The sequence below is a fragment of the Nicotiana tabacum genome, chromosome 6 (assembly GCF_000715075.1).
Source record: "Nicotiana tabacum cultivar K326 chromosome 6, ASM71507v2, whole genome shotgun sequence".
In the NCBI taxonomy this organism is placed as follows: Eukaryota; Viridiplantae; Streptophyta; class Magnoliopsida; order Solanales; family Solanaceae; genus Nicotiana; species Nicotiana tabacum.
Window position 1 is genome coordinate 184,008,259 of NC_134085.1, and position 60,948 is coordinate 184,069,206.

Consider the following 60,948-nt stretch of genomic DNA (forward strand, 5'->3'; position numbering starts at 1 on the left):
GTAAATTAGCGGGTAGAGTTTGTGAGGAGCTAACGACGGGCCACCATAGATGCTCACTCCGGGAACTATTTTCCCGTTTCCAAGTTTCACATCTGCCGGGAAATCACGGTCGATTGTTCCGGCACCGACGGTGGTGACCCAAGGAGCTACATTAGTTACTGTGAGGCCTCCTGGCCCGCCGTTTCCGGCGGAAGCAGAGACGAAGATTCCGGCATCATTAGCAGCGAAGGCGGCAATGGCGATTGCGTCGAGGTTATACGGTACCACAACGCCACCAACACTAAAAGAGATGACGTCAACACCATCAGCAACGGCGGAATCAAAAGCAGCAAGAATATCAGCGTCGTAGCAGCCTGAAGCCCAGCACACTTTGTAAGCAGCTAAACGAGCTTTTGGAGCCATTCCAGCAGCAACACCACGCGCGTAACCGAGAGTAGACGCAGGAAAAACATACCTCCCTGCTGCAATTGAGGCTGTATGGGTCCCATGCCCATCGGAGTCCCTAGGAGATCGATGCTCCACAGTTTCGTTCATTTTCCCATTCGTAGCCTCATATCCCTTGGAAAAATATCTCGCTCCGATCAATTTCCGGTTGCATGAAGTCGCCGGAAAGTCTTTGCCAGCCACGCATTCGCCTTTCCATTTCGCCGGAACAGGACTAAGATCATGATCATTAAAGCTCTTTCTCTCCGGCCAGATCCCTGTATCAATTACTCCGATTACAAGGTCCGAACCAAAATCCGATTCCTTAAGCAGCCCAGCACTGTCCGTACTAGTCAAGCCTAGAAATTCAGGGGACCTCGTGGTTTGCACGTGCCTAACTTGTTCAGGTATAAGAGCAAGAACCCCAGGTAATGCCTCAAGTTTTTTAGCATCCGAAATCAATAATTTAGCAGAAAAGCCATGAAAAACATTACTGTAAGTGTGAATAATACGATTTTCTGACGCAACCCCACCTGGTTCTAGCGAGTGGGTATTTGTAGAGAGGGATCTAAGAGCCGATTCATACCAGTGCTCATGGGTTGGAAATATCGAAGGTTTTGCATCGTGTTGAACGTGAACTATAAAAGTTTTTGGGTTATCCACAGTTGATGAAACTGAAACTGTAATTGCGAAAAAAGAAAGGAAAAAGTAAAGAAAGGAAAATGCCATGAGAGAACCTGTGGAGCTGCAGAAAATAGGCGGCAAGTATAATAATAATGGAGTGAAGCTTCATATAAGAAGAAGAAGAAGAGTGAAAGAGCAAGTGGTTACAGTACAATATAGAGAAAAAAGAGGGAAGTGTGATACTAATACAGAAGCTGAGGTGTTGAGAATGAGTGGATAAATTAGATGTAAGTGAAAGTCATGTTTTTAAATAGACAATTTTTAGACTTTCTTTTACTTTTTGGTAGGGGGAGAAAATTAAACTTAGCACCAGCTGTATTTTATTATCAGGTAAAAAGGGTCAAATATATCCTTTCATTTTCAAATATTGTCTATATTTAACTCTCGTTATATTATCTTTGGTCAAATTTATTCTTATCGTTATATTATTTTCCCAAATTTACTTTTACAATCAGCAAATTTTTAAAAATTACCCCTTAATCCGTCATGTGATCCAAAATCTCCCAAATCATTTTAATTAAGTTATTGATTCTTCTTCTTAGTCCACTATTTTCGAAATAATTGGCATTTACGTACTTTCTGAATTGAAAAAAAATATTAAATAATACTACTGTTAATAAAGAAAGTATAGTAAATTAAAAATTTTAAATTAGGTTGCTTTTCTAAATTCTAAAAATGTTTATAACATCCCAACTTTAATGAATTCGTTGCACCAAATGTACGGGGACTTTGCAACTATTAGTGATTGAAGTTGAAGTTCCTCGGAAACTTTATATTGTCGAATTCAACTTTGCTTTAATTAAATGCATACACATTGTATACTCTTAAGTTAATCGATCGGACTCTATACTAACCATACAGTGACAAAATATATTTGAATATACATGTACATACATGATGATCAGCTGCATATAATTCACAATGAATAGATCCACTGAATTCTACAGTGTGTATATGATTGAAAAATAAATAAAATTTTAAACCAATTCCAAACCCATTATTAAGAGACGTGGGTGCATTGGTAATTAAAAATATTCATGAATAATTTATATAGTCTAGTAACTTTAGCATTGGCAATAGTAATTTTTAAAAATAGTGGAGCAAAAAGAACAATAATTGATTTAAATAAATAAAATTTGGGAGATCTTGGATTATTTAACAAATCAAAGGGTAATTTTTAAATGTTTGCTGATGATAGGATTAAATTTGACCAAATAATATAATGATAGAGGTAAATTTAATTGAATAATATAACAAAAGTTAAATATAAATACTATACTAAAGTATAAGGGTATATTTGAACCTTTTCCCTTGTCTGTGTCAATTCTTGAGATCTGCAATGGTGGGGATTTGCTGTCTTGCTTGAAATTTAACAGCCTTTCATTTCTGTTCTGTTGATAGTTGATTGCTTTTTTATACTATCTTTTTCTGATAGGGAAAAATCAAATTCACTATTTTAAACACATCTTCAATTTTGTGGAACCCATGGCACTATTATACTTTGTTTTTTCTTTCATTTCAAAGAGGCAACAAGTGCCCCCCACCCTTTAAATAGAATGGAAGAAGTCAGTCCATTTCCAGCACTATTCTTAAGGTTTGAAATTTATTGACGTGCCTCAATTTTATGACAAAAGGTGTAAGTAGCACATGATAAAATAAGACTATGGTTTGAGATGGTTTGTTTATTTTTTGTGCCGATTTTTGAATGTATTGATATATTGGCGTCAAATCAAGGTGAATGAGGGTATTAAAAATGAATGAGGTAGACGTAAATAAAAGAAAGTTATCTTTAAATACCTATAATCTCATAACACAATAGAACTGTTTGACCAAAAAAGTGTTAAACCTTTTAGTTAAACCAATTAATGATGAGTTAAAAGGTAAATCTTAGCCAAACATAATTAACTATAGATCCAAACATATTGAGTGCACAAGTCGAAAAAGAACAAGCTTGTGTAATATTTCTTAAGATGATTATCATACATCAAATATAAATGATAAGCTTACATCTATGACATGCTTGCACCATACTCATAAGAGCACTGAAGGAGAAAAGAGAAAGTTGTCGATGACTATGAGATCTCTCTTTGTTAACTCTATAACGATGGGCTGTAAATGTTGTAGACAGATCTGGGCTGAGATCCCTCGTGGTGATCTCCCCCTCCCGATATATATTAACAATTTTTCCTTTTATCCAATAGTTTTTGACCGGCGTATTTTCTCATGACTGTACCCTTCATTACTTGCCCAAGCATTACGCTTGTCTTGCAGTGTAAGCTTTCTGACGGCTTGACCCCGGCAACGGCCAAGGTGCTCTTTGTTATCATGCCCCCTAGGCACGACTACGGCTCGATCAATCCCTTATCGTTCCTTTTGAGAACAACCATCTTATGGTCAGATTTTGAACAATACAGTTAGTTCCTCTGTCCATCGGGGTCGCCTCTTGGCGAGCTTGATGGGCGGATTCTGTTGATTCAAAATTTAGGAGAAATCTTATGCGTTGGACGAGGTCCTTAAGGCGAGGTGGCAACGTGACGCTTCAGTGGTATCATTGGGTTGTTACGTTAGATTGGAGATGAATCGTTGCATCGATTCGGGGTATCATGAATACCAATTATACATCATTATGGCGCACGTTTCCCAGGCACCGTATCGTTTCCCATGCCCCTTCAGTTTTTTTGATTGGCGGCTCTTGGGTTTCCCGCTCACGACATTTTATATTCCTATAAATAGGGGGAATCCCTTATTTGACTGTTGTGTTTTTCAATTTAACTGAGAAAGAAACTTTGCGAATTTCCTTTTCCTCTTATCCTTCATACTCTTGCTTTCGACAGAATTTGAGGTGATCCTTATTTCTTTTCCCTCATCGTTCTTGTTCACTTGGATCGAGAGAGATAAATGTCTGGTACTTCTTCTCAGACTGATAGATTTGCTGAAGCTCCGGTGCCGAAAAGTGACGTGCCCCTTCTTGAAGACGGAATGAAGGCGGCGGAAGACGAGGGGTTTCCGTCAGTGGACGAGATAGTTCCCCGTCCGGGGAAAATGAGGACAGATTTTAATAGCCTACTAAAGATGAACCGGATCTTATTCCTTCTACTATGGATGAGGCGACGATTACGACGCTCAAGGCCAAGTGGGGAATCCCTGCTCAAATTGATATGGTACCAGCGACGGGGGAGGATATTGTACATTTGCACTTCTAGGGGTATTGCGCATTTTACGCGTACCCCTTTGTTATCGGGTATGCGCTTCCTCTCCCCTCTCTATTGGTGGACTTCTGCCGCTTTTATGAAGTGTGCCCGGCCCAGCTCTCTCCGTACATATACAAACTCTTCCTCATGCTTATCAAGTATGCGAAGCTTGCCGGACGAGGAATTGCTTTGGGGCAGATGCTTCACATCGTTGCCCTCATTTTCTTCGAGGCTCAATAAGCCATATGCATCATCGAGGAACCAAGAGCTTAGTGGTGAAGATGGATGATAAGGCCAATCGCCGCTTCTAGGAAAGCTACTTCTATGTGCGGACAGAGCACCTTGTGGCGGACTCGGCAAGGTTCCCAGAGATGTGGAACTTCGCTCGTGAGTTATCCTTTATTTATTTTGTGATTCCTCTTAAGGAGGTCGTCGACCGCTCTCCATCAGGTGATATTGCTAAGGACTTATTTTTGCTTTTGCAACCGAGAGACTACCTCTCCCGCTAGTTGACGATATTCGTGAGTGGGTGGGCGTAATTTCCCCCATACAATGGGGATTTGTGAATGGGCGTCCTTCCATGAGAAGTATGGGCGTAAGCCTCTCACCAGTGAGTCGGCCCGTTGCAGTTTTTCTTTATTCTTTACCTCATGGTTTAACCTTGTCGTTATATGATCGTCTTTTTTGTTGACAGGGAGAATGCGTAGGACGAGGGCTCCTCCGCTTGCATTCTGTTAACCGGCGCCCCCTGCCTGACCTACACCGAGGGCCGCTATCCAGCCTGCACCGAGAGCTAATACCCAATCTGCGCCTGCGGCTGGAGCTGCGTTCGTGGAGGCTACTTCTCAACCAAAGACTCTGGTTCCTACTGTTCGCTCAACGGGGTGAATCTTCCCGTGCTGGTAGTGGAGAGGCCCCATGGAAGAGACGACGGGTGGCATTAAAAGTGGCTTCTCAAGCCGAAACATCTTCGAGGGGCGACCCTTCCTTGGCGGTGCCCTCAATTGACGGTGGTGCCAACCCGACCGCAGAGGCTACGTTGTGAGCGATCAACAAGTTGATATAGTGGAGAGACGGAGTCCCGAGGCTGCCATTGTTGTCTTGGGCAGCCCGTTGTCATCCTGGCCGAATCATACTTCTTCTTCGACCGAAGAGAGGGGAAAAGGCATCGTGGTTGATGATTACGAGTCTGAATCCGACCTTGATCTTGACGACATTATGATGTTCGAGGAGGGCTTTCCCCGAACTATGGTAAGAGCGGGAGGTCCTTCCCGAATGCTTGAAATTCTATCGGACCTCAATCTTTTACGAGACACGGTGGATTTTGTGCCACAGTTCGACCTTCTATGCTCTGACGTAGAAAGTAGAGCTCCTCACGACATCATCAATGCCGAATTGTCACATGGTATGGCCGCAATGGGCCTAATGGAAAGTTTCTCTTCATTGTATGTTTTTCTCCCCCCTTTTGTTGTGGCCTTGGCCTTTATCTACTCTTTTCTTTGTTTTCAGTATTACATGCTGGAGATCGAGAGTGCTCGCAGGGTTGAGACTCGGGCCAAGATTTTTCTGATGATGCTTGAAAAGTATCGACAGTATCGCAACAGATGCCGTGAGATGCATGACCGGCCCAGGATGAGCACTGGCACCCAATCCATCGGAGAGGAGTTGGAGAAAAGGGATTAGGAGCTGATGCAGTTCATTCACAGATGTAGTGAGCTTGAGGAGCTGCTCTGTTCCAAGGACGAAGAGCATGAGTTGGGAAAGGGGGTCGCTGCGGAGTGCAAGCATCTTCAGGCGAAGGTGCTGTCATTGCAAGCTGAACTTGATCAAAATGCCACCAGAGTTGAAGCTTTGAGTGAAGAATGGATAGGGAAGTTAGCCAAGCTTGAGAGAAAAGTGGCCGAGTTGGAAAATGCCGAGAATGCTCGGACGTCGGCTTTGTGAAGAGCGGCGGCGCTAGATGTGATGTCCCCAAAGGTCATCACTTGTTTTAAAATGAAATTCTATGTTCCGATGCCTTAAAAACCTCTTTTAACATCACCTTGATTTGCATGCGCAGTCCGGGCGCGTAGCCGGAATGCAAATCTGTGAAAAATGATAAATTTTGACTATAAAATAAATTAATTTGACTTCGGTCAACGTTTTGGGTAAACGGACCCGGACTCGTGATTTAACGGTCCTGGAGAGTCCGTAGGAAAATATGGAACTTGGGCGTATGCCCGGAATTGAATTCCAAGGTCCCAAGCCCGAGAAATGAATTTTTGAAGAAAATTGTTTTCTGAAATTGTTTATAAGGTTGGAAATGAATTTTGATTAAAACTTGATAGTATCGGGCTTGGATTTTGGTTTTGGCACCCGGTATATTTAAGATAATTCTGTGAAGTTTGATAAGAAACATTCATTTGACGTGACTCGGACCGTAAATGAAAATTTTGATGTTTAAAGAAGTTTTGAGGAATTTCATTGATTTGAGGTTTAATTCGATGTTCATGATTTTATTTTGGTGATTTGATTACATGAATAAGTCTGTGGGATGTTTTTGAGATTGTGTGTATATCTGGTTTGGAGCCTCGAGGGCTTGGGTGAGATTTGGATAGGCCACGGGGTGCATTTTGAACTTAGAAAATTACAGGTTTTATGCTGGTATATTTCAGACCTACAGGCTTTGCACTCGCAAATGCGAGCCTTGCATCGCAAATGCGAGAGGTGGCCTAGGCAGCCTTCTTCGCAAATGCGACACCCGCCTAAATCCCCTATAGTCACAAATGTGAGACCCCCAGTCGCAAGTGCGACTTTGCAATTTCGATTCCCCCTTCGCATTTCCCAACCCAACAGAGATCGGGGTTCGCAATTGCGAACCCCTGTTCGCAATTCCCATATCTGAGACCTGCAACTTTTATACTTAGACGATTTTCAACCCATTTTTCACATCTTTTCAAAACACAAACTCCCTAGGGCGATTTTTCAAGAACAATTCTTCTTCCAAATCGATTGTAAGTTAATTTTAACTCATTTCCTTCAATCATTAACATCTTTTAACATAATTTTGACTCAAAATCAATGATTTTCATGGGGAATTGGGTGTTTTGGGTAGAACCTAGGTTTTTCAAAAATTGGGGATTTGGACTTCGATTTGAGGTCCGATTTCAAAATAAATTATATATTTGGGTTTGTGGGGGAATGGGTAATCGGGTTTTGGTTCGAAACTCGGGTTTTGACCGTGTGGGCCCGGGGCCGATTTTTGACTTTTTGGGCAAAACTTTGGAAAAACTCATTTTCATGCATTGAGGTTGATTCATTTAGTGTTTATTGATGTAATTAAGCAACTTATGACTAGATACGAGCGAATTGGCGGTAGAATCAAGGGGTAAAGCTATAATTGAATTGTGAATTGTGTCCGTGGCATCGGGGTAAGTGTTTGGTCTAACCTTAGCTTGAGGGATTAGGAGTCGAGTCCTATTTGCTATGTGTTAGTTGTGGAGTACGACGTATAGGCATGGTGATGAGTATCTATACGTTGGTGTCTAGCATGCCAGTGAGTCTTATATTGTGATTTTCATGACTTCGTTGTATTATTCATGCCTTGGTGAAGATTTATATTGGTTGTGTAAAGTTTGTGGAAAAATATTGTGACCTATGAACATTGAGGAGCGTTGGCTCAAGTTGTGAAGTGAATTGTGAAAGTATAAGTGATAATTGAACCTCTAGAGCATTGGCTCGAGTTGTGAAGTGAATTGTGAAGTACAAGTGAGAAAGAGAAGAGATCATTATGTTGCCTCCCTTGCTAGGATATTGTTGCTTTATTTGTTATCTCCATTGTCGGGATGTTGATATTATTGATGTTGTTCCCTTGCCAGGACTTAACTATTGAATTGTTGTTCCCTTGCCGGGATCCTTATTATAATCTCATTTATTCTCTTGCCCTATTGTTTGTGATTGTTGTTTGGGTGAGGAAGAGAGTTAAAGCATGAAGGGTGATGTCGTGATTGTTTTTGTGAGGAAAAAGTGTAAAGCCCGAAGGGTGATGCCCTGCCGCACAATGTACCATTCCGTGCCGATTATATTGATTATATGGCAAGGATAGAGAGTAAAAGCACGAAGGGTGATGTCATGCATATTTTCATTACTTTATTGCTTTGGCGAGGACGAGAGTAAAAACACGAAGGGTGATGTCGTGCATTTATTGATTTTTGATGCTTTGTTGATATCCGAGTTATATTGTTTCTTTTGTTTACTTGTTGTATTTCTATTCGGAATTGATATCTTCCCCGCAGCATGCTCCACCTCTCATACTTGACTGTTTATTTCTGTATTTTCTTTTCCGTTGTATATATTTGAATTGCATAGGTTGTTTTGTAGTCTTGTCCTAGCCTTGTCACTACTTCGCCGAGGTTAGGCTAGACACTTACCAGCACATGGGGTCGGTTGTGCTGATACTACACTATGCACTATGTGTATATCCCAGAGCAGCTCTTGGACCGTAGTTTAGAGGCTACCTTCAGTCCATGCGGGTAGACCTATAGGCGTCCGCAGGCCCTGACGTCTCCCTCTATCCCTATTTCCTGTTTCATTTTCCTTTTGTTCAGAAATAGTGTATTTTTATTCCTTCAGACTTTGTATATAGTAAATCTTAGTCCGTCTGTGAAACTGTGACACCAGGTTTTGGGTGATTAAGGCTTGAGTAATTGCAATAGACATAGATTTCAGATATTTTATTGACGTCTTCCGCTTAAATTCTAATTTCCTCTATTCAATTGTTTTCACTTTATGTTTAAAAATAAAGAAATGGTTAATAAAGTAAGTAGTTCAAGGATTGGCTTGCCTAGCTCACATTAGTAGGCGCTATCACGACTCCCGAGGGTGGGAAATCCGGGTCGTGACAAGTTGATAACAAAGCTCTAGGTTACATGGGTCTCACAGTTCACAGACAAACTTAGTAGAGTCTGAGGGATCAGTATGGAGATGTCTGTATTTATCCCCAGAGGCTACAGAGTTGGGAAAAACTTCACATTTATTCTTTCATGTCATGCAGTTTGATTTTTCAATGCTAATTGAATTTCTACTCTGTTCTTTCACAGATGGCGAGAACACGTTCTTCCTCATCCACTGACCAGAAGCCCAAGCCCCCAGCAGTAGCTCCCACGAGGGGCAGAGGGCAAGGCCATGCTAGAGGCCGAAGCAGGGGCAAAGCTCAACCTAAGGCAGCAACACCCGCAGTGGAGCCTCAGGTTGACTTTGATGATGAGGTTCCGCACCCAGTAGTTCTGATGGGCCCAACTCAGGTCCTAGAGGGGGTTATTGCTACCCCAGTACTTCAGGACGCTCTGATCCGTCTAGTAGGCCTTATGGAGAGTGTCACCCGGGCAGGCTTGCTTCCCGTAGCACCAGCCATCTCTCGGGCTGGAGAAAGAGCCCAAACCCCTACTACTCGCACTCTGGAGCAGGTATCTCCCTAGTTCCAGACTCCAGCGGTTCAGCCAATTGGAGCAGTTCAGCCGGGTGTGGTAGCTCAGATCGGTGATGGAGCAGCTATATTTGTCGATGCTTTGTGGAGGTTGGATAGGTTCACTAAACTCTTCACTACTACTTTCAGCGGTGCATCTTCTGAGGATCCCCAGGATTATCTAGACAGCTGTCACGAGGTTCTCAAGAACATGGGGATAGTTGAGACCAATGGGGTCAATTTTGCTACTTTTCGTTTGTCTGGATCCGCCAAGACTTGGTGGAGGGATTATAGTTTGGCTAGACCAGCTAGATCGCCAGCTTTGACTTGGGAGTAGTTTACTCAGCTATTTCTGGAGAAGTTTCTCCCCATCACTCAGAGAGAGGCCTATCGGAGGTAGTTTGAGCGACTCCAGCAGGGTTCTATGACTGTTACCCAGTATAAGACCAGATTCATCGACTTGGCTTGTCATGCTCTTATCATACTTCCCACCGAGAGAGAGAGAGAGATGGTGATGAGGTTCATTAATGGACTTATTCAGCCAATTCGTCTTCAGATGGCTAGGGAGACTGGGAGTGAGATTTCCTTCTAGGAGGTGACCAATGTGTCCAGGAGAGTGGAGATGGTTCTATCATAGGGAGGTGGTCATGGGTCGGACAAGAGGCCCCATCATTCGGGCAGATTCAGTGGTACCTCGTCTAGAGGTAGGGATTCGTATGTAGAGGCCATCCTTCTAGGACTTTTCAGTCAGCTCTCCAGGTTTCTTACAGTGCTTCAGGCGGCCGTGGTCCTCAGATGCAATATTCTGATCAACAGTCCTACAGTGCACCACTAGCTCCTATCAGTGCACCGTTGCTTCAGAGTTTTTGGGGTGGTCATTCAGGTCGTCAGGGTCAGTAGTCTCAGCAGTCGAGGGCTTGTTACACTTGTGGTGATATGGGTCAATTTGCTAGGTTTTGCCCTCGAGCACCGAGTAGCTCTCAGCATCATAGTTCCCATGTCATGGTTCAGGCACCAGGTGTTCCACAGCCCGCCCAGCCAGCTAGAAGTGGGGGTAGAGGTGCTAGAAGTGGGGGTAGAGGTACTAGAGGTGGAGATAGAGGTATTAGAGGTGGAGCTCAGGCCGCTAGAGGTGGAGGCTAGTCAGCAGCAGGCCGCCCCAGAGATGTAGTTTAGGGTGGTGGGGCACAGCCCCATGTTATGCTCTTCCAGCTAGGCCCGAGGCTGAGGCTTCAGATGCAGTTATTATAGGTACGGTTCTAGTTTGTGATAGAGAGGCTTCAGTGTTATTTGATCTAGGGTCTACATACTCATATGTGTCATCTTATTTTACACCGTACCTGATTATGCCTAGTGATTCTTTGAGTGCTCCTATTTATGTGTCTACGCCGGTGGGTGATTCTGTTGTTGTAGATTGAGTCCATCATTCATGTATAGTTGTGATTGGAGGTCTTGAGACTCGTGTAGATTTGCTTCTTCTGGACATGGTTGATTTTGATGTCATATTAGGGATCACCTTACCATACTATCTTGGATTGTCATGCCAAGACTGTGACTTTAGCCTTGCCGGGTTTGCCTCGTTTAGAATGGAGAGGGACTCATGGTCATTCTACCCGTAGTGTTATCTCTTATGTGAATGCTCGGCGTATGGTCGAGAAGGGGTGTTTGGCCTATTTGGCTTATGTTCGTAATTCTAGCGCTGAGGTTCCTTCTATTGATTCTGTGCCCGTTTTTCGTGAGTTTCCTAAGGTTTTCCCTTTGAACCTGCCGGGTATGCCACCCGACAGGGATATTGACTTTTGCATTGATTTGGCTCCGGGCACTCAGCCCATTTCTAGCTCGACGTATCATATGGCCCCGCCTGAGTTGAAAGAGTTGAAGGAGCAGTTACATGACTTGCTTGAGATGGGTTTCATTAGACCCAGTGTTTCGCCTTGGGGTGCGCCGGTGTTGTTTGTTAAGAAGAAGGACAGATCAATGAGAATGTGTATTGATTACCGGCAGTTGAACAAGGTTACAATCAAGAATAAGTATCCATTGCCGAGGATTGATGATTTGTTTGATCAACTTCAGGGTGCCAAGGTATTTTCGAAGATTGACTTGAGATATGGCTACTATCAGTTGAGGATTAGGACATACAATGTCCCTAAGACCGCTTTTCGTACTCGGTACGGGCATTATGAGTTCTTGGTGATGTCATTCGGGTTGACAAATGCCCTAGCAGCCTTTATGGATTTGATGAACCGAGTGTTCAGGTCTTATTTAGATTCATTCGTGATAGTCTTCATTGATGATATTTTGATATATTCCCGCAGCCGGGAGGAGCATGAACAGCATCTTAGAGTGGTTCTTCAGATCTTGAGGGATAGTCAGTTATATGCTAAGTTCTCAAAGTGTGAGTTCTGGTTGAGCTCAGTTGCATTTTTGGGTCATGTTGTATCAACAAAAGGTATTCAGGTGGATCCGAAGAAGATTGAGGCCGTCAAGAACTGGACTAGACCAGTATCAACTATAGAGATTCGGAGTTTCTTGGGATTGGCAGGCTACTATCGTCGATTCGTGGAGAGGTTTGCATCCATCGCAACTCTGATGACCAGGTTGACTCAGAAGGGTGCCTAGTTCAGATAGTCAGACAAGTGTGAGGTGAACTTTCAGAAGTTCAAGACAGCTCTGACTACGGCACCGGTGTTGCTTTTGCCCACAGGTTCAGGGCCTTATACAGTTTATTATGATGCATCTCGTATTGGACTTGGTGCAGTATTGATGTAGGATAGAAAGGTCATTGCCTATGCTTCATGGCAGTTGAAGATTCATGAGAAGAACTATCCGTTTCATGATTTGGAGTTGTCAGCCATTGTTCACGCGTTGAAGATTTGGAGGCATTATCTTTATGGCATGGCATGTGAGGTGTTCACGAATCACAAGAGTCTTCAGTATTTGTTCAAGCAAAAGGAGTTGAATTTGAGGCAGAGAAAGTGGTTGGAGTTGTTGAAGGACTATGATATCACTATCTTATATCATCTGGGAAAGGCCAATGTGGTGGCCGATGCTTTGAGTAGGAAGTCAGCTAGTATGGGCAGTCTTGCTTATATTCCGGTCGGTGAGAGGCCACTTACTTTGGATGTTCAGGCTTTGGCCAATCAGTTTGTGAGGTTGGATGTTTCTGAGCCCAACCGTGTGTTAGCTTGCACAGTCGCTTGTTCTTCATTATTGGAGCGGATCCGAGATCGGCAGTATGATGATCCCCATTTGTGTGTCCTTAGAAACACGGTGCAGCGCGGAGGTGCCAAGCAGGTTACCTTAGGTGATGATGGAGTTTTGAGATTGTAGGGTCGAGTTTGCGTGCCTAAGGTGGATGGGCTTCTGGAGTTGATTTTAGAGAAGGCCCATAGCTCTCGGTACTGTATTCATCCGGGCATCGCGAAGATGTATCAGGATTTGCGGTAGCATTATTGGTGGCGGAGAATGAAGAAGGATATCATTGCGTATGTGGCTCGGCGATTGAATTGTCAGCAGGTTAAGTACGAGCATCAGAGTCCTGGTGGATTGTTTCAGAATTGAGCTTCCCGAGTGGAAGTGGGAGCGGATCACTATGGATTTTGTTGTTGGAATTCCACAAACTTGGAGGAAGTTCGACACAGTTTGGATCATTGTTGATAGGCTGACCAAGTCAGCGCATTTCATTCGTGTGGCAGTTTCCTATTCTTCTGAGAGGTTAGTTGAGATCTATATCCGGGAGATTGTTTGCCTTTATGGTGTGACCGTGTCTATCATTTTGGACCGAGGTACGCAGTTTACCTCACGCTTCTAGAGGGCCGTTCAGCGAGAGTTGGGCACACAAGTTGAGTTGAGCACAACGTTTCATCCCCAGACGGACGGGTAGTCCGAGCGGACCATTCAGATTTTGGAGGATATGCTCCGAGCTTGTGTCATTGACTTTGGGTCATCACTTGTTTTAAAATGAAATTCTACGTTTCGAGGCCTTAAAAACCTCTTTTAGCGTCACCTAGATTTGCGTGCGCAGTCCGGGTGCGTAGCCGGAAAGCCTATATGTGAAAATCTGTGAAAAATGATAAATTTTGACTATAAAATGAATTAATTTGACTTCGGTCAATGTTTTGAGTAAACGGACCCGGACCCGTGATGTGATGGTCCCGGAGGGTCCGTAGAAAAATATGGCACTTGGGCGTATGCCCGGAATCGAATTCCGAGGTCCCAAGCCCGATAAATGAATTTTTGAAGAAATTGTTTATAAGGTTTGGAAATAAATTTTGATTAAAACTTGATAGTATCGGGCCCGTATTTTGGTTCCGGTGCCCAATACAGGTCTTATATATGATTTAAGATAATTCTGTGAAGTTTGGTAAGAAACGGAATCCATTTGACGTGACTCAGACCGTAAATGCAAAATTTGATGTTAAAGAAGTTTTGATGAATTTTATTGATTTTGAGGTTTAATTTGATGTTATGATGTTATTTTGGTGATTTGATTACATGAATAAGTACGTGAGATGTTTTTGAGGTTGTGTGTATATCTGGTTTGGAGCCCCGAGGGATCAGGTGAGTTTTAGATAGGCCACGGGGTGCATTTTGAACTTAGAAAATTGCAGGTTTTATGCTGGTATATTTCAGACCTGCAAGCTTCGCATTTGCGAGCCTTGCATCGCAAATGCGAGAGGTGGCCTAGGCAGCCTTCTTCGCAAATGCGACACCCGCCTAAATCCCCTATAGTCACAAATGCAAGACTCCCAGTCGCAAATGCGACTTCACAATTTCGATTCCCCCTTTGCATTTCCCAACCAGCAGAGGTCAGGGTTCGCAACTGTTCGCAATTCCCATATCTGAGACCTGCAACTTTTATACTTAGACGATTTTCAACCCATTTTTCACATCTTTTCAAAACACAAACTCCCTAGGGCAATTTTTTAAGAACAACTCTTCTTCAAAATCGATGGTAAGTTAATTTTAACTCATTTCCTTCAATTATTAACATCTTTTAAAATGATTTCAACTCAAAATCAATGATTTTCATGGGGGAAATTGGGTGTTTTGGGTAGAACCTAGATTTTTTAAAAATTAGGGATTTGGCGAGGTCCGATTTCAAAACAAATTATATATTTGGGTTCGTGGGGGAATGGGTAATCGGGTTTTGGTTCGAACCTCGGGTTTTGACCATGTGGGCCCGAGGGCAATTTTTGACTTTCTGGGTAAAACTTTGGAAAAACTCATTTTCATGCATTGGGGTTGATTTAGTTAGAGTTTATTGATGTAATTAAGCAACTTGTGACTAGATACGAGCGAATTGGCGGTGGAATCAAGGGATAAAGCTATAATTGAATCGTGAATTGTGTTCGTGGCATCGAGGTAAGTGTTTGGTTTAACCTTAGCTTGAGGGATTAGGAGTCGAGTCTTATAGTATAGGCATGGTGACGAGTATCTATACGTTGATGTCTAGCATGCCCTTGAGTCTTATATTGTGATTTTCATGACTTCGTTGTATTATTCATGCCTTGGTGAAGATTTCTATTGGTTGTGTAAAGTTTGTGGAAAAAAATTATGACCTATGAATATTGAGGAGCGTTGGCTCAAGTTGTGAAGTGAATTGTGAAAGTATAAGTGATAATTGAACCTCTAGAGCATTGGCTCGAGTTGTGAAGTGAATTGTCAAGTACAAGTGAGAAAGAGAAGAGATCATTATGTTGCCTCCCTTGCCGGGATATTGTTGCTTTATTTGTTATCTCCCTTGACGGGATGTTGATATTATTGATGTTGTTCCCTTGCCGGGACTTAACTGTTGAATTGTTGTTTCCTTGCCGGGATCCTTATTATAATCTCATTTATTCCTTTGCCCTATTGTTTGTGATTGTTGTTTGGGTGAGGAAGAGAGTTAAAGTACGAAGGGCGATGTCGTGCATTATTTTTGAGAGGAAAGAGTGTAAAGCACGAAGGGTGATGCCGTGCCGCACGATGTACCATTTTGTCCCGATTATATTGATTATATGGCGAGGAAAGAGAGTAAAAGCATGAAGGGTGATGCCGTACACATTTTCATTACTTGATTGCTTTGGTGAGGACGAGAGTAAAAGCACGAAGGGTGATGCCATGCATTTATTGATTTCTGATGCTTTGTTGATATCCGAGTTATATTGTTTCTTTCGTTTACTTGTTGTATTTCTATTCAGAATTGATATCTTCCCCCGCAGCATGCTCCCCCTCCCATACTTGACTGTTTATTTTTGTATTTTCTTTTCCGTTGTATATATTTGAATTGCACAGGTTGTTTGGTAGTCTGGTCCTAGACTCGTCACTACTTCGCCGAGGTTAGGCTAGACACTTACCAGCACATGGGGTCGGTTGTGCTGATACTACACTCTGCACTATGTGCAGATCCCGAAGCAGCTCTTGGACCGTAGTTTGGAGGCTACCTTCAGTCCATGCGGGTAGACTTGCAGGCGTCCGCATGCCCTGGTGTCTCACTGTATTCCTATTTCCTGTTTCATTTTCCTTTTGTTCAGAAATAGTGTATTGTTATTCCTTCAGACTTTGTATGTAGTAAATCTTAGCCCGTTTGTGACACTGCGACACCAAGTTTTGGGTGATTAAGGCTTGAGTAATTGCAATAGACATAGATTTCAAATATTTTATTGATGTCTTCAGCTTAAATTCTAATTTCCGCTGTTCAATTGTTATCGCGTTATGTTTGTTAAAAAGAAAGAAATGGTTAAAGAAGTAAGTAGTTCAAGGATTGGCTTGCCTAGCTCACATTAGTAGGTGCCATCACGACTCCCGAGGGTGGAAAATCCGGGTCGTGACACTAGAGGACACTATCCACATCCTCCAATTTGAGCAGGAATCCGAGAGGGCAACGACCATACTAAGGTAAGCGCGGATCGAGAAGCGTATTGGTGAAATTGACCGGGAGGCTTCGAGCCTAGGAGACTGGGTCATATCACCCGAGGCTGAAGGCGCAATTGTTGGCTTAGGTTGAATCTGCCTCTGCCACTGTTCCTTGCCGCTTGTATGAGCTGTGGGTCCATGCCAAGGCCCAACGAGATATATAAAAGGGTTTGTGGGAGGCGAGCAATATTTTTGAGGATGCCTTTGAAGAAGTTCGGGTGAAGGCACAGCGAGCTCGTGCCAATTACGGCTATGACCCTGCGATACCGGAGGTTGGCGAGGATGCTAATGTTGAGGATGGGTCTCCTGAAGGCGATGGGGGGGAGGACGATGGTGATTACGCCGAGTGAAAAGTTGCTGCAGCTTTTATAATCTTTTTTTTGTTCATTCGTCTCTTTCTTTTAGGGCCTATTTCGGCCTTTTGTAAGGTGCTGCTGTTGCGCACGTATATGTAAATAAAACAGTTGCTTTGCCTTGGTGTGTCTTTTTATTTTATTTTTCTTCCCCATGCTTGTTACATATCTTTTTCTTTTGACGTAGTCCTTCATATTTTGTTTTGTTTTTGACGAGTCCTTGATTTTTCGATTTAGGAATCCGAACCTACCTGGGCCGAGTAGGATCTCGTTGCGTGAGTCCGAATGAAGTCAATTTGGATCTGCACGTCAGTGTGAGGTTGACTTCTGATTTGTCGCTTTAGGCAGAATCATTCTTTATCCAAACGAGGTTGAATTCGGATTTGCCATTTTGGACGAAGTCAATTTTGACTTGAACATTCGAGGTTGACATTTTCATATGTACTCGAGCGTGGTCGAACTTGGAATCTCTGTCTGGAGTGAAGTCAATTTCTAACTTTTGTTTGAACGAGTTCGTATTTGGAGTTGCTGTTTTAGGTGAAGTTAATTTCTGACTTATACTTGAACGAGTTCGAACTTTATCTTTTATTCGACGTTGGCCGGTGGCTGTAAAGGCGTTGTTCCGAGCGAAGTCAGAATTATAACCCGTTATAACTCGAGCGCAGTTGAACTTTTCTTTTGGCGATGGTCGTTGGCCGTATGGGTGTTATTTCGAGCGGGATCGAAATAGTAACCTGTTGTAACTTGAGCGAGGTCAAATTTTTCCTTTGGCGTTGGCCGTAAGGGTGTTATTTCGAGCAAGATCGAAATAGGAACCCCTTGTAATTCGAGCGAGGCCGAATTCTTCCTTTGGCAATGGCCGTTGGCCGTAGGGTGTTATTTTGAGAAAGATCAAAATAGTAACACATTGTAATTCGACGAGATTGAATTCTTCCTTTGGCGATGGTCGTTGGCCGTAAGGGTGTTATTTCGAGCAAAATCGAAATAGTAACCCGTTGTAATTCGAGCGAGGTCGAATTCTTCCTTTGGTGATGGCCGTTGGGCGTAGAGGTGTTATTTCGAGCAAGATCAAAACAGTAACCCGTTGTAATTTGAGCGAGGTCGAATTATTCCTTTGGCGATGGCCGTTGGCCGTAGCGGTGTTATTTCGAGAAAGATCGAAATAGTAACCCGTTGTAATTCGAGCGAGGTCGAATTCTTCCTTTGGCGATGGCCGTTGGCCGTAGGAGTATTATTTCGAGCAAGATCGAAATAGCAACCCGTTGTAATTCGAGCAAGACCGAATTCTTTCTTTGGCGTTGGCCGTAGGGGTGTTATTTCGAGCTAGATCAAAATAGTAACCCCTTGTAATTCGAACGAGGTCGAATTCTTCCTTTGGCAATGGTCATTAGCTGTAGGGGTGTTATTTCGAGCAAGATCAAAATAGTAACCCATTGTAATTCGAGCGAGGTCGAATTATTCCTTTGGCGATGGCCATTGGCCGTAGGGGTGTTATTTCGAGCAAGATCGAAATAGTAACCCGTTGTAATTTGTGCGAGGTCGAATTCTTCCTTTGGCAATGACCGTTGGCCGTAGGGGTGTTATTTCGAGCAAGATCGAAATAGTAATCTGTTGCATCATTATTGTTATGTATGTTTTTTTGGAGAGCACTGCACATCGCCGTACTGTTTATGCATGTGTCGGGGTGAGTTCCGGTGTGCCCGACTTTGTTTTTACTGGAGGATACTGGGCGTTCCCTGGGCGAGTCCCAGTTTGCTTAATTTTGTTTTCACTAGAGAATTTTGTGCGTTTCCTGGATGAGTCCTAGTTTGCTTAATTTGGCTTTCATTGGAGAATGTTGTACGCTTCCTGGGTGTTTTGGCTGCGTTGGTCCCTCGCTTGCATACTTATACGAGTGCTTGCGTTCATGTTTTGAATCAATCAAAAGAGTGAAGATAAACCCAAATGAAATTGTCTGTTACCTCGGTCTAGCAAGCCGGTGAAAGGAGGAGCAGCGTTGTAGGGTTACTCGCTCTGCCTAGTACTCGAACAATGGTTTCTTATTTTACAACCATATTTTTGCTTCGCCATTCAACTGCGTTTAGACTTCTCGTGAGGTGGGCTTACCTCACCCGTTGGGACACTGAGGCTGAGTCACAGTCCGATATGCGTAAACAATAAGGGAAATATGTCATGCTTTATTTATAAATTATATAACATGCGTGTTACGAAAATAATGTGGGGTATGCCTGATCTCCCAAAGGGTCATGCAGTAGGTTATCGTCCTTTCCCAAGGGGCGGAAGTACAGGTTGGTATACAGGGTGAATACATAGCATATGATCGCGGTCACTCCAAGCACATAGTGATCGTGGTCCTATTTCACCTGAACATATGGTTGCTGAACCCCCCGTTACGGGTGGGGCATGGGTCTCATATAGACATCGGTCATAATTTTTATTTTGTGTAGGGATCTGGCTTAGATTAATAAAGTTGTGTCAAAAACTTATCTACCATTTTTTGGTTTGTGTTGTCACCAAGATGCTGAGGTTGTAGCAGCCTGGAAGTAATATTTGGCTGGTCCTAGATCTACAGGAAACTAAAGAATTTGGCTAAGAAACTTTCCACAGACGGCTCCAAATTATTTGACCAAAAAAATGTTAAACCTTTTAGTTAAACTAATTAATAATGAGTTAAAAGGTAAATCTTAGCCAAACATAATTAACTATAGATCCAAACATATTGAGTGCAAAAGTCAAAGAAGAACAAGCTTGTGTTTTATTTCTTAAGATGATTATCATACATCAAATGTAAATGATAAGCTTACATCTATGACAGGCTTGCACCATACTCGTAAGAGCGCTGAAGGAGAAAAGAGAAAGTTGTCGATGATTATGAGATCTCTCTTTGTTAACTCTATAACGATGGCTGTAATTGTTGTAGCCAGATCTGGGCTGAGATCCCTCTTGGTGATCTCCCCCCTCCCTATATATATTAACAATTTTTCCTTTTATCCAATGGTTTTTAATCGGCGTATTTTCTCTTGATTGTACCCTTCATTACTTGCCCAGGCATTACGCTTGTCTTGTGGTGTAAGCTTTCTGACGGCTTGGCCCCGGCAACGGCCGAGGTGCTCTTTGCTATCATGCCCCATGAATACGACTACGACTCGGTCGGTCCCTTGCGTTCCTTTTGAGAACAACCATCTTATGGTCAGATTTTGACCCATACCAGAACTAAATAATTTATATAGACATTATTATAGTTGAGAATATACTGTAGCATTTTTCTTCCTGCCATTCTCATAAAGCAATTCCTAGTCCCTTTGTCCACGACAATACGGTTAATTTATAGCAAGTGTAATATTGGATTATCATCAGCCAATTTTCCCTCTTCTCCCAAAGCTACAAAAAGTATAAATATCAGCTTCGAATTTGAAGTTTTGTGTTCCTTTTTTTTTTTGTTTTTTAATGTCAAGTAGTAACAGCTTTATATACATCTTTTAAAGACTAAATTGTACTCCCTCTGTTTATTTTTACTTGTCCAGTATTTTAAAAATAAATTTTCAATTTTACTTATCACTTTTAATATATCAAGAAAAGATTTTTTTTCTTGTTATACCCACATTATTAATTACTCATTTCAAATTATTTTCGCAAATTCATTAAAAATATACAACAACTAATATGAGAATCATGGTAAATAATGCACTTCATTTATTATATTTAAGGGCAGTGCCGGCCCAAAAGAGAGAGGCAGCTAAAGCAATTGCTTTAGCCCCCTAATCGAAGGCCCCAAATTTTCATTTTTAGTTAATTTATATTATTAAAAAATTATTATTATAAAAAAGATACTAGATTTATGTTTTTCCTTTTTGAGTATAGAAGTTATTTAGAAAAAATAGTGGTTATATAGGTAAATATTTGAATTTCGTAATAAACATACAATATGGCGAAATAACAATTTGATGATGACATTGATAATAAAAAAACAAAAACAAAATCTCTTGTAATATCTTTTAAAGTAAATTATTTCTTATAAATAGTAGATCAAGTCATTTTTTTAAATTCAAATGTATAAAATGATTTTAAAATCTACTTTAGTAGTACAAACGATTTTTAGATGCTGAGAATTTATAAAAATATTTTCTTAACCACAGATATTTCTTATAAAAAATTTGAAACCTTGGTGAGTAGAGTTAATAAATATCTTCGATGGTGAAAACTAGCAGGTAACCGAGTGAAGGGGCAAAATACGTACAAGACAGTCCATAAAACTATTATTATATAACAAAAAAGAAAAGAAATCATAAATATATATGATTTTATTAAATAAATTTTGGGTCTTTTCTTAACGTGTCCGGCTTTAGGCCAGCAATTTCGTTGAGCCACCCCTATTTAAGAGGTATGCAAAGTTTATAGTGAACAAGTAAAAGTGAACGGAAGGAATAGTAAATCAACATTCTAATATTAAATCATCATAAATGAATGTAATTTGGTGCAAAATGAATGCAAATAAATAGTGGAGTTTATTTTTATTTTTTTTCCTAATGTATACTGCGCAAGGAATGACAATTTTTAGCAGGAAGGGAAAGAAAAGCACGTGAGCTGTAAAGTGTGACAAGGAGACATGGTCGGCAAGGTCGCTATACCTTCTCATTTTCCCTTAAAATAACTGCCAACGAAGATGTTGTTCATGTATCTCTTTATCTATTTAGTTTATTATTAGTTAGTGGCATTAAAACGACAGAAGTACGACCCTCGCGCTTCTAGTTTTGGAATTTGGCGTTTTATATGCTTCCCTTATATTATCTCCAATTCAGCACTCCTTTCCCTTACCACAACAATAATAAATAAACCCAGTGAGTTCCCCTGGAGCATTGACCGATGCCAGAGGCACACAGTTGGACCAAGTGAAAAATGTTGATTTATGGACCAAATCAATATTCTAACTTTTACTGACCTATAGGTTTTCTTTGACTACAAAAATATGTGAAGCACAGGATAATGTACGTTTGTTATATATTTTTTCGAATATTTAATTAATCAATCATATCATTACTTGTGGAGCGTGAAATACTTCTTTAATTAAAACGAAAAGAAAGAAAGAGGAAGAAGAGTAAAGGCAGGGCCCCATGAAGCTTTGACCGCAATTATTTAAGGACAAACATCATCATTAAAATGGGCTTGATATAGAATGCAAGGCCTGGTTTCTAACAAACAAAGCCGGGACTTTATTGGATAAATAATATTGTATATCCGTTGTAAAAATAATATATAAAAAAATTATTTAAAATTTATAATATATATTCGTTATGTTATATATAAAAATCATACAAATTTTGTATATTTTTTGACTATCAAATATAAATAATTTTTAGCGCGGACTAAAAGTGATAGTACTCCAACTTTATCTCATTTTACGTTATTTTAATCAAAAGTGATAGTACAAATTTTGTACTTTTTCCGGCTATCAAATATAAATAGATTCTGCACAGGCTAAAAGTGATAGTACTCCAACTTTATTTCATTTTACGTCATTTTAATCAAAAGTGATAGGACGAATTTTGTACATTTTTTCGGTTATCAAATATAAATAGTTTTTGGTGCGGGCTAAAAGTGATAGTTGATCACGCCCAACTATGCCTTACAAAAGGATAATGTGGACGTTGCAAATATAACCCGAGTATTTATGCCCAGAGTCGAATCCACAGAGAATTAACCTATCAATTACTTTCGTTGGACTTACTAAATTCTTTAGAGTCAACTTCCCCAAACGTTGTGAATAACAGTTGATGGTATATTTAATAACTAAGATTGAAAGTCAATAAACAGTGGTAAACTAAATATGCTTAAGTTGTGAACAATAATGAGAGGGTTCTAAGGTAGTGATTTCCCCTATTGATGGAATCTCTTCTGTTTATGTTTCATATAGATTTACCAACACATCTCTATCAACCATGAACACTCAAATTATCGTGAATCTCTCCCGAGTAATCACGATAATTTACTAGACGCACTCTCCCGAGATACGCTAGCTGACTTTGTTTATTACAGTTCACTTTAGATTGCACCCAAGACTTTGTTATCCCTAATCCCGCCTTTAAACCCGCAGTTATAGATCCCTCTTATACTTTGGGAGTGATGTTGTTCACAATTACCTACATATACACTCTCTCCCGAGTTATGCATACTAAATAGGCACAACCAATTGAGGATCCTGTCAATTAACTACAACAAACACGTAGTTGAACAAATAGAGATTAAACTGGCAAACTATATTAACATAATCAAGAAGTTCATCCTTCAATAGGTTCCATCAAAACCTTAGACAAAGGATTTAGCTACTCATGACACTGGGTAAATAAACTATGAAAATATTCATGATCAAAATTGCAAGAAAAATAAACAGAAGAAGAAAATATGATGTTTTGGGTGATCTCTCACACTTGTTTTTCTTGCCAAAGTACTTTCTAAAACATTGTCTTCCTCCCTTGGGCGAGTTCTATTGTTTAATATAGGGGTTTGGGCTAAAAATCCCATGTTTTGCACTTCAGTCCCTCAATTTTCCGCTTCCTGCTGCGGTCCTACCGCGGTTACGGCAGGACCGCGGCCAACTATCCTCTCAGAATCCGCAACAGCCTTCTGCCGCGGTCCGACTGCGGTTATGCCGGGACCGCGGCAGTCCATCTCCAATTCTGGTTTTGCTGCCTTCGCGTGGTGCACTTAGCGGATATTGTACGATTGGCCTCTTTTTCTCCGTAATTGATCCTAAAAGTACTCCATAGACTTTCTTTTATTGTATATAGCTTGAAAAGCATGAAAAGCACTAATCAGAGCATTTTGTTATCACTTTTTACCATAAAACTATACAAGAAGGTGATTCTTTAGGGCCTAATTATAGTCCAATTCACCTATTATCAACACCCCACACTTAAATCTTTGCTCGTCCTCGAGCAAGTTGAACCACACTTCTAGGCCTAATCGTTTGATGCATTACTCAGTTTATGTCACACCCGCCATTATGAAAGAACCACCAAAGTAGAGCAACAACCACACCACATATGAAGACTCTAATGCCATGTCACACTCGTGCTTACTCTAGTTACTCTAAACAGAGGTGAAAACTCGCTTTTTCTTCCTGAGTCACATGCCCTCACATCATATTTCTGAGAGAAGTTCCACACATATAAAATCAAGCAACAAGGAACTATAGATAGAACGAATCCACTCACTCTCAGCAAAGAACATTCACATGCCACACAGATACACCATAAGCTTGCCCTTAGTGTAATACTCTACTAATCGAGTTGTTCAGTCCAAGATCAAGAGGTCTTTATTTGGTTATAATGTAGGCTAAGGGACGGGTAGGATATATTTGGATATAGTGACTAACCTCCCTAAGCACTTTTAATACAATCGTTCCCTTTATTCCAATTTCCATGTTCAACCCAATCATTCTTCCACACTTGTTTCATAGGCTACCCCCACTTTTCTTTAGATGCAACTAGCCTCTTCTTCTTTTTTTTTTTTACAGCTATTGCACCATTCAAGTATTTTCCTGATTTTCTTTTTCCCACTTCATTACTACCCCATACTTTGACTTTTATATGCTCTTTAACGATTCAAGTGCTTCTAGGAGGTACAGGTTCAAACAGTCAAACTATTCAAACACAGGGATGTAGGTTGTTGTAAGGTTATCAAAGAACAGGCTTCAGGCTCGAAGGGGTTAACTATGGCAATATGTACAGGTGGATTCATAATTATACAGGCTACACAAGGAAATGCCTCAATCATCTCTAAGGCCAAACAACTTCTATTTCGCTTTGCAAACACATATGGAAAGTTCTAGGTATCGCATGCAAGCACAGAATACAAGTATTATCTCACACATACTTGGCATGTAACTCATTCCGAATTAGTTTGTCAACACACTCACGTGAGCGTTCAAGAAAGACAAGGTGTGCAGAATTAAGGCATAAAATTACGAGTCTACAACCGAGCCTAGACGTCGCACCCTCAAGTTCGTTTTAGTTATTTGCAGGTGTGTACATTACGGGTTGCATTCTTGCCTTCACCCATCTTGGTCCAATAGAGTCCTAAGGGTCCTAAAAATATTAAAGAAAAATCTACCTAACCCGGTTCAAGAAAAGCCCTTGGAAAAGAACCGTGGTCAAAAGAAAAACCAAGGAGGAATTACTACACTACCTAAAAAGAAAAATAAAATAAAAAAAATCTAAATGGACTACTTCCCTCAAGAGTACTGTCCAAGTGGTCCGTCCTCAGAAAGAGTCTCCTATATTTATTTATTTTACAACTAATGTATATGTACACTAACAATACACCACTAAAGCAAGTCTCCCACCCCATACAAAAAGAATATGGCATGTCCCCATGTCATAACACAAATAAAGTGCAGAAGGGTAAGAAGACTTCCCTGAGCGTCACTCAGAGTCAGAGACGGTGCTGGGATCCACATGACAAGTGCTCCCCAAAGCACGGAATCAAGCTAGCATCCGGCTCTCAGACCTGGCATGCCGCTGAGACATGGCATCCATACGCACATGCAGGCCATCCAGCGAGGAGCGAATATCTGCCACCTCTTCCTCCAAAGAATGCAATATGGGTCGGCTGGACTATGATCTAGAGAACCCTGCCCCAGTATGGGGTTGCCGAGAGGATCCGGCTCCATCATAGGATCTCCTGGAAGGTTCCATAGGTGCTGGGGCGTCATCCTGATCATCAAGCTCAATGGTTATGGGTGCATCTCTGCTCACTGTGATTTTTGAAGCTCTGAATGCCGTTTTTGCGGGCAAAGCTCCATCTGTAGGATTGGTGGGGACACCATCCAGCAGACACAACCTCGTCACAAGTGAGGGGAAGTAAAACCCCTTAGATAGTAGAGGTGACCGAAGGATCATTTCATCTCCAATAATTCTCGCCACATCAAAGTCTTTCTTGGTGACGAATCACCACACCAATAGAGCCCGTAGGTGGTTCACATCTGTCGTGTTGCCCGTGGGCAATAACCGACTGCAAATAATGGTGAACCAACACTTAGCCTCATGTGTGAACGACTTGGAGTGAAGGGTAATGTTTTCCTGTATCCAGATTGGTCGACCCCCTACGCAGATTGTCTCAATCATAGTGTCCCAAGTGACCCCTTGGGCGTCGTTGTAATGATCAATGTCACCAGTGAACTGGGGCAGCTTCAAGACCTGGCGAATCTTCAGAATCGAGGCATCCGCCACCCTGCCCCGCACAATCACAGACCGGCACAAATTTTCCGGGTAGTTCACGTAGAACTCCCGGACTATCATCGTGGTTTGCCATCTCAGTTTCATCAAACAAGAACTCCATCTCCCTCCGTCTGATTTCCTCATACATGTCTGCTTTTTCCATACGGAGGGCAGCCCTATCAACATGAATCTCAGGGATAAAGCTTTTGGTGGCCTTAGCATGAAACGCGTCCTCGACCTCCTGTGACTGGAACCTGGTGGCATCATATGTGGGCATTTGGGAAGAGCTTGCCGAGCTCTTTCGCCTTTTTCGGGCCATATTACCTGCAGACAATTCAGGGTAACAATCAGATGCATCCTAACATGTGCCAGTCGGATGGGTACTCAGACTTCGCCACCCGATGGCACCAAACAGTTTCCTTTTGTCAAACAATGTCAGTATACCCAATTAGGAAGGTGCCCAAAGTTGACAACCTCCACTATTGCCCTCACACCACTACTAATTCTATAATTCCGCCATATAATACCCCACACAATCTCCCACAAGTGAATCATGTCAAATGCTACCACCACCACAAACTAAAAAGGGCACAAAGTGCTCCAAAATTTTACAACACACCCCCAATTTTCGGTCATTTGGACCCCTCCACCAAGCTTCATCCTAAAAAATTTGTTTGGGCCTCCAAACCTTCTAAAAATCGCCCCCAAGTTAAGTACAATGAAAACCCAACCATTTAAACATCAAGCATGGCCAAAAGAAGCAAATAATGGAGAAAAGGAAAGAAAAGAAAGAAAGAAAATAAAATAAAAAATTTACACTAAAATACTACACCAAGTAATGTAAAAGAAAGAGAAAAAAATAGAGAAGCTTACCTTGAGGATGAATGGAAGGGGTAGGTGGTGGAGAGAGAGAGATGGAGAAGAAAGGAGGGGCAACAATAGGGGTTTGAGGGATAAGAGAGTGTGAAAGAGAGAAGAGAAGAAAGAAGGGGATGGGGGAATGGTGGGGGGTTAAGTTTATTAAAAGGGGGGAAAAAAGAAAAAAGAGAAAAAAAAAATTCTGCACTTACCTGGCCCGCGCTGGTCTGCCGCGGTCCTACCGCGGTTACGCTGGGACCGCGGTAGACCTCTTTCAAAGGGGGTATTTGACCAAGATCCTACCGCGGTAGACCTCTTTTAGAGGGGGTATTTGACTGCGGTCCTACCGCGGTTACGCTGGGACCGCGGTCTGGGCGTGTTCCTGCTAGTTTTTTTTTTTGAAGTTATGTCTTACACTTACAACACATTCGTGGGTTGCCTCCCACGCAGCGCCTGATTTAATGTCGCGGTACGACGCAGATGAGCGCATTTAAGGCTCGCTCGACCTTTGTGGTTTAGTCAGGTGTAGCTCAGACACTTCCTTTGGTTCGCTCATGCCCACATATAGTTTCAATCTCTACCCATTGACTCTAAATGTACGAGAGTCTTTCTCTGTGGCGACAACACCTGAAGGGAAAACCTCGACCACTCTAAATGGTCCAGACCATCGTGACCTGAGTTTACCCGGAAATAGCCTTAATCGTGAGTTAAAAAGCAACACCATATCTCCATGATTGAAATTTCGCTCCACAATGTTCTTGTCGTGCAACCTCTTTATTCTTTCCTTGTACAACTTTGTGCTCTCAAAAGCAAGGTGTCTGAACTCGTCGAGCTCATGCAATTCTGTGATCCTCGTTGTGCCCGCAGCCTCGATGTCTAGATTCAGCTGTTTCAGTGCCCACCACGCTCTATGTTCAAGTTCCACTGGCAAATGGCAGGCCTTCCCGAACACCAACTTATATGGTGACATACCAATCGGTGTTTTAAAAGCAGTTCTATAGGCCCAAAGTGCATCATCTAACTTTTTCGCCCAATCAGTTCTTGTGGTGTTCACAGTCTTGGTTAGCACACTCTTTATCTCTCTGTTGGACACTTCAACCTGCCCACTAGTTTGCGGGTGATAAGGGGTAGCCACCTTGTGGCGTACATCATACTTTGCAAGCAACTTCTCGAAAGCTCTATTACAGAAGTGAGTGTCTCCGTCACCGATAATTGCTCTTGGTGTCCCAAATCTGGTGAATATGTTCTTCGTCAAAAACCCCACCACCACTCTTGCATCATAAGTGGGCAACGCTGAAGCTTCTACCCATTTGGACATGTAATCCACAACAACAAGTATGTACTTATTGCCATAGGAGCTGACGAAGGGACCCATGAAGTCAATCCCCTAAACATCAAATACTTCCACCTCTTGAATTGGGTTCATGGGCATCTCATGACGACGGGAAATGTTCTCGGTCCGCTGACATTCATTGCAGCCCTTCACCCATTGGTGCGCATCTTTAAACACTGTTGGCCAAAAGAATCCGGCCTCAAGCACTTTCGCAGCTGTCCTGACCCCTCCAAAATGTACCATAAGTCAATGCGTGACAAGCCTGCAAAACAGAAGATTGTTCTATCTCGGGGACACACCTCCGGATCATATTGTCAACACAAATTCTAAACAGGTAAGGCTCATCCCAATAATACATGTGGTAGTCACGATAAAACTTTTTCTTTTGTACAGATGAAAGGTCATCAGGAACTATACCGCAGGTGAGGTAATTTGCAAAATCTGCATACCATGGCGCTTTCTCAAGATTAGTAGCGAGCAACTTCTCGTTTGGAAAGGTTTCTAGAATATCTTCAACCTCAACTGCATTTTCAGCTCCCTCAAGTCGTGATAGATGATCAACGACTTGGTTCTCTGTGCCCTTACGGTCACGAATTTCAAGGTCGAATTCTTGCAGCAGCAACACCCAACGAATCAGGCGCGGCTTAGACTCTTTCTTCTAAATCAAGTACCTAAGAGCTGCATGATCAGTGTATACAATTACCTTAGAACCAATCAGATATGATCTGAACTTGTCAAAAGCAAACACCACAGCCAACATCTCCTTCGCAGTCACCGTATAGTTCAGTTGGGCTCTACTCAGCATTCTACTTGCATAGTAGATTGGATGCATCAGCTTGTCCTTCCGCTGTCCCAGCACTGCCCCCATTGCGTAGTCACTGGCATCACACATAAGTTCGAATGGCTGCTCCCAGTTGGGGGCAACAATGATAGGTGCTGCGACCAGTCTCTTTTTCAACTCCTCGAATGCTACCCTGCAATTATCAGAAAACAAGAAAGAGTGATCTTTTTCAAACAACTTACAGAGAGGGTTGGCAATTTTTGAGAAGTCTTTTATGAATCTCCGGTAGAAACCGGCATGCCCAAGGAAGCTTCTGATTTCTTTGACTGAAGTTGGAGGAGGTAACTTTGCTATTACATCCACTTTAGCACGATCCACCTCAATTCCTTTGCTTGACACCCGGTGTCCCAAGACTATGCCTTCTTATACCATGAAGTGGCACTTCTCCCAGTTCAGAACCAGATTAGTCTCGATACACCGTTTCAGCACACGCGTCAGATTTATCAGGCACTCATCAAATGAATTCCCCACCACTGAGAAGTCATCCATGAACACCTCCATTATGTCCTCTACCATGTCAGTGAATATGGCCATCATGCACCATTGGAATGTGGCGGGTGCGATGCATAGGCCAACGAACATCCTCCGAAAGGCATAAATGCCATAAGGACAAGTGAAAGAGGTCTTCTCTCTGTCCTCCGGTGCAATGGAAATCTGGTTGTATCCTGAGTACCCGTCCAGAAAACAGAAATGTGACCTCCTTGCCAGTCTGTCTAACATCTGATCAATGAAGGGAAGTGGGAAGTGGTCTTTCCGGGTGGCTGGATTTAGCTTTTTATAATCCATGCAAATTCTCCACCCCATGACTGTTCTTGTGGAGATCAATTCATTGTTATCATTCTTAACTACCGTCATGCCACCCTTTTTAGGTACACATTGAACTGGGCTAACCCAGCTGCTGTCAGAGATTGGGAAGATAATTCCCGCGTCTAACCACTTTATTACTTCCTTCTTCACCACTTCCTTCATGTTGGGGTTCAACCTTCTTTAGTGTTCCCTGGAAGATTTGTGTCCCTCTTCCAGTAGAATTTTGTGCATACAGTAGGCGGGGCTGATCCCCTTTATGTCTACCATGGTCCACCCAATGGCAGTCTTGCACTCCTTAAGTACCTGCAAGAGTTGTTGCGCCTGCACATCTAACAAACTAGATGAGATAATAACACGTAATGTGGAGTTAGGTCCAAGGAATTCATACCTGAGATGGTTGGGCAATGGTTTTAACTCCAGCTTTGGTGGTTCTTCGATAGATGGCTTAGCTGGAGGAGTCTCTCGATTTTCCAAGTGTAAAGGCTCAAATTCTAGAGTTTTATCCCAGAACCCTCTACCCTCTAATGCCAACACCCATTCCGCCAGTTCCTCTCCATTCACCTCATCCAAATTCATTAAACATGCAGCAAGGGGGTCCTCAATGGTTAGCACCTCATCATCAGTCTCCACGATTACATCCACGGCATCAATAAGAGAACAATTGGCGAATTCACTTGGTCGCCTCATAGATTTCTGCACATTGAATGTTATCTCCTCATCTTGAGCTCCCCGGTTTCACAATCAATGAGCGCTCTCCTTGTGGTCAAGAATGGTATTCCCAAAATTATGGGAATCTCTTCATCCACTCTGCAGTCTAAGATCACAAAATCTGCAGGGAATACAAATTTCCCTACCTGAACTAGCACATCATCCAGTATACCAGAGGGTCGTTTCACTGTCCTATCAGTCAGCTGCAACAACATAGAGGTGGGTCTAGCTCTTCCAATGCTCAGCCTCTTATAAATCGCCAGGGGCATAAGATTGATGTTGGCCCCTAGATCACACAGTGCTTTAGCAAAAGCAAAATTACCAATAGTGCATGGAATTGTAAAGCTCCTTGGGTCAGACACCTTTTCTGCAATTGGTCTAGTCACCACTGCACTACATGTCTGAGTAAGAGTAACTGTGGCCAAGTCTTGGAAATCAAACTTTCGGGACATCAAGTCCTTCATCATTTTCGCATACCCAGGCATCTCCTTCAAAGCTTCAATCAATGGTATGTTTATCTGGATTTGTTTCAGCATTTCGAAGAACTTCTTGTATTGTTCCTCCTTTTGATACTTAGCCAGCCTCTGAGGGAAAGGTGCAGGAGGTCTCTTCTTCCCAATCAACTGGGATTGATCCTTATCAGCTGCTACATCAACTACTGGTTCTTGGACTGTCTCAGCTTCTTTCTCGGTCGCATTCTGGATGCTATTTTCTTCCTGGGCATGCTGGACTGGCACCTCTGTCAGTTTCGTTGACTCATCCAGCTCAATGGGCACTGGTATAAGTGTCTCGGCTTGTCTAGTTTCTCGAGCCCTCTCTTGCTCTACATCCAGATCTCTGCCATTACGTAGACTTACCGCCATCAGCTGCTTTGGGCCTTGATGATTTGGATTTATCTGGGTGTCTGCAGGTAGTGTCCCATGAGGACAATTGTTCAGAGACATAGAAATTTGGCCCACCTGCACTTCAATATTCTTGATTGCTGCATCATGTGCATCCACTCTCTCATTAATCTTTGCATTAGACCCAATAACCTGCTGCATCATTGCCTCAAGTCTAGCAAACCCATCTTCCTGCCTTCCACCATGCTGCTGCTGAGGAGGGTGATACCCCTGCTGTTGATTCTGATTATTATATCCCTGTGGCCTTGGGTAAGGTTCCATATTGTTAGGGGGTCTCATACCTCCCATGTTTCCATTGTTGAACTGTGGATGGACTGGCCTGTATTGCTGATTTTGCTGGCCCCAATTCTGACCACCCTGTCTCTGGCCTCCATAATTAGACACATAATTCATGTCTTCAGGGTAGTGGTGATGATCATGTTCTGCATTCCATTGATTACCGATTGGCTGACTAATGCAAGATGCGCACAAGCCCCCATTGGTAGTATCTACGATATGTACCTGCTGCTTCTGCCCTGACTCTTCCACCTTTTTGGTGAGTATACTCATATGTGTCAATAAGGTGGCCATATTTTCAACCATAGAGTTGGATGGATCTAAGGGCACTAAGTGAACCACTGGAGTGATAGGTGCATTCCTGGTTGTCCATCCCGAATTTTGTGCTATCTTGTCAAGCAGACTCTGGCCTTCTCTCTATGTTTTGCTCAAAAATGCTCCACCAGCTGAAGCATCAACAATGTTCTTCACGCTATCTAACAATCCCATGTAAAACCGCTGCCCCAACATCAGATCTGGAATACCATAGTGCGGACATATAACCAGCATCCCTTTAAAGCGCTCCCATGTTTCATGCAGTGTCTCCATTGGTCTCCGTTTAAAACTCAAAATTTCATCAATTTGTTGAACAATCTTATTGGGTGGGTGGAACTTGTTATGGAATTTCCTAACTAACTCATCCCAAGTTGTTATAGAATTTATGGGAAGTGAGTTTAGCCAAGTCTGGGCAGCTCCTGTCACTAAGAATGGAAACAATAACAACTTGATTGCTTCAGGAGTTACGTTGGGCTGCCTTTGGGTTTTGCAGATAGAGAGGAAGTTCTTCAAGTGCTGCTGAGGATCTTCGACTTGCGACCCCGAAAATAGTCCCTTGTTCTGCAACAAGTGCAACATGTTATTCATAATTTGGAATGACTCAGCCTGTATCTACGGAACTACAATGGCTGTGGACAGATTTTCAGCTGTGAGTTGTGCCCAGTCATAGAGAGCAGCCTCTTGCACTATTGGTACTGCTGGGTTTTCCTCGTGATCCCCATGACTGTTTCGAATTGTGCAATTGTTGGTTGTTTTTCCGATTAGCCCGATTCAAGGTCTTGAAAACTTTCTCGGGATCTGATAATGCTTCAAATACTTCACCAGATCTCGATGAGTTTCTAGGCATGCACCTGTGCAACCAAGTCAACAAACATTAAAATTTCAATGTAAAAATTGGGTATAGAGAAAAAAATGACTACAATAAGAATTTTTGTACTTATTTCAATTGTAACTGATAACACCGTTAATTTCCCGGCAATGACGCCAAAACTTGATCACGCCCAACTATGCCTTACAAAAGGACAATGCGGACGTTGCAAATATAACCTGAGTATTTATGCCCACTGTCGAATCCACAGAGAATTAACCTATCAATTGCTTTCGTTGGACTTACTAAATTCTTTAGAGTCAACTTCCCCAAACGTTGTGAATAACAGTTGATGGTATATTTAATAACTAAGATTGAAAGTCAATAAACAGTGGTAAACTAAATATGCTTAAGTTGTGAACAATAATGAGAGGGTTCTAAGGTAGTGATTTCCCCTATTGATGAAATCTCTTCCGTTTATGCTTCATATAGATTTACCAACACATCTCTATCAACCATGAACACTCAAATTATCGTGAATCTCTCCTGAGTAATCACGATAATTTACTAGACGCACTCTCCCGAGATACGGTAGCTGGCTTTGTTTATTACAGTTCACTTTAGATTGCACCCAAGACTTCGTTATCCCTAATCCCGCCTTTAAACCCGCAGTTATAGATCTCTCTTATACTTTGGGAGTGATATTGTTCACAATTACCTACATATGCACTCTCTCCCGAGTTATGCATACTAAATAGGCACAACCAATTGAGGATCCTGTCAATTAACTACAACAAACACGTAGTTGAACAAATAGAGATTAAACTTGCAAACTATATTAACATAATCAAGAAGTTCATCCTTCAATAGGTTCCATCAAAACCCTAGACAAAGGATTTAGCTACTCATGACACTGGGTAAATAAACTATGAAAATATTCATGATCAAAATTGCAAGAAAAATAAACAGAAGAAGAAAATATGATGTTTTGGGTGATCTCTCACACTTGTTTTTCTTGCCAAAGTACTTTCTAAAACATTGTCTTCCTCCCTTGGGCGAGTTCTATTGTTTAATATAGGGTTTTGGGCTAAAAATCCCATGTTTTGCACTTCAGTCCCTCAATTTTCCGCTTCCTGCCGCGGTCCTACCGCGGTTACGGCAGGACCGCGACCAACTATCCTCTCAGAATCCGCAACAGCCTTCTGCCGCGGTCCGACCGCGGTTACGCCGAGACCGCGACGGTCCATCTCCAGTTCTGGTTTTGCTGCCTTCGCGTGGTGCACTTAGCGGATATTGTACGATTGACCTCTTTTTCTCCGTAATTGATCTCAAAAGTACTCCATAGACTTTCTTTTATTGTATATAGCTTGCAAAGCATGAAAAGCACTAATCAGAGCATTTTGTTATCACTTTTTACTATAAAAACTATACAAGAAGGTGGTTCTTTAGGGCCTAATTATAGTCCAATTCACCTATTATCAATAGTACTCCAACTTTTTTTCATTTTACGTCATTTTAATCAAATGTAACTTTTTCATTTTGAATGTTCTTATCCTTCTGCTTTTTATATACTCCTAATAAGTATGATCACATCTGCATTTCAAAATTAAAGTGCTTTTCTTTTATTGATACACCTAAAGTTGAGATTTTTCAACTTTCAGGTTTCGTGGAGAATGTTCTTTCAACTGTCGGCATCTTTTGTTCAAACAAAGTGGATATGATTAAGGTTGATAACCTGGTTGGTAGCAAGTCAGTTAAAGGAATTCCACTTCTACATATTAAAGCTAATCAAGTTTATTACTCTCCAATAAAAGCTTGTTTGGATGGTTGTTACTTATTGTACTGTATCGCATTGTTACTTTAAATATAATATTTGTTTTGATTATTACGTAAATTTTATTGTATCGTATCGTTAAATCCATCGTTATATAACGACGAAATGTGCCACTTTATGTAACGACCGATTTGGTGTGGTCGCGTCGTTACCTTGTCCTTTTCTCTCAATCTCACCCTTTATTATTATTAAATAATTTTATTTTATCATTTACCCTATCTTTTTATATATTAATTTTACCCTGTACATAATTTTTCTTTATAATATTGTAAGTTTATTCTTTATATTGCTGGTGCATGATATCATGACACGATGGCAAACGACACAATCTATCCAACCATTATATTTATCAAACGATAAAATACAATACGATAAGATACGTTATAAAACGATAACAACCTAAGGTGATTATAGATAAATTTATATGAAAAATCATAATTGGTAACTTGATAAAAATGATAAACAACCTGCTATTAGATATTAAACTAAATTGACAGCAAAAGAAATTGATACACTCCCTTGTAACTAATAGAGCTACAATTATTCGCTCAAGCACTTTTTTCCAACATACATCTAATTCAAGAGCGAATTAAACCATTTTCTGCTGTTAAAAACATAAATTGAGGAGAACCAATCAGAACAAAATATTCTCTAGAATAACAAGTAATAAAAGAAGGCTTAATAGAAGTCATATAATTAGAAATTTTACCTGTAACAAAGGTATACACCTTATTTATTATAAACTAAAATTATTTTAAAATATTATTTTATATAGCTACCTTTTATATTTTATAGCAAAATAAGTATTTATGATATATACTACCCTGATTGTAGTTGTATTCATGAATACAGCAGCGCGAATACATGTGAATATATATGCGTACACCTGAAACTATATTATGCTGAGCAAAATACAGAGTTTCAGATGTAGGGCTAAATTGACAATGGACTTTAGGCCTGCATTAGCAGCCCAACTATTTCTTTTCCAAGTCAACAACTCATACTTGGGCCTACTACTATTACTACTATAGAAACATGGGCACTTGCAATTGAAGCGTTTTCCACAAAACCAACTCAAGACAAAAGCATTATCATCTACTTAACCACTAATTAAAATCGAACAAAAGACTCTGCATATAAAGTAAAAAATTATCAACCGCTGAAACTCGCCTGAATCCAGAATACTAATTGCTAAATAATGTCATAGTACTAACTAAAATTGTCTTCGAGAAAAAAAGTTTGACCTTTTTCACAGGAAAATTTTGATCAAGGAATTGCCTTTTCCAGTATCATCTTCTTCGTCATCATCATCTCGCAATCCCCACAAGAATAAGGACAATTGCCTATCAATATTATTAAGTTGTAACTTATAATCAACACATGACATTCCCATATGCCATGAATCTCTACACATAACACAGAATATTCTCCAGCATTTAGGACACGCCCGGATCAAAAACCTCTTTTTATCATCAATCAAAACCCCTGTACAATCCAAAAAGGGGCATTCGATTACCAGTGGCGAAGCCAAAACCTCCGTTTCTCTGATCGCATCTTTTACCCGATCGAGAAAATCTTTCGGCATTAAAGACTCAATATCCAAAATTCTCTTGCAACTAGAAACAGGGCATTTCAGTTCTTTTATATCTTCATCGATTTTTTCTCCTATATAATTTCTTATGCATTCTTCACAATAATAGTGCCTGCAACTGCTGCCCCGTATCAACGTATTAGGGGGTTTCGCATCGTCACAAATTTCACAATAAGTGCAAGACGATTCCCCCTTTTCGCGAATGCTATTCACAGTGCTAATTGACCCGTAAATAACAGAATAGCGCGTGTTTATAACTTGCTTACCCTGCACTTTTGAGCATAATCCCAAGTTCAAGTTTTTTCCTGAGTGGAACTGCGCTGAGAAGAACAGAATTTGTTGTAATTCTACATCTTCTTCATCTTCATCGTCCTTTTTGTCGCACATAACATCAAAATTCTCCAAAAAAATATCAGATGCATCAGCTGAATCAAACATTTGATTTTTTACTGATTCCGTTTCAGTTTTCTCACTGGCGCCGCCCGCAGATTTCTTGTATTTACGTCTTCTCCTGCGGCTCCGGTAATTCTGCAACCTTTTTGATGCTGCCCAAATGGTGTCTTCAATCTTTCGCTTCGGGTGCGAAATTCGGGACATGGCGTACGCACCGCTTCCTGCGGCGGAGGCGCTCAGCTTTGAGAAGAAGAACCAAAACCCTGCTGTATACAAGCGATCCTTATTTTTCTTTCCTAGTATGTGTATAAAACTTGTATATATATATATATATATAGTTATTGCCTGTTCTCGTGGCTCTTTTTCCCTTTTATTATTTGTTCCGTTTATAGTTTGGTGGTTTAATGGGTTTATTTATATACTTGTTTCTTTGTTAGGGTTTAGTCTTCTTTCCTTGTTAGGGGTTCTTTTGTTACTTGTTCACCAAGTAACCTTTTCCTATGACGAATTAATTTTCCCATTCTCGTATTTTATTACTCTAGCATTTATTTTTTACTTCATCGGGTTGACTTTAATTAGCTTGGAGCATTTTCTACACCAAATTGGCCAAATTTTAGATATGAACAAACAAAGATAAAATTATTATTAACTATATATTGCAAACACGTAGGAGAACATATAATCATTTTGTAACATGAGTTAGTATATCATTGGAGTAATTATCATATGCATTCTAAAAAGAATTACCAAGGTCAAAATATTCAAACAAACAACAAAAATAAAGGCCCCTCGTTGTGATGGGCTCAATGCTCTTTTTTTTTTTTTTAAAGACATGGGCAACTATAGGAGAGGGCATTACTACAACTCTATTGAGGTACTTTGAGATAACTGATCACGCCCAACTATGCTTTATAAATAGGACTAAACGATCGTTGCACATATAATTCGGTTTACACGTCCGGAGTCGAATCCCACAAAGAACTAAGGTTTAGCTACAACTGTTCACTATCACCAAGAAGACAAGTTTGAACAATTTCTAACTTATGGATATTTAGATTTTTGTGTTTAACTAATTAACTAACAAATTAAAATAGTAAATTAACACTAAAGATACTACAGGTTGGAGAAAAGATTAAGGAGGTCTAGAGTTATGATTTCCCCAATAGTTAGAATCTTTTCCGCTATGTCTTCTATAATTTCGCCTAAGTATTCTTTACCGATCATGAGCGCTCTGCGTGTTGTAATTCTCTCCCGAGTAATTACGACAATTTACTAGACATACTCTCTCGAGTTACGCTAGCTAGCTTTAATTACAGCTCACTTAGATCGCACCCAAGATTTCGTTATCCCTAATTCTACCTTTAAACCCTTGGTTATTGATTCCTCACATACGTCGGGAGTGATGTTGTTCAACAACTACCCAAATATGCACTCTCTTCCAAGTGATACATACTAAATAGGCACAGTTAATTGAGGGCTCTTCAACCAACCACAATAATAACATAGTTGAACAAATAAAGAAAAAGCTACAGCAAATCTATATTAACGTAACAGAAAAAATCATCCTCCAATAGGTTCCATCAAAACCCTAGATAATAAATTAGCTATTCATAATAGTGTGCATAATTACAATACTAGAATTCATAACCAATAATGGAAATAGGAAGAAGGAAGTGAAAAACTCGTAGAAGAATTCTCCGCCTTGCTCCTAGCGTGTTCTTTCCTCCTTAGGTCGAATCCACGGTCTCCTTAGCCTCCTTAGGTCTAAATTATGTCAAAAGTATGTCCTACTTTCTCAAAATAGCGTTTATATATATATATTTATACCAAGTAGGGTCGGGCCCAGATGGAAATACCTTCTCCCGCGCGAAATAAGACACTCTGTAAAATTTGCACTATCGCGCCACATGGGGCGACGCGCCACATGGGGTGGCAGTGGAAAAGCTCAGATTGATGATTTTGACAGGCTTCAGGAAATTTCCACAGGCGCGGCGCACCACGCGCCGCGGTAGTAGGAATTTGCGAAAATACAAAACATAAAAGTTGTAGCCCTTTTAAATAGCTTTCCAACGATATATTGTGGATCCCAAACGGAGTTCTGTGAGAAACGTTATGTGCATTTTACTAGACAATACACCGTATGCTCACTCGATTCTTCGTTTCGTTCTTAACTATACATTCGTCGATCCCCGAACACGATCCCGACTTGATTTCTTGGGCTTTTACTTAGACTTCAAAGCTCCAAATCACTTGAATTCATTTCATAACATGTACATAGCTCGGAATCACTCCTTCAAGGCATAAAACACATAATTGGTGCAAAACACTAGCGATTAAAGCTCAATCACAAATAAAGTGTTGTGAATTAGAGTGCAATAAATGACTAAAACATGAGATTATAGCCTACCATCAACACCCCACACTTAAACCATTGCTCGCCCTCGAGCAATCAAACTACACTTCATATAGACACGACCTTTTTTTTAAACAATTCTCCTAACTCATCACACCAAGAATATTTAAAATAGACTAAGCACAAAAGTGTAACATCTTCACCTCAAGATTTGACTCACAAGTACCACGCATTATTCACAACTCACCCACTTACTCTAACATAGAGGTCACTGACATTACCTTTCCTTCATGAATCAAGTGCCCTCACACAACAAAGAGAGTAGTTCCACACAAAAAAATTTAAGAACACTTAGGAACTTCAAATAGAAAGAATTCACTCACTCTCAGAAACATCATTCATATGCCACAAAAGATGCACCATAGGCTTGCCTGTAGTGTACTACTCTACTAATTGAGCTCATTTAGTCTAGGATCAAGTAGGACTTTATTTGGTTGTAATGTAGGCTGCGGGATGGGTATGATATATTTGGATATAAGAGTGATAATACCTCTCTAAGTACTTTAATACATATACTTTAACATTCAAGCCCATGCTTATGTCAAACCATGACTCCACCTTCACATCAATATACATCAACTCCCAATTTATTTAAGTACAATTACATCAAGAGTTACCACAATCAAAGAATATTTTTCACAGCAATACATCTATTTTTTCTTTCTTTTTCTTTTTCTTTTTTAATTCAGGTGGCTCTTACTTATTCAAAACCGTGCACCTTTCTCCTTATTTCATTAGTTCACTCAAAAGCCAAACTAATCACCCCACACTTTAACTTTTACAAAGTTCATAACTATTCAAGTGCTCATGAGAGGTTAAAATGTTCAAATAGATGGTTAATTCAAACAATTAGATAAGGCTTGTAATGTGGTTGCCAAAGAAACAGGATTACAGGCTCAAAGGGGTTAACTACGATATATAACAATTAGGCGGGTAAAATATACATATCTGGCTCAACAAAGAAATGCTTATATCACTTCCAAGAATAAACAAACTACTATTTCGCTTTGCAAACACACCGAGGCAAGTTCTAGACATCAAATACAATGCACTGAATACATACAAACCTCACACAGATATGGCACATAACTCATATTATCACAACACTCCAGTTAAAACAATTAAGCAAATTTAAGAATCTACGATTTAAGGTACTTCTACAAGAGTCAAAAACAGAGCCTAAGCGTCACAACTAAAGTACTCACTATTCTCAAGGCATGACAAAGTCAAGAGATATCACTGTAATTCAATTCATCTCACACTAGCTCCTACTCCTAAAAGATAAAACTAACTACACCCAGTTCAAATAAAACCCTTGAAAAAGAATCGCGGCACAAAGGAAAACCAAGGAAAAATTACTACACTACCTACAAAAAAAATCTCTTCTTTCTTTAGACTTAAATCCCTCGAGAAAATTGTCTAGGATATCCATTGTCAAGAAAAGTCCAATCTTTTTTTTGTTTTTCTAAAAAAATAAAAAATATTCAATTAAACTAACACACCTAAAATAGCATAGAAATTCACGCAGACAATCTCCTCACCCCACACTTAAAATTGTGCTTTGTCCCCAATGCACACCATAACTAATAAGAGGGTAAAAAAAACTCCCTGGTAGGCCAAAGGCCGAAGCACTAGCAGCTCATGGGATACTCAGACTTCTCCCAGGCTTAGTCCTTCGTGCGGGTACCTCACACTTAGTTCCAACCATCTGGTTTGTTGTTGCATCCTTCCAATAGCTTTGCAACTTATGCTCCTAGAAAATCAAAAATCGACACCACAAAAATAATATAATTAAAAAAATAAAAGAAAGCAATAAAGCTGGGTTGCCTACCAGCAAGCGCTTGATTTAATGTCGCGGCACGACGCAAATCACTTTTTGCCTCCACTTTGAACTCATGAATTGAACCCCTAGTTTTGATTCTGCTCTACGATCATGCTCCTGGGGTGGTGGAACGAATTTGACTGGCCCCATAAAACAATGTAGTATTCTGCACTTCTTGGCCTTTAGATGAGATGTGTATTCCCGACTTTCTGGCAAGAAGCATTCCAGAATGTAGGCATCTTGTTCCTTACTCCTTGAATCCTCAAGTGGCTCGGACAATTCTATTTCCAGATCATCATCCAAACACAATGTGGAAAAATACTTAGAGTGTGGACAATACGCTCAACTACATGATCATTGGACTGTCTTCATTCTCAACACTAATGACAATAGAGTCAACTAAATATGTGTCCTCAATATCCTTGGTTGACTCTAGTATCTCTTCTACGAGATCGGCATCCTCAAAATCTAGTTCGATTGATTGTTGGTGTTCTACTCTGGCCTTCTCCTGTAGCTCATCCTCGTATTTTTTTAAATCCTCCATTATAATGGCAATTTCTGCAGCCAATTCATACTCATATTGGCTACTATCCACAATGTCAACTTGTTGTGCTTTACAAGGTTCAATTAATTTATTCGCTTGAGCCTCCAAGTTGTGAATAGTTGCCCCTTGCCTTTGTACCCGCAGTTGTATCTCATCATATTATTCCATAAGACACTTTAGCATATCCTCGATCTCTTTCAGGTCCTCATACCTGGGTTTTTTGTTCCTATTAACTTCATAAGAAAAAGAAAAACTATCAAAGTAAGGGGTTGGGGGAAGATAAGAAATATAAGCACAACCATAAAAGTAACCATCTTGACCACCACACATATCACACACATTCAAAACATAAGATTGAGTTAGTGCACATAACTCGCCAAGGGTGGTTTTCATCACAATATGCATAAGGAGGATTAAAAGTAGAATTACCAACATCAAAACTCTCATAATTCCATGATCCCATGTTTTTAAAATCAACAAGTAAAACCAAAAAAATAAATTAAAATCAAATACAAAAATAAAAATAAAAGTTCAAACTTGAAACCTAGAAATAAGTACACCTACAACTATATCGTTAGTTCCCCGGCAACGGTGCCAAAATTTAATCACGCCCAATTATGCCTTATAAAAAGGACTAAGCGGTCATTGCAAATATAATCCGGTTTACAAGTCCGGAGTTGAATCCTACAAAGAACTACGATTTAGCTACAGTTGTTCACTATCACCAAGAAGACAAGCATGAACAATTCCTAACTTATAGATATTAGATTTTTGTCTTTAACTAATAACTAACAAATTAAAATAGTAAATTAACGCTAAAGATACTACAGGTTGGAGAAAAGATTAAGGAGGTCTAGAGTTATGATTTTCCCAGTTGTCGGAATCATTCCCACTATGTCTTCTATAATTTCGTCTAAGTATTCTCTACCGATCATGAGCGCTCTGCGTGTTGTAATTCTCTCCTGAGTAATTACGACAATTTACTAGACATACTCTCCCGAGTTACGCTAGCTGGCTTTAATTACAACTCACTTAGATTGCACCAAAGGTTTCGTTATCCCTAATCCCACCTTATAACCCTTGGTTATTGATTCCTCACATATGTCGGGAGTGATGTTGTTCAACAACTACCTAAATATGCACTCTCTCCCAAGTAATACATACTAAATAGGCACAACTAATTGAGGTCTCTTCAACCAACCACAATAATAACATAGTTGAACAAATAAAGAAAAAGCGACATCAAATCTATATTAATGTAAAGGGAAAATCATCCTCCAATAGGTTCCATCACGACCCTAGATAACAAATTAGCTATTCATAATAGTGTGCATAATTACAATACTAGAATTCATAACCAATAATGGAAATAGGAAGAAGGAAGTGAAAACTCGTAGAAGAATTCTTCGCCTTTCTCCTAGCGTGTTCTTTCCTCCTTAGGTTGAATCCCCGATCTCCTTAGCCTCCTTAGGTCTAAATTATGTCAAAAGTATGTCCTACTTTCTCAAAATAGCATTTTTACATGTATTTATACCAAATAGGGTCGGGCCTAGAGGAAAATACCTTCTCCCGTGCGAAATAGGACACTCACTCTATAAAATTTGAACTACCGCACCGCACGGGGCGACGCGCCATGTGGGGAGGTAGTGGAAAAGCTCAGATTGATGATTTTGACAGGCTACAGAAAATTTCCACAAGTGCGGTGCAAAGCGCGCCTCACCACGTGCCGCGGTAGTGGGAATTTGCAAAAATGCAAAACACGAAAGTTGTATCCCTTTCAAATAGATTTCCAATGATATTTTGTGTAGTCCAAACGGAGTTTTGAGAAAAATGTTATGTGTATTTTACTAGACAATGCACCGTATGCCTGCTCGATTCTTCGTTTCGTTCTTAACTATCATTCGTCGATCCCTGAACACGATCCCGGCTTGATTCCTTGGGCTTTTACTCAGACTTCAAAGCTCTAAAATCACTTGAATTCATTCCATAACATCTACATAGCTCGAAATCACTCCTTCAAGGCATAAAAGACATAATTAGTGCAAAACACTAGCGATTAAAGCTCAAATTCAATTAAAGTGCAGTAAATTAGAGTGTAACAAGCGACTAAAATACGCAATTATAGCCTATCACCAATAACTACTATACATATGCTTGTTAATGTTAATACAATCATCTTGATCTCTGTTTACCCTTAAAATCGGATAACAATTGAATTTATACGAAGTTTTAAGGATATGTGTTATAATATGACACAAATTGAGAAAACAGATTAATATTGAAATCAATGACAGAAAAGTGAATTCAAATCACACAAGTTGAACAGTGTTGGCCTTGAAGTTTGATCATTCCCGAATCAACAAATGCCTCAATCGATGTCAGAACAGAATAACAAGATAATAAGAACTTGAAATAACAGTGTATCGCTTTTGAATGCATGTTACAATTGTATTACAAATAATCAGACCCCCTTTATATAGTAGGGGAGTTCTACTTTAGATACCATTCTACAAAAAGTAAGAATCTCATGATTTGCTAATTAATCGGTCTCTCGTTGACACGTGCCAACATTCTCACTGTGATATCCGACCGATTATAGATATTTTGACCTTTCATTGTTCGGTCCGATAATGTTTCCTCAATCGGTATCGGAGTCGGGGTTGGTTCCGGAGCTACGGGCTCGATGATCTTGAATACACATGCTCTAACTTCGTACCTTGGTTTGATATAATCCGGGGTCGATCTTTAACCTATCACATTTTAGCCCCGATCTGTCATGCAATAGATGAGCCTGTTTTCGACCATATACAGATAGTCACGACAGGAAACGATATGAGCCCCCGATCTTCGTCTCGATTCCTCGTTCCATAAATGACAAAATTGATGAAATGTCTTGTCGGTCACGTCTTTAATGGCATTTAATGTTTGTTAGTCGCTGGTCGGCCATTAAGGGTTTTTAACCATCGTTTGCAAACTATGAATACACAAACTTTCGTTCATTCAAACCTTTTATACTCTTGTTCTTAAAAAACCTTTGCATTCTCTAACACTTGTACTAGATTTCTTGACGCTTTTGCAAGAATTTTTGCTTATATTCATTCCAAAACATTAAGCGTGTCCTTTTAACTTCCTCTTCTTCATCTCTATTCAAAAGAAAAATGGCAAAAACTTCTAAGACAGTTCCACAAAAAGAGACTGCCTCTTCATCACGACCTGCCGGCGAGGGACCAGTAGTGGAACCTTATCCTAAAGAGTTTGTTCCTTGTGGGTGCTCGATCGGTGCTGATTTCAAGGTTGAAAAAACTTCTTCGGTACCAGGTCAATGCGAGCCGGTCTCGAGATATATATGCTCGATCACCAATGATATTCTCTCCAAGGTCAAAAAGGATTACAACTGGCTGATCAACATATGGTGGTGCCTTCACTTGAGGAAGCAATTACTACCCACGTGGAGGTTTTTTATGTATTTACACATATCCTTCACGTTGGGCCCTTTAGACCCGGTCATCATTTCCTTCTACAAGAGGTACAAGGTGACCCTCGGTAAAATTCATCCCTCTTTCTGGAGGATAGTAATTCTCCTCCGCTTTTTGTAAACAAAATAAAAGGGGTGTCCCTTTATCCTCGATTATCTCATGCGTCTGTACAGTCCCCGACTCTATCGAGGGGGATTAACAATACTCGCCCACTGGGCCAGTAAGGCCCCATTCTCGAATATAGACGAGGATCGAGAACGAGGCTAGATGGGCCGATTTGTTCAAGCGAAGACCTCGAATTTAGTCCTGGCCGAGGACATGCTATTTCTCGAGAAATGGAACATGAAACGTAAGTATAACTTTAACTTAAAGACTTTGTTTATCGTTTTTCTTTTTTCCTCCCTTATTATCGATGTTTTGTGGTGCATTCGTTACTCGTATGCCGAATGCAGTTCCTCGACTCAAGGAGTGGGTCGAGGATCTCGTGTCGCAAAAACCCTATTCCGAGTGCGCGTGGCACAAATTGTCGAAGGGCTGGTGGAAGGGCCGTTCCTATGGTAATTTTTTTCCTGATTTAATAATATTTGATTTTTTCGTCATATCATTGAGTTCTTATTAGTTACGTTTGTGAGCACGTGATTTTTGCCCTATATATGAATAATTCCCAAAATCCCAAACAAAATAATTTTTCTTTATTTTTACAATTTTTGTGCGTTTTGGTGTCATCTTCTGATAATTGTTGCATTTTATTTGTGCGTGTTAATTTTTATAAAATACAAAAATACACATTTTTTGCATTTAGGTTTTAGTTTTATATTTTAGTATCAATTAGGGATTAATTTGTTTAGAACAAAGCATGAAAATCACAAAAATAGTTCACTTTTGCATTTTAATGATTTTATTATTTTTGAACAATTTTAGGAATTAATTAGTCTTTGTTTTGAAAAATCAGGATTTCATGTTAGTTTACATCTTTATAAAAATTATAAAAATTATAAAAAGAAGATAAAAAGGAAGTAAGGTTAGAAATTAGGGTCTTAATAAAAGACCCAAATTTTGGCCAAATTAAGGGAATTGCTCAGGCCCAGACACCCCAAAAACATTTCAATTCAGTCCAGCCCAAGTCCCTACCCGGTCTGCCCCCCCCTTTCAGACGAAACGGTGTCATTTCAGGGTCATTAAATCAGGACCGCTGGATCTCATCAATCCAACGGTCCGGAACTGACGAGGTTCTTAGTATTTAAGTGTCCGAATCCTTCCCCCTACCCCCATTTGCCTCGTCTTCTTCACCCCACCTCTTCTCCTCAAACCTTAATCCGCGCCGCCCTAAATCCCTCGCCGGCGGTGAACACAACTTACACCGTTTACCCCGAGGTTAACACCACAAATCCCCCTCACCCTCCTCTTTCCATTACACCCATTGGTTCACCTCGAACAAGGCCGGAACTCCTCGAATCTTAATTTGAAGTTTTCCGGCCAAGGGACGAGTTCGTCCAAACCGGCCCAAAATTACACCCCACAACCCCTAGCCCTTCCTCAACACTAATTCGTGGTTGTTTTCTTTCGAATCACCATGAAACGGCCCAAATCTTAGATCTAAGAATTTCTGGCCAAACCCTAAAACCAAATCCTTTTGATTTCGAACTGTAGTATCCTTAACCATGTGTTCTCTTGTCAGAACATATGGTTAGGGATGTTACGCGTCAAAAATCTGAAAGGATTCAGATGTTCATGACTGGCCGGAAGCCCTTATGCCTTTGTGAGTTTTTTTACTGCTTCTTTTACTCGCATGATTGAAGTATTATTTACAGTAGTTGTTTCGTTATTTGTTCTGTTAATTTTATGGTTTGAATGTGTTAGTTTAAGTTTTGTTAATTACTGTTGATTCTGAGCTTGATATTTGGTTGAATGTTTATAAGTTCATGGTTTAAGAATTAGTTTTAAGTTCATTTAATATTAATCGTGGTAGCTTAAGCTCAGTTTAATTTCGTTTAGCTTGTCTGAGTGGTATAATTGAACAGAATTGGTTTTGGTTAGTCTAATTAGTTGGTTTCTGAATGCTAGTTGATTAATTTCAGTTAGTTTCAGATTGGGCTAGGGTATTGGGTATAGCTGTTAAGGATGAGGGTAGGTTCAGTGATTTTGAAAGGCTTTCAGGGGTAATCTGGGTATGGAAAAGGGTAGTTCTGATAGGAATAGTAATATCAAGGTATAGGGAAGGGCAGTATAGGTATTGTATGGGTAGAGGAATACCTTAGGGCCTTCTAGAATGGGGTTCAAGTGTAAATTTTAATAATTGTAGTGCAGTTACTTGCTTAGCAAGATAAAACTAGAGGGACTGAATTGAAAATAGGGAGGGACTGATTGGCAAATCAGAACCTAATCTATTCTCTTTGGGTTTGCTTATAAAAGGGCATAAAATGCCTTGGGAAAAGGGGCTGCTCTCCATCTTTATGCCTTGAGCTCTAAGTTTCAATTTAAGCCTTCATTATTGCTTTTGATTTCAATCAGCATTTTATTTCCAAAACTATTCAGAAAACAAAAACATCAAAATATGGAGAAATCTGAAACAACTTCACAGTTTCATTACTAGTTTTGGACTTCAGCCGGGTATTGGGGTCTAGCAGTATCACAGGTGTGTTTGGTTTCAGCTGTGAGGGTCAGGGGTATGATGGAAGTATGTTAAACTGCTCTGTGGGAATTTGCTTATATTTCTGGTTTTCAAAGCAATATGCCTGTTTTTCTGTGGTGTAACATTGCTGGGTTTGTTGCTTGTTGCTGTTGAAAATAGCTGATTCCTCTCCTTTTCTCTATTTTCATTACAATTCCCAGGTACATTTCCTTGACTCGCATCTATGTAACTCCAAGTTTGAAGTGGAGAAAAATGAGAATGCTACTGGAATTCTGTTGCCTTTGGAAACATTGTCTGTTGATTGCCTTTTCATAGTTTAGTTTGTTTAAATTGTCTGACTGTTACTAATTGATTTAGCTGGTGTTGATTCGAGCCAATAACTGATTTGTATAATTGAGACTGATGAACTGTCCAGCATGAGTTTGATTATTTTAGTTAGTAAGTGGGCATTTGGGTATTTAGATTCATGTATATAGTCCAGGGTGTGGGCTGTTTAAATTATGCATTTCATGTTTATACAATTGTCATTTTTAATTTGTTTAAGTTTCACAGTATGCTGAAGTCAAATCTGCAAAAGTTGTAGTTGATTTGGAGTTCTATACGCATGGTTGATTTTAAGTTTGGTCAAGTATGAATCACATATTTAACAGCCTCATATTGGGCCAGTTTTGGGCCTGGCATACTAGCAGGTAGCCCAAGAAATTAGTTAAATCAAAAGGTGCCCAAGGATTCGATCCCTGGGCTGTACGATTGCAAGCCAAATATTGGGCCTGCTTCATACCTAACGCCTAAGTGCTCTAAGGGCTTGTGCCCACAGCATGTGCAATGGCAGGAGTTGGGCTTTGTGGGCTCAGAGCCCATTATTCGGCATTCATGCCCGGATATTCAAATTCAAATTCAACAAATTGTAGGCCTAATCAATTAGGATCCTCAAGTAATTAATAGCATAATTATTTCATTGTGTAGACTTGGAAAGGCTGTTTAGTGAATTTCACCACCTTCCCCAAAATAACAATACGTTAGAATCTTTAAGCACGACTTACTTAAAAATTACTTTCCTAAACTCGGGTGCGCATTGATGCGACCCAAATCCAAATCTCGACAAAATCAAAATGTGTTGATAAATCATGGGTGCATTGATTGTGACGTGGTTCGAAACATGTTTTCATGATGTCGTAATTCCTAAAAATAAATTATGATAGAAAAGAGTTTCACAAATTGAAGACGAGCCTCACCGAAAAAAATATAAATAAATGCGGGCCTTTAGTAAATAATTATCGAAACAATTAGAATTTGGGATGGCCGTTTAGCGAACTTCATGGCTCTTCCCCAAAATAACACTACGTTAGTATCTTTAGGCACGATTTAATTAAATAACCTTCTTAAAATTAGAGTGCGCATTGATGCGACTCAAATCCAAATCTCGACGAAGTCGAAATGTGTTGACAACTACGAGTGCATTGATTGCGACGTGGTTCGAAATGCGTTTCTCATGACGTCGCAATTCTTAAAAATAATGATAATAAAAGCGGTGTAAGATTAATAAAAGGCATATAAGCTAGCATGTATTAAAATCAGATAAAATCAAATACAACAGTTAAGCGACCGTGCTAGAACCACGGAACCCGGGAATGCCTAACACCTTCTCCCGGGTTAACAAAATTCTTTACCCGGATTTCTGGTTCGCGGACTGTTAACAGAGTCATATTTTTCCTCGGTTCGGGATGCAACCGGTGACTTGGGACACCATTAATATCCCAAGTGGCGACTCTGAATAATCAATAATTAAATCCTGTTCCGATTGTCCTTTAATTGGAAAAACTCCTTTATACTCTTTCCGGGGGTGTAGGTGTAAAAAGGAGGTGTGACAACGTTTTCTTTTGCAGGTACCCCCAAGGATGTTTCTATAAGGCATCCATACAGTGACGAGGATTTGCCTCTCGAGTCCCCTACTCCGAGGCAGGGTGATGAGAAGAAAAGGAAAAGGGCCCCGAGTTCTCCGAGCTCGGAAAATAAAAAAATTAAAAGGAGGCTAGCGCGCAAACCCAAGAAAATTACCAGCTCTCTACCTTCCGACGCAATCCAACGGCTGAGGGACGAGTCTAAAGAAGAAGAAGAGAATTCCAAGTTGGTGCCCCGCGCGTGGTCAACTGTCGTGATACGAGAGGCCTCCGAACTGGCGGGTGCTGAAACTGAATCATCTCGATTTGGGGAGGTAGATGAGAGAGCTTTAGCCGAAGCTCCCGAACCAGAAGGGGGTGAGGCCACTCTGCCTTGAGATTGGGAGGCCGATAATAAGATTGTAGCCGGTTCTTCCCAGACATCGGATAGTGCTCTGAAAGGCATACCCGGAGTAATAGACCTCTCCGGTTTGCCATTATTTACTGAGTCTATGATTGCCAATGCTTAGGCACTGAAAGAACGATCCACCGAAAAGCCATAAGGGCGGTATACCCCTTTAACAATTTCTTTGACGACGTAGACTCTACCGCTACAGAGGACATCACCGGGTTGGGTGATATACCGGTGCCATAGAAGAGTCCATCGAGTGGACCTACCTTGAGCCCAAAATTAGTCAAGCGGTTCCCAGCCTCGAGTTTGAATCCTGATCGGAATCGATCAATTGTTATGTCCATTCTGGAAGATGCCAAGGTTCTTTCTGCCCCCGTGGGGGTGTCCAGTTATCTTCGGTACTTGGTGACTAAGGAGTATCAGGCCAAGATGAACGAGGTGGAAGTTCCTTGTTTGCTTAACAAAGACCAACATGCATTACATCGGGTAACCTCAGATACCTCTTAATAATTTCTAGTGTGCACTTAGATTATTTTTTAGATGATTGTAACTCTTCTCCTTGTGTTTATAGGCTTCGGTACTCCACTATGAAACGTTCCTCTGATACCGGGAATAGCTGAACCAGTACGAGGCCAAGATCCGATGGCTCACTAAGAAAAAAACACTTACAAACTTCTCAGTGAGCAAAGAAAAGGGGAGGCTAAGGTCCTTCGGGCTGAGTTAGAGGTGGCTCGGAAAAATCATGCCGACTTGGCTGAGCAGGTAAGAAGAATTTTTGAAGTTAGTGACGACGAATCGAACATGGTGACTAATGTTCTGAACCCGCAGGTCCAACAAAAAATCGACAAGATCGGGAAGCTCCAGAAAGAGGTAGATGTGGTTGAGGCCGAAGAATGTAAAAAGAACATGGATTGCCTAGCCTCAGAAAAGGAGACCGCCCGGGCCCAACTGGCTTCGGCTAAAGTCAAACTCCGAGGTATTAAGGAGAAGTCCTTGGCATAGGCTAAGAAAATCGAGGAGCTCCAGTCCCAATTGAATTTGGCCATCCCTGATCGAGAAAGTCTGGCCACGGAGCTTGAAGCGGCCAAGTCGGAGGTAAGGAGCTCGAGGAAATCCATGCTCGAAGTTCCGACCTATCACTTGAGATCGAGAATGCCAAAGAGCTCGAAGTTGACGCTAAAAGGTTGGCTTATCCCGAGGATGATAATGAGTCCGAGGATTTAAGCGAGTCCGAAGGCGGGGAAGATACGGAGGGTGAAGATGCTGCCCCCGATGAGGACCAGGCCACTTAGGCCGTTAGATGTTTTTGTTTTTTGCATTTTTGTTGAGGCCATTCAGCCTTTGTAAAAAAATTTATCGGGCTATTTGGACCTTGTAAAAAGAGTTTTGTATGAATATAAGGATTTCTTTCCCTTTCACGGCTTTCAAAATTTTTCCTTTGCTTTATTATTTATATTCACAAAGATCAAAAATGCCTTAGAATGAAATAATCAAGTTATATTCGAAGGTTCAAACAAACCTTGCCTTTACATTAATCTGTTTTAAGGCATTTTGGGAGTTCGGTGTTACCGGAAACTTCCTCCCAAAGTAAGTAGCTGGGATTATAGTTCATCGAGGGTATTCTTTAGAACTGATTATGAAAATTTTCTTTTTGAAGGCCTTATTTTTATTACGGATCTCGGATGTCTCCGAGCCGTGTTAATATGGTTGTAGTCTTTTAGTTTGGGTGTCACCTAGTGGGCTTGCTTTCCCGAGTCTCCAGGCTTGCCTAAGAAAACAGTCCCCGAGTGGGGATGGCTGTGGCCTTTAAAATTTGAGGGTTGCCTAATAGGTCTTATGCCCCCGATGTTTAATAGCTTGAACCGTTCGAGTTTGTTTTTGGACAGCAGTCCCCGAGTGAGAGAGTGATGTTCGATCTCAAGTTAAAGTGGCCCTTGGGCTCGTTACCATTAGGGGATCGGAAGCAGGAAATTCCTTAAGAAATGTAAATAATTTTTTTTTAAAAGACAAGATGATTGCAATGAAGATACTTTTCTTTATTCTTGTGTAAAACAGTTATACATGCGTACATGCTTTATGATAGGGCTCGAGCAATCTATGCGGGCACGTTTCGTTTGACCGTTTGGCCTTTACAATAAATCCTACCTATCGAGACCCTTCCATCACAAAGTAATTTCCTTACTAAAGTTGATATCCGAGGGTAATACCCCCTAGTATTCGATTGTGATCATAGAGAGAAGCCTTGGATACTGTTGATCCGATACTTAACACCGATCCATGACCAACATTTTATTCTAAGTTAGCACGATCCATTATTTCCTCATTAAAAACCTTTCCGGAAAACCCATTTGGGACAAAACCGGTTCAAGGGAAAAATAGTGCAACACGTGCTTTCAGACCTAAAACTTTGTACTACTTCTTGTCGGTCACCTGCAAGTGTTAGTCTAAAATATAATTAAAATAAAATGAATGGGGTCGTACCTTAGCAATAGTATCATTTTAGGTGAGTTACATTCCAATTGCTTGGTATTTGCTCGCCGTCCATCGTTATGAGCTTGTAGGATCCTTTTTTGGTGATTTTGATGATATGATACGACTCTTCCTAGTTCGGTCCTAAATTTCCCTCACTCAGGTTTTGGTTGTTCAGCGTGACCTTTCTTAGCACTAAGTCCCCGACGTTGAAGTATCGAAGGTTGGCCCTTCCGTTGTAATATCTCTCGATCCGTTGCTTTTAGGCAGCCAACCGAACAAGGGCGGCTTTGTGCCTTTATCAAAAAGTCCCAAGCTCATATTCATGGCCTCGTTATTTGATTCCTTTGTTGCATATCGAAATCTAATACTTGGCTCTCCAACTTTAACCGGTATTAGAGATTCGACGCCGTAAACCAACGAGAACGGAGTGGCTCGAGTACTGGACTTCGAGGTCGTACGATATGCCCATAGGACTTCGGGTAGGATTTCCTTCCATTTTCCTTTGGCGTCAGTTAACATTTTCTTAAGGTTTTGGAGTATTGTTTTGTTGGTCGATTCGGCTTGTCCGTTCCCAATATGGTGATAAGGTGTCGATAAGATTCTTTTGATCTTATGATCTTCGAGAAACTTGGTCATTTTGTTGCCGATAAATTGTTTCCCGTTGTCACATACAATTTCAGATGGAATTCCGAACCGGCATATGATGTGGTCCTAAATGAAGTCGATTACTTCCTTCTACTTGACCTTCTTGTATGCCTGTGCTTGAACCCGCTTAGAAAAACAGTCAGTCATAAATAAGATAAATTGAGCCTTACCCAATGCCCATGAGAGAGGGCCAACAATGTCCATTCCCCACTTCATGAATGGCCATGTTAACAAGACCGAATGCAATAGTTTCCCAGGTTGGTGAATCATCGGAGCATGTCTTTGGCATTCGTCACATTTTCGTATGAACTCTTTCGCATCGTTTTCCATGTCGATCCAGTAATAGTCGCCTCTGATTACCTTTCGAATCAATGATTCAGCACCTAAATAATTTTCGCAGGTGCCCTCGTGGACTTCCCTCAGAATGTACCAAGTATCTCCCAGTACCAGACATATTGCTAGCGGGCTATCAAACACTCATTTGAACAAGGTTCCGTCCTCGGACAAGCTGAATTGGGCTGCCTTTATGTGCAGAGCCCTCAATTCTTTTGGATTTGAGGGCCGTTTCCCGGTCTTCAAATACTCTACGTATTTATTTCTCCAATCCCAAGTTCGGCTTGTAGAGTTTATTTCAGCATGACCTTCTTCTATTACCGATCTCATGAGCTGTACGACTGCCCTCGAGTTGAGCTCGTCATTTTCGACCGATGACCCTAAGTTTGCAAGGGCACCGACCTTCTCTAACTTTGAATGTTCCATTAACTTGGTTTACCACAAGGAGGGAGTCACACTTAGCTTCGATCACTTCCGCCTCCAAGCTTTTGGCTAGTTTGAAACATGCAATCATGGCCTTGTATTTGGCCTCGTTGTTAGTCAATTTCACAATTCTAATGGGTTGTCTAACTACGTTGTCTGTTGGTGTCTTCAGTACGATGCCAAGTCTAAACCCCTTTGAGTTCGAGGAACCGTCTCTAAAGAGAGTCCAAATTCCCGAAGACATCCCCGAGTTTACCAACAACTCTCTTTCGACCTCAGGTATTAGGGCCTGCATAAAGTCGGCCATGAAATCTGCCAAAATTTCAGATTTAATGGTTGTCCGGGGTCGATACTCAATATCATACCCGCTGATTTCTACGACCCATTTGGCCAATCGTCCCGAGAGTTCGGATTTATGCATTATATTTTGCAAATAGGTAAGTTTTCACAACAAGTATAGGATGGCACTGAAAATACAGTTTTAGTTTCCTAGAGGCACTTAGCAAAGCGAGCGCCAATTTTTCTAGGTGAGGATATCTAGTTTCGGCCTCACCTAAGGTCCTGCTAACATAACAAATTGGAAATTGCATACCTTGTTCTTCCCGAACTAGGACTCCACTTACCGCTATTTTCGATACTGCCAAATACAAGTATAGTTATTCGTTTTCCCTCGGTGTGTGAAGTAGTGGCGGGCTCGATAGATATCACTTAAGTTTTTCCGAGGCCCGTTGGCATTTCGGGGTCCATGTGAAGTTGTTTTTCTTCTTCAGTAACGAGAAAAATTGGTGGCTCTTATTGGAGGACCTTGAGATGAATCGCCCTAGGGCGGCAATGCGCCTGGTCAGCCTTTGCACGGCCTTCACATTGTCCACTACCGTAATATCCTTGATAGCTTTGATCTTGTTGGGGTTGATCTCTATTCCTCGGTTGGATACCATGAACCCGAGATATTTGCCTGATCCGACTCCGAAAACACATTTTTCCTGATTTAGCTTCATGTTGTACTTCTTCAATATACTGAAGGTTTCCTGTAAATGCTTTAAACGGTCCTCTGCTCGTAGGTACTTAACTAACATATCGTCAATGTAAGCTTCCATGGATTTCCCTATTTGTTGTTTGAACATCTGATTTACTAGGCGTTGGTAAGTGGCACCGACATTTTTTAATCCAAATGGAATTACTTTATAGCAGTATGTGCCATACTTAGTGATGAAGGAGGTCTTTTCCTGATCATCCGGGTTTATTCGTATTTGGTTGTACCCAGAGTAGGCATCAAGAAAACTGAGGATCTCGTGGCCGTTCGTGTCATCGATCATGCAATTGATGTTAGGCAAAGAGAGCCCTTGTGACATGCCTTATTTAAATCTTTATAATCCACGCACATTCTCAGTTTGTTCCCTTTTTTAGGAACTACTACTACGTTTGCTAACCATTTTGGGTATTTAACTTCCTGAATAGACCCTATTTTAAGGAGTTTAGTTACCTCGTCCTTGATGAAAGCATGTTTGATCTCGGACTGGGGTCTCCTTTTCTGCTTCACTGCATGGAATTTCGGGTCCAGGCTTTGCTTCTGAGTGGTGATCTCCGATGGGATCCCGGTCATTTTGAGATAGGACCAAACAAAACAATCTGTGTTAGCTATGAGATATTGAATGAGTTTTTTCCTGAGCTCGGAGGTTAACCCCGTGCCCATGTATACCTTATGATAGGGTAGATGCTCGATTTATGTGACTTGTTCCAGCTCTTCGACCATTGATTTTGTAGTATCAGAATCATCGAGTACTATAAAAGATCTGGGAACCTCGTAATTATCATCTTCATCGGTCCCATGTTTATCCGATTGAGTCGTGGCTGGTGTCGATAATTGCTATTTAGTTTCCTACTTTGTGTTCGAACTTGGTTCCGTCGATGTCATTAGTGTTGATACCAGAATCACTTCTTTGACTGCAAATATTCCCTTTACGGCCGGTTGCTCCCCGTGGATCGTTTTAATCCCTCATGGCGTTGGGAATTTTAGCACCTGGTGAAGGGTCAAGGGTACTGCCCTCATGTTGTGAATCCATGGTCCCCCGAACAGGGCATTGTACCTCATATCCCCTCCGATCACATAAAACTTGGTTTCCTTGATGATCCCGACTGTGTTTACTGGTAATGTTGTTTCACCCTTAGTAGTTTCACAAGCCATGTTGAATCCGTTTAGCACTCGGGCTGCAGGAACGATTTGGTCCTGTAGGTCTAGTTGTTCTACGACCCTCAATCTTATGATGTTGGCCGAGCTACCTGGATCAATTAACACACATTTATCTCGAGATTTATTCATGAGTACAAATATTACCAGTGCATCATTATGTGGCTGCATGATTCCTTCTGCGTCCTCGTCGTTGAAACACAAAGTTCCTTCTGGTATGTAATCTCGAGTATGTTTCTCCCTTGTGATGGATACTTTGGTGCGCTTTACATCAGACCTTGAGGAACATTGACCCCTCCGATGATTATATGAATGACGTGTTGAGGTTCTTCTTGGTCAATTTACTTATTAAAGTCCATATTTTTGAAATGATTCTTAGCTCGGTCACTTAGTAATTCTCGAAGATGCCCGTTGTTGAATAATCGGGCTACCTCTTCCCTCAACTGTCGGCAATCCTCTGTTACGTGGCCGTGAGTGCCATGATATTTGCACATCTGGTTTGGATCCCTTTGGGATGGGTCGGATTGTAGAGGTCGAGGCCATTTGGTATCTTTGATGCATCCGATAGCCGATACAATAGCATCATCATCAATGTTAAAGTTATATTCTAACAACCTTGGTGCTTCTTTAGGTCCGATAGGCCAGTCGAAACCATTCTTGCTCATGAGTCTCCGGTTGCTCTGGCCTCTATTGTTTCTTATTTTATTTTTCATAGAACTCCGTCCGGATCCATTGCTTCTTCGATCCTCATTGTACGGCTGGTATTGATCCCTGTTCGACCTTGGTTCACAATCAATATCTCTGTCGACTCTATCGATGGTTCTAATAGGATAAACGAACCTGGAAAGAACCTCTCGTTGATTATCTTCGACTCTGATCTTTGACTGATATTGATTTTGCACATCAACCCAAGTGACATCCGAATAATCTATCAGATTTTGCTTCAATTACTGTGAAGCCACCGAACTCCGAACATCGAGTCCTTAGGTAAAAACTTGAACGGCCCAGTCATTATCAATCGGTGGCAGGTCCATCCATTCCATTTGAAATCGAGATACGAACTCTCTGAGAATTTCATTATCCTTTTGCCTCACTTTAAAGAGGTTCGATTTCCTAGTTTCAACCTTGATAGCCCCAGCGTGTGCTTTCACGAAAGAGTTTGCAAGCATAGTAAATGAGTCAATAGAATTATGGGTAAGTTGTGATACCATATCATGGCTCCCTTTGACAGGGTTTCTCCGAATTTTTTCAGCAAGGCAGACTCGATCTCATTATCCTCCAAGTCGTTTTCTTTGATGGCGCATATGTATGAAGTGACATTATCCTTTTTGTTTGTCGTTCCGTTGTACTTAGGAATCTCAAGCATGCAAAACTTTTTAGGGATCGGCTTTGGAGCCGCACTCGGAGGGAAAGGTTTATGTACAAACTTCTTGGAATCCAAGCATTTCAATATCGTCGGCGCTCCCGGGATATGATCGACCCTAGAATTGTAGGTTTTCACCTTTTTGTCATTTGCTTCGATTTTCTTTTCCCTCGATTCTATCCATTTTGTCAGCTCCTCGGGCATTTTTATGATCTCGGGGTTGTTACCCGATTTGTTGCCGCTCGATTTTTTCGCGACCAATTTCTCCCTACGAGTGATCTCTTGAGAATAGCCGGGCTCGATTTTGCTCAGAGCGCAGCTTTGCTTTTGTAACTGAGCTATTACCGCCTGTTGAGCCTGCAACATTTCAAAGATTCTCCGTAGATTTCTCCGGGTCAGTAGGGAGGCTTGTGTCGATATCCACATGCAAATTAGCGTTCAACGGGTCCGCAATTGGAATTCCGACGGGATAAACAGGTGCTACCTTATTACCGGGTGTATGTTATTGTTTTCACCATGATGACCAGACACACCATTAGTAGGTAGAGGTGCTAATTGTGAGTTTGACATTTGAGCTTAAGCTTGAAAAAAAGACACTTCGAAGAACAAGTGAAAAATAGTGTGTGTTATGGCAATTCGTATCAAATAACTACTATTATCCTTAGCCCCACGGTGGGCGCCAAACTGTTTACCCTTAAAATCGGATAACAATTGAATTTATACGCGGTTTTAAGGATACGTGATATAATTTGACACAAATTGAGAAAATAGATTAATGTTGAAATCAATGAAGGAAAAGTGAATGCAAACCACACAAGTTGAACAGTGTTGGCCTTGAAGGCTTATCACCCCCGAATCAAAAAGTGCCTCAATCGATGTTAGAACAGAATAACAAGATAATAAGAACTAGAAATAATTTATTTCTTTAAATGCGTGTTACAATGTGTATTACAAATAATCAGACCCCCTTTATATAGTAGGGGAATCCTACTTTAGATACCATTCTACAAAAGGTAAGAAATCTCATGATTTGCTAATTAGTCAGTTTCTCATTGACACGTGCCGAGATTTTTGCCGTGATATCTGATCGGTTACGGATATTTCGGCTTTCCGTTATTTTGTCCGATAGTGTTTCCTCAAGCTTGATCGGAGTCGGCGTCGGTTCCGGAGCTACGGGCTCGATGATCATGAAGACACATGCTTTAACTTCGTACCTTGGTTTGACATAATCCGGAGTCGATCTTTAACCTATCATGTTTCAGCCCCGATCTGTCATGCAATAGATGAGCCCGGTTTCGACCATATATAATCCCAAATGTAAAATACCCCTCATATGTAAAAGATTTTAGGCCTATTCCTGTTGTATAGTCATTTATAAGATCATCTATAATATCTTAACAAACAAATCGAAAGGGTTTATGGATTATTTGGGGGATAATAGCCAATTAGGGCGTCAAACCTCCCTTTTCCCGAGAGGGATAAGACAGTTTTTCCAATTAAAGTGACATGAATCAAAATGGGATTATTTAATTGATCAGAGTTGCCAGTTGGAATAATTTATGGTGTCCCAAATCACCAGTTTATTTTAAATCCCAAATCGAGGAAAATTGACTCTATTTTTGGTCCGCGAACACAGAAGACCAGGTAAAGAATTCTGTTAACCCAGGAGAAGGTGTTATGCATTTTCGGGTTCCGTGGTTTTAGCACGGTTGCTCAACTATTAATAATTGGCCTAATTATCTGATTTATTTCATGTGTTTAAACCTATTGTGTAATTTTTAACTTTTATAACCGCTTTTATTTATTTATGGAGTTATTTCTGGAACAAGTCACGATTGTCGTACACTTGTCATTTTGGTACACATTGCAAACCGCGCCATATGAAATGCACCCGCGATTTACGACATATTTATTTTTATTATTATTTGAAGTTATGATCGGGTCACATGAAATGCACACCCGAAATTAGATTTATATATCGCAACTATGCCATGGGAATCGTACTCATAGCCACGATGATTTATTATTAATTGCGCCTAAAGCAACTAGCGCCTTTGAATTATTTTCCTAATCTTTGAGATTGTTGTAATGCCGAATTTATGGACAAGATAATATTGGGGAGTAAATAGGCTAGCTAGCATGATCTATTATTTGGCCCAAATTCCTTTTGGTTCGAGACCCACATTATGGCCCATATGAATGCTTTAAGCAACTTAGGCCCAAATCTTTTAAGACTAATTGACCATACCATCCTAGCAATTTGTATGGATAAACAAATGGAGCAGTAAAACCAATGTGAAACCTGGAAACAAACTATTTCTCTAAACCACACACTTTCAAAATTAAATTGAATCTAACAAATAAGAAAACATAATGGAAAAAAAATTGTATCAAAAGCAGCGACAATCATGAAAGAAAAACAAAGTTATCATGCTTTCTATTTCAAGAACAAATAAGGTGAGATCTGGGAATAAAGTTCACAAATTGACAAATCAAACTAGCCTCAAAACTCAATGTATCATCAAGAATACCATAAAGCTATAATAAAGATGAAGGAAAATTGATGGATTGCAAATTTACCATACAAATAGGCACTAACAGAGACAAGTAACACCATTAATAAGATGGAAGTTAAAGAAAGAACCTCATATTTCGATTCACAAATGTCAATACTGTCGGAATACAAGAATTGACATACGAGCTGACAATCAAGATTCTGGACTGAACCTTTCGCCGGCAACCTTGAACCTCGACTTAAACTCGGCGGAGCAAAAGAAAAGCGCCTCTGTTTTTGACATTGAGAACTAATTCGAGAAAGAGATCCGTTCTGAAGAGAAATACCATCACAACATAGGATATCTTTAAGGTTGCAGACAAAACCTCTTATCCCTCTTGGATTTTTGGATTATAGCAAGACTTGCTTCAAACTGGAATGAACACTTTTTGACCAAGTGAAAGAGATTTTAGCATGGTCAGAAGGCATTGGCATCAATTTGGCAAACAATTAAATGAATCACTGGAAGTGATGGGAAATTTTGATAAAAAAAATGACAAGAAGAAGAAGAGGTGTTGGATTTTAGATGAGCAACTGCTCTCTTAGCTATATTTTTTTATTCTTAAGGTGTCTCCATGTGAGGGGTGCGGCTGCTTTCTTTTGGTGGAGGAAAATTTGATCTATTTTTAGGTCTTTTTTGTGTGTAGATATACAGGTGTTGATACAGAGATTAATTGGTGGAAGAGATTAGAATTGGGACTGTGATTGTCTAGGGTAGGTGTTATTTGTAGGAAATTACTAGGAAAGTGCATGTAAATTAGTTATAGATAATAAGAGAAAATCTTTTACCATGTGACAATTTTTCATTGGCTATTTTTTTTCTTTTCTTGACAATTACTAAAAAAAATTCTATTGCTACTAAATAATTAAATAAAAGCAAGTTAAAATTACTACACTCAATATTTATTTCTTAGAATCT

General features: G+C 40.7%; 2 protein-coding genes across 7 annotated transcripts in view; both read right to left on the bottom strand.

Annotated features, from left to right (window-relative positions):
• The window catches only part of LOC107799214 (subtilisin-like protease SBT1.5), a 3,042-nt gene extending 1,651 nt beyond the window's left edge, over window positions 1-1,391 (bottom strand). The window contains exon 1 of the mRNA XM_075256107.1: window positions 1-1,391. This exon is cut by the window's left edge and continues 1,651 nt beyond it. Within this exon, the coding sequence (XP_075112208.1) occupies window positions 1-1,152 (1,152 nt within the window). The 5' untranslated portion in view covers window positions 1,153-1,391.
• Window positions 1,392-35,765: 34,374 nt separating this feature from the next.
• Window positions 35,766-60,727, bottom strand: LOC107799213 (uncharacterized). 6 transcript variants are annotated; one of them, XM_075256109.1, is made up of 3 exons: window positions 60,120-60,724; window positions 41,117-41,884; window positions 35,766-41,038 (listed from the first exon to the last, which is right to left on the bottom strand). In XM_075256109.1, the coding sequence occupies exon 3, from the start codon at window positions 37,074-37,076 to the stop codon at window positions 36,138-36,140; it is 939 nt and encodes a 312-aa protein (XP_075112210.1). In that variant the 5' UTR covers window positions 37,077-41,038; window positions 41,117-41,884; window positions 60,120-60,724; the 3' UTR covers window positions 35,766-36,137. The 6 variants fall into 6 exon arrangements, 2 of the variants coding, with proteins under 2 accessions (XP_075112210.1, XP_075112209.1); XM_075256108.1 differs by having other exon boundaries at window positions 35,766-41,884; XR_012711044.1 differs by lacking the exons at window positions 35,766-41,038; window positions 41,117-41,884 and adding an exon at window positions 42,878-43,665 and having other exon boundaries at window positions 60,120-60,727.
• Between the last annotated feature and the right edge of the window lie 221 nt (window positions 60,728-60,948).

Excerpts from the sequence above, each read along its gene's own strand:
- LOC107799213 (XM_075256109.1), bottom strand. The coding sequence starts at position 37,076 with ATGTCCCGAATTTCGCACCCGAAGCGAAAGATTGAAGACACCATTTGG.